The sequence below is a fragment of the Sminthopsis crassicaudata genome, chromosome 1 (assembly GCF_048593235.1).
Source record: "Sminthopsis crassicaudata isolate SCR6 chromosome 1, ASM4859323v1, whole genome shotgun sequence".
NCBI classification, from domain to species: Eukaryota; Metazoa; Chordata; class Mammalia; order Dasyuromorphia; family Dasyuridae; genus Sminthopsis; species Sminthopsis crassicaudata.
The window spans coordinates 277,606,762-277,678,850 of NC_133617.1; the positions used below are offsets into that span (position 1 = coordinate 277,606,762).

General features: G+C 34.6%; 1 long non-coding RNA gene across 1 annotated transcript; it reads left to right on the plus strand.

Moving 5' to 3' along the window:
• Positions 1-13,568: 13,568 nt before the first annotated feature.
• LOC141549365 (uncharacterized) lies at positions 13,569-58,126 on the plus strand. Its single transcript, XR_012484340.1, has 2 exons — positions 13,569-14,118; positions 58,031-58,126. It is a non-coding gene; the product is annotated as an uncharacterized LOC141549365 (long non-coding RNA).
• The last annotated feature ends 13,963 nt before the right edge of the window (positions 58,127-72,089 follow it).

The window sequence follows — 72,089 nt, forward strand, 5'->3', positions numbered from 1 at the left end:
CCAGTTTATCCCTTCAAATAATTGTAGATTGCCACCACATGCACCCTAAATGTTCTCTTCTCCAAACTAAAATATCCAGTTCCTTCAGTCTCGTATGGCATGACTTTGAAAGTCTTCACTATCCTGAACATCTTCTTCAGATACCCATATTCTACTTTGTCAATGTCTTCCTTAAAGTGTAGTATTTAGAACTAAACACAACATCATATATGTGCCTTGATCAACATCAAGATTTCTCCATTTTCTGCTCAGTTGGCTGTATTTGGAAAGAGAGATGTAGTAAACTCAAGACAAATGTGTCTGGAGGGAGAAAAAAAAGGAGGTAATTATAATGTTCAAATCCAAGGGCTCAGATCCCTTTATCTACTTCTCCTGTAAGGAATACAGGACTTCCGAGTTACTTTAGCAATGAAGATAATTATAGCTACAAATGACGACACATTTTTATAACATTTCAAATTTTACTGAGAACATTCTAGCTGTTTCACTAATTGTCACAGCCAAAAAATTAGTCAACTAATGGTGATAGTCATCTCTGAAGGCCCTCATCATTTCATGCCTTGAGGTGATGGCAGCTAAGTGGCCCTGTATATAGATCACTAGGCTTGGAGTCAGGAAAACCTGAGTTGGAATCTGACTTCAGACATTTACTAGCTGTGTAATGCTAGGCAAATCACTTGACCTCTGTTCGCCTCACTTTTTTCAGTTACAAAATATGAATAAGCAGCCACTTCTCAGGTGTGTTGTAAGGATCAAATGAAATATATATAATGCATTTAGCACAATTCCAAGCATTGTAGGTCACAAATAAATGTTTATTCCCCTTCCATCCTTTATTGCAATTAGCTGATGGCTCTCTATCTTGGTCTCTTCCCACTTCAAACCATTCTCCACTCAGCCATCAAAGTAATCTGCCTGAAATATACATCTGACCATGTCATCCCAAACCCCTAAAAAGAACTAATGGCTCCCTATCCCCTTCAAGATCAAATGTTAAATGCCTTTTGGCTTTCAGAATCCTTCAAAACCTCTCTCCTTCCCCTTATTTTTCTGGGGATTTTTTTACATCTTACCACCATGCACTCTATGATCCAGTAATTTGGACCTCCTTGATAATACACTCCTTGTTTCTTGTACAAAATAGCATTGTTTTCAATGATTGTCCCCTAAATTTTTCCCATCATTTCCACCTTTTGACCTTCTAGATTTCTTTCAAATGTTAACTAAATTCCTACCTTCTATAAGGAAGCTTTCCTAATTCCCTTTAATCTTAGTATCTATCTCTGTTGATAGTCTCCAATTTATCCTATATATAGTTTTTGGTATATAGTTGTTTGTATATTATCTTTTTCCTTACCTTTTATTTCCAGTGCTTAGCTTGGTTTGATTTTTCTTGCATAACATGACAAATATGGAAATATGTTTAAAAGGATTGCACATATTTAGCCTATATCAGATTGCTTGTTGTCTTGAGAAGGGGAAAAGAAAGGGAGGGAGGGAGAAAAAAAAGTGGAACACAAATTCTTTTTTTTTTTTAGTTAATTTTATAATTATAATTTTTTGACAGTACATATGCATGGGTAATTTTTTACATTATCCCTTGCACTCACTTCTGTTCCAAATTTTCCCCTCTTTCCCTCTACTTCCTCCCCTAGGTGACATGCAGTCCAATACATGTTAAATGGAACACAAATTCTTTACATGATTTTGGAAAAACAAAATACTATTGAGGAAAAAAAGACTTTAAAAATTAAAGTGAAAAAAAAACAGTAAATAGTTGAGGAGTTTCAACCCAGTTCCTCTGACTTCAAATTCAGTACTTTTCCCATTATGCCAATACAACTGCTTTATCAAAACATGGTATAACTGAAGAGATAAATGTCTTTAAATGACTTATCATTTCAGATTTCTCTATAGCCTGCAAAATATCCTCTTTTTATCCAGGAACCAATTAATTTAGTAATCTAGCATCATCAAAGAAAGAACTGTGAATTTTCCAGATAACTGAAAAATTACTTACCCTCTTATGATTATTTAAAATGGATTATGCACTTCCTTGATTTCTTGAATCAATAAATATTGAACATAATTTAGCCTTTTCTTAATGAATCAGGGACAAAAAAATGTAGAATTGTGTATTGAAGAAGAAAGGCCATTTAAACCATACTTGTGATTTTATTGCAGTAAAGAATTGCCAGTGAAGAATCTCCCCTAAACAGTACAAATTATTATCGGTACTGTAATTTATAGTCTTAAAGTGTTGTTTGAAACACAGAGAATCTTCTTCTATAGAGTCACAGAGTCAATAGGTATTAAAAAAAAAAAAAAAAAAAAAGAGAGACCTAAATGCAAGTCTTCTTCACTCCAAGATCAGTTCTCTATTATAGGACACCCTGTTCCTTACTGTATTTAAGTATACAATGTTGTAATACATGGTTGCCTTAAATGCCTCTACTCGAAAAAGATTCAGAATATTATGTTTTATGAGTTCTTGAGTTTCTTTTTATAGTTCTTAAGAAACTTTCTTCAACATCTTGTCATTGCCCATGTGCTTGCCTCATCCTATAATTTGCTATTTTTTCTGCTTTGAGAAATCAAGTAAGAAAACTGTGGGAAATATAACAAGTGAGAATTAGGAAAGGATTTGTGTAGGAGGTGGCAGCTAAAAAAGCTCTGATTTTTGAGAGTCAAAGGTGAGGAATAACTATTCCAAATATGGGACACCACTATGGCAGGAGATGGCCATTAAATGAATTCAATAGGCCAGTTTGACAGGAACAGAGAGTACCTGTAGGTAAGCAATATAAAACAAGGTTTATGTCTTCAACATTTTATAATTGCTTTCAATTTAAGCTACAATTGATATCACACTAAATTCTTTAATATGGAATTTTATCTGCATAGACATTATACAAAGGGATTCTGTTCTTGACTGATATTTTCAGACTGCCATGTAAAGGATTCTTAAATTTTAGTCTAGGGCCTAAAACGTAGATAGCACAAAATAACTATTCAATAAATCCATCTCCTAAAAATAATAAACCTCAGGTTATTCCTTTTTTAAATTTTCATTTTCAGGGACTCTGAAAGCTGAGACTTATGATTGATAACTCATCCATTTGGGAAAAAAAATTTATAGTCATTTAAACCTAAACAATTGAATCCTTTGATACCTGTCAATCTGTGACACATGGTAACTTCTACAGTCAGGGACTCCATAGAAGCTTTTCTCTACAAATAAAATCCTTGAGAATTCAACTTGAGGATTTGTTTGCTTTAAAAACAAAATAACACGTGACTTATTTAAACAGTCATTGGCCCAGGGGCTGCTCAAAGACTTTTGGTCAAATAACAAATCCTACAGAAACTCCTTGTTCAGGGATAATTTTTTCAAAAAGGAAGGAAGGAAGGAAGGAAGGAAGGAAGGAAGGAAGGAAGGAAGGAAGGAAGGAAGGAAGGAAGGAAGGAAGGAAGGAAGGAAGGAAGGAAGGAAGGAAGGAAGGAAGGAAGGAAGGAAGGAAGGAAGGAAGGAAGGAAGGAAGGAAGGAAGGAAGGAAGGAAGGAAGGGAGGGAGGGAGGGAAAAAGGGAGAAAGGGAGAAAGAAAGGGAGGGAGAAAGAAAGGGAGGGAGGGAGAAGGGGAGAAGAAAAGAGAAGGAGGGAGAAAGGAAGGGAGGGAGGGAGGAGGAAAGTAAGAAGGGAGGAAGGAAGGAAGAAAGGGAGAGAAGGAGAAAGAAAGGAAGGGAGAGAGGGAGGGAGGGAGGAAGGAAGGAAGGAAAGAAGGAAGGAAGGAACGAAGGAAGGAAGAGAGGGAGAGAGAAAGGGAGGGAGGGAAGGAGAAGGGGAGAAGAAAAGAGAGAGGGAGGGAGAAAAGAAGGGAGGGAGGGAAGAAAAAAGGAAGAAAGAAGAGAAGAAAGAAAGAAAGAAAGAAAGAAGAGAAAGAAAGAAAGAAAGAAAGAAAGAAAGAAAGAAAGAAAGAAAGAAAGAAAGAAAGAAAGAAAGAAAGAAAGAAAGAAAGAAAAAAAAAGAAAGGAAGGAAGGAAGGAAGAGAGAGAGAAAGGAATGAAGGAAGGAACAAATGAATGAAGGAACAAAGGAAGGAAGGAAGAAAAGGAAGGAACAAATGAATGAAGGAAAGAAGGAAGGAACAAATGAATGATGGGATGAAGGAAGGAAGGAAGAAAGAAAAGGAAGGAAGAAAGGAAAGAAAGAAAGAAAGAAAGAAAGAAAGAAAGAAAGAAAGAAAGAAAGAAAGAAAGAAAGAAAGAAAGAAAGAAAGAAAGAAAGAAAGAAAGAAAGAAAGAAAGAAAGAAAGAAAGAAAGAGAGAAAGAAAGAAAGGAAGGAAGAGAGAAAGAAAGGGGAAAGGAAAAGAGAGAGAGAAGAGAGAGAGAGAGAAGAGAAAGAGAGAGAAAGAGAGAGAGAGAGAGAAAGAGAGAAAGAGAGAGAGAGAGAGAAGAGAGAAAGAAAGAAAGAAAGAAAGAAAGAAAGAAAGAAAGAAAGAAAGAAAGAAAGAAAGAAAGAAAGAAAGAAAGAAAGAAAGAAAGAAAGAAAGAAAGAAAGAAAGAAAGAAAGAAAGAAAGAAAGAAAGAAAGAAAGAAAAGATGGAATCCAGAAATGGTGGAGAAGAAAGACTTTTTCTATGCAATAGAGAAAAAAAGTATGCTAAGCACAATTGTAAGGGTTTTAAGGTGTTTGTGTGTTTTTTGTTTTTTGTTTTTCCTCCCAGACAGGTAATCTGTAAAACCAGTGATCAGCCTCAGTTAATTTCCTAAATAGATTGGAAAGCAGTATAATAAATATAGAAGACACCATAGCAAATTAACTTTTTTTTTTAGGATTCTTAGCCCATTCATTTTTAAGTGGTCTGGGAAAAAATTGCAGGCATCATTTAAAAAGGCTGTTTCAAGTTCCTAAATTTACCCTTTGGCTGCTTTTAAATCTAATTTCTAATCCCATAATTGAGTTCACAGTAGTTTAAACTGTTATCAAACATCTTTGGGGGATTATAACTCATTTCTAGTTCAAATGACACATCTAAAAAGTCTAAACTGTGTCGTCCTGAGCAATAAATGAATGGTCCTTTAGAGTCCCTTGGGCTTAATTAAAAGAGTTGGAATGACTGATTGAAAATAATATTTAACGATTACCAAGGGAGTGTTTACCTATATTTTAAAAAATTAAACACATATGGCTATTATGCCATAAATATGAAGAGTTTTGAAGGAGTAGGTTAGGCTCCAGCATCAAAATCAGGGTGAGTATACACCGGTGGAAAGTAGAGATATTTTTAGTTTCATTGTTATTTAATGGTTATTGTGCACCCCCAGTGCTGTAAGTCCTATTTAGTTCTATACAGATCCAAAAAGAATTAAGGACCCTGAAAAACTTCAGGGAGCCAGATTCTCATTTCTGATCCTTCTCTAGAGTGTTTTCCAATGGTTTCCTCTATTCTCTCATTTTAAGAATGGGAACAGATATCCAACACCCTGGAGCTCACCCCAGTAGTTCTAAAACCTTCTGTAATGCTATATAAAGCTAGGCAGGATTTGTTAGATTGGAGCTAAGCTGTAAGAGGCAGTGCCATTCTAAAATGTTCATAATGGGTATTATGGAATCAGGGTAAAACAAGAAGGACTAATTATGTATGGAGGACACCATTGTTTTAGAGCTAGAAGAAAATGAAAATTTAAGGAGACAGTATTGGAGATAAAATGATTTTTTTTAATGACATATCTACCCACCTTGTGGAAAGATGTTCCCAAAGACAAGTCTAGTAGTAAAAATTGGAATGAAATGTAAATTATAAAGTAAAAAATGAAAACGTTGAGGATTTTCTACTTAAACTATTTGTCCCAAAGACATTTTGAAGCCTCTGGGTGTCTTTTAAAGTTCACTTTAGTCTGTTTCCACAAGAAGTTAAAAATATTGACCATTTTGCAGGAACCTTGAGGTTTTCTTTGACATTGTAATTGATGGAAGTGGCTGCTATTAAATCATTATCTGGAGATGGCTATGATGCAAAGCACGAAGGAAATGGCCCACAGAGCTCTTTTGACTCCACAGTCCGACATATTTACACTTGGAATCAAAGCTTTTGTTAAGTGAAACTAGCAAGGTCTGTTTAGCATAAGAAAGAGTTAACCCCAGCTTTGAGTGTCTTATTTTTTAAGAAAGGAGTTTGTTTGGTAATAAAGACAAAATACTCTCTTTTTAAAAGCAACTGCAAAAATATTATGACTTCTATTTCAATAGTCATTTTGGGAAATTTAGCTGATTCAAATAGAAAGCAAGGCCACCAAAATAACAAGCAAAATCTGGTGTATTACCATCATGAGAGGGAGAAAGGGTTTCTATTTTATTATTTCTTTACATATTCTAGAATGATGGTATTAAAGAATAAGGTATTCTAGTATAATGATAGGCTAATCATGTAGAGTCATTTTGTGGTTTTTCTAAAAGAAAATACAAGCTTTTATTTAGTTCATAGCCATGGCCTTAGCTACTGTAAAAGTCAACAAAGATTTTGTGCATTTAAAGTGTAAATTATATTTATTTTATTCAGGGAAGTGAACTTTTTTATGAACATCTGTGAGCTTTAGTTTCTTAGGAAGACTGTGATACCAAAAGGTATGAGCATACAGCTGTTTTCCATTTGCTTCCCAGAAAATACTTTGAACTGGAAGTACATTCCCTTCCTTAGTATGGCAAAGGAAAGACAATTCCTGGTACTTTATCCATCATGATAGATCCCCAAATTAATTGAACTGAATTTGATCAGTAAAACTCATTAATTCCTAAGAAAGGAGCTACAGCAAATAGTTTTCAGAAATTATCTACACCTACACAAATAGCAGCATTGTGTCATGATAAGAGGGTTGGATTTCAAGAAACTAGACCAGGGTTCAAATCTTGACTATGCTGTTTTGTGACTGGGCAAGTTATTTAATGTGAACCTCAATATCCTTTTCTGTAGAAAAGATTTTGGCCTGGATGAAAATTGAGGTCTCTTCCAGCTCCCATCAGATGAGATGTTGAGGAAAAGGACCTTAAAAATCCTATCAAGACTGGTAGCCCATCTGAAAAAGGAAAATCCACTTGTCTTCACTATCAAATAATGGTAACTAAGAATGTCCACCAGGCAGCATTGTTTTGAACAGGCTGAGTCCATTTTCACTTTCACCCATTGTATTGTTTTTCTCTTTTCTTACCATTATTTTAGCTAATGAAAGTTTGTTTTCCAGTCTTACACCTTTCAGTTCTTCTACTTGTCTAAATCCAAGGAGAACTCTTATTTTTTCAAGGAATATCAGTTGAGCTGAGTGATGTTTCTTCAAACTGCCCCTCTACCTGCTAGATCATCTAGAGTCCTTTGCCCAATTTCATTAAATTAGTTGCTATGAAGATTTGCCAAAATGGCATGTCTGGGTTAGTCGACAAATTATTTAGATATATTCTCAACTCTGCTACTTAATAAATGTATGCAACCTTCAAGACTCAATTTAACAAACATCACCTATCTGCTGTCAGGCAAAGTGCAAAGACAAAATGACATATCCCCTGCCCTCAAAGAGCTTTCATTCTACTGGGAGTAAGGGACATGGACACAAAGAAGTAAGTGCAAAATAAAATTTTAAAAATAATTAGAAAAGACATGAGAAAAGGGCATTAATCACTTTGGGAAGACCTCTTTAAAATAGAGACTTTAAGCTGAGATCAAGGTAATTAGAGATAGGTTGAAATATTCTAATCTATAAAATGAGGAATTAGACTAAACGATCTCTAGGATGGTTTCCAGCCCTAAGATTAAAATCATATGGTCTTATGAATTCCTATTCAGGATGAGATCAAAATGTCCCTTGCAGTTTATGTAGCATTTATCCAGGTGAGTTAATCCAGTATCCCAATTTAAAATAACAGAAATAAATGTGATGATCTTACAGTTAAAGAAGTTGGATAACTCATCCCTTGGGCCTTACTCCATTTTTTAGAAATACTTCCAAATCAGGAAGTTTCTCTTGGCTGTATTTGGCCATTCTAATGATCATTCATCATGATTAGCAGTTATTTAACAATCATCTTGTTCTAAGCTTATTTATGTATGAAAGTGGAATGCAAAGAGATATTTGCTATACTCTGTTACTCACATGTTTTCTGTTTGTGAATGTTTTGTTCTCAAATTTGAGAGCTTTTTTTTCAATTTTCTTAAAAACAAAAATAAAATCCTAGAGCATATAGTTTGAAAGACTATCAATAGTTCATAAGCTTCTCTTTCTAGTTAATTTTAATTTTATTTTTGGTTGGGAGAATATTTAAAGATAATAATAATAATACATAAATAGTACTGTGTTATAAGAACTATGATCCTCACAAGAATTCTTGCAAGGAATATGTTAATATTATTACCATTGCTGTTGTCATTGTTCAATTGTTCAATCATATTCAACCCTTTGGGGTTGTCTTGGCAAAAACATTTAGTGGATTAAAGTAAACTGTGTAAATGATCTGTTCAGAACTAGTAAGTATCTAAGGTTTTCTTTATTGCAAGCCCAGAGCTCTATTTGCTGTGCCACCTAGCTATTCCAAGCAACATGATGTAATAAAACAATTTGGAGAAGAGATAAGAAAACCATTTGTGCTTTCACTGAAGATCTGGATATCAAACATCCTCATTAGCTTTCATTTTATTCATCTGTAAAGTAAATAAGTTGGGTTATCTATAATCTCTATGAACCTTCAAACTAACTTTTAATTCTAAAATTATTTTCTAGTTTCTTAATAAGCACAATGTCTACAGCCAGACCAATTAATGAACTTCCCTCTAAGACATTTACTGGGCTTGGAAATACAAATTCAGAACAGCTACTTTACTCAAAGATTTTATTCACTGGCTCCCATTTGGGACTGACATGACCTTAAAATTGGCATAGTCTAAATTCATACCTTCTTACTCTGCACCCTCTATTTCAGACTTTACTCCATACTTCTCTCCAAGAAAACAGAAGCATTTGCTTGTCCACTGAGAATTCATTCTCAGAGACAGGTTCCTATTAATGCAGAATACACATAAGAAGAAATATAAGTATTGTTTTTGACTAAGACTCCTTGCTTAACTGGTATTAGGTCAATCAGTTTGTAACCCTCTTAAATATGTATGTGTGTGTGTATGTGCATGTGTGGGAGTCCTCATTTCTGCTTGTTACTGTTGTGATTAAGTCCATTTGACTCTTTGGAAAATGAAGTCATACAACTCTTTTCACCAAGTTCTGTGACACTTTCTTCAGGAGAACTTCAACTCTACAAAATGTGTACCATCTGTAAAGGATGCTACCACTAGCATCTAAGCAACTAACAATAATACAATGCCCATCTTCCCCATGGAGACAATATTCATGGGTCATGATAATATCATGCATTACTATGTTTGGTTCTTTTTCACAAAGGAGAGAAAGTTTAATTTGAAAAAAGAATGGGGAAAGAACTTCTTGAAGCTAGGTAGGAAGAGTTCAAGAACTCTGCATTGTGAGATTTATTATATACATACAGCTGTTTTATGATGTGGTGGCAATAGGGATGATTGTTATACATGTTTCCAGTGCCGTGGGAATATAGATATCATTTGTCTTTGGACAGATACAAAGGCAATCAGTTGTGCAGCCTCCAGGAATGTAAGCATTGAAGGAGAAAAATGAATCCTTACATGGAGTTTTGCAGATTCCCACACCCCGTCACGGGGAGCTGTTAGAATATTTTTTAAGATATCTACTTCTTTAATTCCATGTATCACTGGAGGCCAACTCATCTCTTCCATTATCCTTAACTAGAACTCATCTCCAATTATTAATTTTTTCTCTATTATGTCACAAGTGCAGAAGGTGGCTGACTCGAGAGTTCATAATATTGTTGATTGGTGACCTTAGAAGTCATCTTGATCTGTCCCAAAATCCCAGAACTTGTGAGTTGAAAGGACTCAGTATCCATCTGATCCAATCTTCTCATTAAAGGCATTCCCACTATCATATACCAATAAATTGTTCTTTCATCTTTTGCTTAAAGACATCTTCCCAAGAGGGGGAAATCAACCATTTCTCTAAGCATCCCATGTCCTCATTTACAGATGAGGAAACTGAGGCCCAGGAAAGTAAAAGAATTGTCTAAACTCATTCAGCATTTGGCAGAATTAGAATTTGAATTCAGGTCTTCTGATTTCAAATCTAGCACCTTGCCCTCTAGCATCTTGCACCCTATCCCTCTGTCTAAGAGAGAAGGCAGCTTCAATTCCTCCATAACATGCCAATATTTAACACTCCCAGCACAAAAGACATTCTGGCTTCCACATTGCTGGCACCTTTTCAATTCTTCCTAAGCACTGATGGTTTACCTCAAAATATCACTGTAATGAAATTGAGCTGGGTCCAAAGATGTAAAGTCAGCACAAATTATGAGAGCCTATGGCTTGCTTCATTCTCACAGTTTAAAACACTGACTGAAATCCCGGCTCCCTCCCCCTCAACTTTGGGCTGTTCTGCGCTGGGGACCATAGTCTCAGGCTCACCCACCAGCCCTTCTGTGTGACAGGGCCTCGGCTCAATGCTGTCAATTCCAGTTACCTCCCTCCCACTGTCTGGTGTGGTAAGCTCTCCTCAGACTGGCTGATCATTTGTTTACTGTGCTCAAGTTGGGATTCCTGGCCAACTGGCAGCCCTCGGTGGGGGAAAAGAACCACAGTTTCTTAAGTGCATTAAATCTTCATGTTAGCCCCCCTAGCTTGGTAACCCTTCATGGGGGCTTTGTTCTCTTTTTTCCAAGCATGACAAACAAGTGGTTTTTCTTTTTTCACTTTAATGGTCCTGCAACAAAAAGGAGCCGGCCCAGGCTTTCTGAGGAGGCTGATAGGTGTTCCTGTTTAATGAGCTTTTTATTATACTGTATTGGCTCCTCTGAAAAGAAATTACTAGCAGCAAACAGCTGATAATGGAGAGAGCCCGGGAGAAACAATAACGGAGAGGGGGAAACATTAGTGTAGCAGCAGATGCGGGCAGCTTAGGTTGGGGACTGGATCCCACCCCAAGCTGCCCTGGTCTCCCCCATTATGTGCGCCATAAAGTGAGCGTGTGCGCGTGTGCGTGCGCCCCTGGGGTGCAAGGAGGGGGACAGCTAGAGACGGAGCTAGAGATTCAACCACACTGCCATCTGCGAAGGGAGAAGGGCTCTGGGTTCAGTCTAGACAAAGATGAGCGCAACTCTGAGTAGGGGGTTTTACAAGGGGTTGGTCGGTTACCATGGAAACTAATTGGAGCTAATAAGCAAAGGGACATTTTAACTGTGGGAACTGAATAGAAGCGGCTATTTTTCAATATCCCCGTTACCTACCATCAATCTTTCATTTTCGGAGTGCTCTTTCTTAATTCTGATGATGTTGTACCCTTCCGCTCTGTTGGAAGTACACACACACACACACACACACACACACACACACACACACAGAGTCTAACACCCAACTCCCTACCTCACCCCAACCCCCACCCCACTCCCGCACCGTGCTTGACTGTAAACTCGCGAGCGTCATCTTGGAGGAGGCATTCGATTTTAGGTGCAGCTCTTTCAACACAGCATCCATTTCAACTTTTTTTTTTTCCTTAAAAAATAAACTGTTTGCAGATGGCCAGGAGAAAGGAGGGGAGGTAATGGAAAATTCTTAACTTTTAGACTGACACTTCGACGGAGAAAGAGAGCTGGCTCCAGGCTGAAGAAAGAGGCTGGGAAGTTATCCTGCAGCACCAGCTTCAGGTTTTTGTCTGGCCTTTCTTTCTCTCACTCAAACGCTTCAGAGCTAAAAAAAAAAAAAAAAAAAAAAAAAAAAGTTCAGTATAGGAAACAATCTGCGGAGTTAGTGAGCTAAGTTAGCTTTCTTTAGATTTACATTGGAATCTTAAATCTAAAACCACCATCAAAGGTTTTTTTCTCGAATAAAAACATTTTACAGATAGCCCTATGATGTCTTGTGCCCAAATCTTACTGCAAAGAGCACATTTTGTCATTTGTTGTTAACACAATCATGATAGATAACATATTGATTCTGCATGTTTCACAGTTCCTTGAAATCAGGTTTTACAATTCTATTTCAAAACTGAAGATCTGAGGCAAAGTTAGAACCATTCAAAGTCTTTCCAAGACTTTTCAGTTGAATTAACAAAAGAAGGGGGAGAAGGCTTGAAGCAATAATTAGTACTATTAAAGTCCTAAAATGTCCAGGGGAGAGTTACTTCATCCCAATCTTGCCACTTGTCATTGTTGGAAAATATTTCTGTGTTTGGATTGTTTATCTGGATTTAGCAGATTAGGGAGTAGTGCTTTAGTGAACACAAGACATTGTCTGAAACAGACACCATATAATCACTTCTGGGAAGAATTTGAACAAACGTAATCAGGACTCTAACTCTCCCCCCCCCCACCCCAAGTCCCCCAATCCTATGATTTAGTTATGGGAACTAACTGGACACAAATTATAGCTTTCTCATTCTAGGTTCCAGAATATAGCAGTAATAGTCATTTTTAAATGTATTGCAACAGTATATATAAATTACGAAAAGCAAACAAGTCAGTTTTTTTAGAGAGGAAACCCCCCCCTTTTTTTATGTCAGTGTTCTCTGCATGAAAGCAATGTCTACATTGACAACACCCTCTCCCCACCCCCATTGATTTTAGCACTTTAGGCAAATTTGTGACAATTCTCTGCCTTCCTACTCCCACTTCCAAAAATTCAAAAGGTGTCAAGATATAAAGCATCAGTGCTACAAACACAGTGAGGCAGGGGAGAGGGGGGGTTGAGAACAATGAAAATTACTTTCTGTTTTCCCTGTACTAGTAACCAAAAACCTTCGCAAGCTGTGAAATCAGAAAAGGGGAGATTTTCAGCAATTAACTTGTTAGCAGATCTCTTTTTAAAGTACTAGAACAAGTAGAGCCATATATGGCTCTGGCTGCCATCAAGGCAATTAGGTCTTAAAACTCACAGCTCACGGAGCTACAAAAATGAAGGCAAGAAGGGGGGGTATTGAAATGATCAAAAATTGAAAACATTTCAAAGAGAAATTGTTAATGAGCTGTTTGAACTATATGGGCATTATAAGTGCAATTAGCTGGAAGCCAATAAAAATAATCAATCACAGAATAAGCCCAGCGCTCTTGGAGCAAAAGCTTTTTTACAAAGTGATGTCTGTGTAAGAAGCAAATGATAAAAAATAGCTTTTATCTCCAAGGGGGAAAAGATACTATTTTGTATATGTAGAAATGAAAATGATGTTCATTTGCTATTTGGGAATCACAGCCTGTAGATGATAACAGTACAGACCTATATGTAGGAATAGAGATTTGTGCTTTTAGTACTCTTGGCACCCCCTCCCCCTACTCTACCCCCTTTCTCCCAGGAATGTTGGAGGCAGCCCCAAGTTAATCAGAGGAAGGTAGGAGTTTGGGTTTCAAAATACAGATGTCACATTTCAGTGCAAATGACTCCTACATTAGTTTTATCAGTGTGTCCAGATGAATCTTTTATCTCCTTTAGAGAAAAGTGCTTCCCTGAGGAGATTGCTCCCAAACAGACCAGCAATAAAAGATTGTTAGGAGTTTTATCCTGCTTCTGTGCATCCTATTCAGGGACCCAGTGGTCCCTCGGGAATATAAGGAGTTGTGAAAAGTAACACAACTGGTCACCAGAATAATTCACTCCCTCTACCTTCTCTTTAGCACCTCCCACTTCTACTCTTTTTATAGCCCTCCTTTCTCTCTCCAAATCTCAGGTTACTTTGCTGAGAGTTCTCAGACCTATAGTTTCTGTCCTGGTCTCAGCCTCCAATCCTTAAGAGACACCCAGCCCCAGCAATTGGATTGGGCAGCCTGTCTTGACACACCACTGTGCTGAGTGCTTGAGGACGTGTTTCAACAGATGGTTGGGGTTAGAGTGTGTCATCACATTCGAGTGGGGATTAAGAGAAGGAAGACTGCCTTGCTGGAGCTGTGTGGTCTTCTCCAAGTGTGAGATGCAAGCAGTAGAACTCTAGCTTTTGGAAGAAGGCGAGGGATTCATTTCCAGCAGCTCCAAGAAAAGCAGTTTGTTCAGGTAAAGTAAAAGACATCGGATGCTTTTTTCCCCCAGCATAGTTTTGAATGGAATGCTAGCGCAGCACACTTGTCAAGCCAGTTGCTGCGGTCTTATCAATGCTGCTATTGTATGGCTGACAGATAACAGCGAGTGGAGCTTGAAGCGTGGCTGTCTTTAGAGCGCTAACACTCTTAATGCCATGCTTCGGAAGGTGTAGGGTGGAAAATGTGTTTTGGAGCAGTGCTTTAAGTACCCAGTGTTCCCTTTAGAGGACCCCAATGGGGCTAACCACTGCCGAGAAACGCGTAGGGATGGCCAGCCGAACGTTTGTCCTCTCTTTGCAGCAGATCACTTTTAAAGTTGTACTTGCAACATTGTGTATGAAAATTCTAGTAACACTCCACCACAGAACTCCTGGCAGGGATGGAGATGCTTTCTGGGATGATTTATGCAGTGGGGATTCTGTCTGACTCATCACGGAACAAACCATAATGTTTTTAAAGTAATTTGGAGGTGACTGTAAAGTGTGAGGACTCCTTTTGAGAGAGCGCGAGCTGGGCTTCAGACTGACTGGGGGGTAGATAGACTGGCATAAAAACTACATTTTTAGAATTCAAAGAGAACCGGGAAAGGAGGAAGTAGCAAAACACGATTGAACCGAGCCCTCCCTCGCAGCTGCAGAGGAGCAGATGGATGTAATTCATTTGCAGATCTGTTTGTGAAAGTTTTACAAGTCATTGAAAACTAAAGTAGCATCACTGTAATGGGTCATTAAAGTCACTACATTTATTGGTTTTAAACGGACTGTCTGAAGTGTTAATTAAATGGAAATAGATTTTCGGGCTTTGATTCTAAAGGACAGAGTCTTAATTATCATTTTCGCATTGCTGATACCTAGTCAGCCAGTGCTTGAGCTGTTTAGTTTGTCGTCTCTATTTATACTGCCCAAAATAAATAAACAAATAAATAAATATATATATGGAATTGAATACATGCAAAACCTCACAAATTTGGTATTTTCTATATTTTGTAATATGGTTTCCTCAAAAAGTTTTCTTTAAACAGGTGCTGAGAATTTTTTTTTAAATTCAAAGAACTTAAAAGAATGTGAGTTCTCAATTTGCTTTTACAACTCTTTAATTGGTTCCCAAACATACATTAATTCTTATTTATACCTGTGGTGTTCATGAATTATTGTTGGTCTGACTGGATTCTCTTATACTTGCAAGAGAAACCTAACACTGAATTCACCCCCTTGCAGGTGAGAGATTCTATAAATAATACTGTATATAATCCCATTCTGAAATGAGAGCTGTTTAGTAAGTTGAATAACAGGATTCATAGCTGGTGCTTTGGGATTTTGGCATTAGACTTTATAAAGGTACCTATTTCAAGATCCATCTCTATTTTGGCTATTAGATTGAGTTATTCTTTTCTTTAAAAAAAAAAAATTAAAAGTAGAAGAAAGTAATGTGGTGCTTGACTGACTTTTAGAGATAGTTCTCAGCTATTCTCTAATCTTTGATAAGAAAATATTCTTATAAATGTTCATGTATTTATTCCTAATAGAATATTAGACAGATCCTAATAATATTACATAACCAAAATGAGTCTAAAGTTCATAAGCTGAACTCTTTTGGAATTCTAGTTATTTCATTTTGGCTTTATCCTGGAGCCAGAGCTTTAAAATTAAAAAAAAAAAAAAAAAAAAAAAAAGTAATACAAATTCTCTCCTTAATTTTTAAAAATACGAGTTGCTTTAGTACTGAACAGGAATTGTGATTGTTATTACTATTATTATGAATATGGCATTATTTTAGAGCAGCAGTAATGTTGCAGGGGGAAAAAAGTGAAATTTCTGAAGGCCATTCAGTTCTTCCTTGTAGATAATGTCTGATCACATTCAAATCTAGATAAGGTGCAGTCAAAGGAATTTGAGCTGAAAAGCATACAGAGCAAAAGGCCTCTGCTTAGCCCTCTGCTTAACAGAAAAGTGCTTTTTTAAAGGCACTTTGTGACATGGTAGGACTAAAATAATGATAATAGGCTTAAGAAAGAGAGAGGAAATGTTGAGACATTAATTCACACCTTGAAAAGGCAAACTGTTATCAGTTTGTTTGGCTTTTTTTTTTTTCCCCATGGGATGGCCTTATCTAAACTAATTGAAAACGATGGACTCTTCAGTGTAAAAAGGGGGCCAGTTCCAAAGATATTGCCCATAGGGTAATCCAGCTTCTGGTCAAAGTATAAATCTACTCTTCCAGATGGTAAACATTCACAGACATATTTATGGTGACTTCCACATACTTCAATTTGACATTTGGTTTCTTCCTGACAGCACTTGTTCTGACAACACGTACGAAGTTCCCATCAGTATCTTAACAGCTGTAAAAGTGTTCATGCTAACAAGATGTCCCTTTTAGCCAAGGTAACAATTATTTGATGGGAAAATATCTGGGTCCATGCTATTGATCTAGGACCAAAGTGAAATATTCTGGAGGTAGAAATAACAATAACTAATTTGAAGAGGCAGAGGAAAATTATTGGAGGGATTCTTCTTTTGCAAATGAGGAAACTGAGGCTTGGAGATGTTAAGTGACTTCCCTATGGTCACATATCTATTGTCAGAGATGAAATTTGAGTCCAGGTACTTCTGAATCCCATAGAATCCACTAAAGTTTGCTGCCTGTTCAGCAATTTGAAAACCTAATGAAAGCTTTCCAAAAGTTATAATGCACTGTTTATGGTGAATTCAAATTTTGTTCGAAAAGTATAGTAAAACATTCTAGGCTATCTTTAAAATATTGATTATTTGTTGTGAAGTTTATTATGACTTTTGTATAGGGACTACTCATGGGAAAAGCTAGAAGGTTTTTTCCTCCTGGTTACCTCTGGAGAGACATCCAACTTTGGAATGTATTTGCTCATGACCACTTTCAGTAAAATAGTATAAACAATATCATACAAATTTTTCAAATGCAAGAAACAAGAGATTGAGTTGAATAGGGATTGAAGAAAAGGCACAGTTCCTTGATTTGATTATGTGTCAGTTTGTGGCTTGACAGGGGATTAGTCCTTTTGCAATTTGATATTGGAGGTAGGAAAGTTATTTTATTTTCATAAAGGAAACTACCATTTATTTATGAGAAGTATTGGAGGCATATTAACTAGTCTTTTAAAAAGCATTTAATAAACAAGTGTACAAAAAAGTTAGCAAGAGACTAAAACCTTGGTAAAATGAACTAGTAGTCTGGGCATGTGGACTAATCTGGAAAATTTGGGGGCAATTTAATTATTTTATTAATAAGGTCAATAAATTATGAAAAAGAATGATCATTTTGCTATCACTTTTAGACCAAAGACTTATCACGGATTTCTTGGAACTTTTGAGGGGAGACAATGTAAAAATCAAAGAGGGTAGTCCCTTTTGATAAGTAGACCTTACAGATAAAAGACACAAAGGAAAAAGTAGATGTCTCTCTTCCTTTCTTCTGATGCAGTTCTGTGGCTCTTGTCCATTCTTCTCCAGCTCAGATTACTTGAGGAAGTTTGTCTTCTTTTTTGAGCATCCAAGTTTTAGGTTAAGAAGAGTCAAAATCTTAAGAGATTCTCAGGAAAGGGCCTATGTCTAGGTGAAGAAGTCTCACCATATAGGACAGAGCTATTTCCAGACTTTGTTTCTCCCTCTTTTCCTCCAAAATGCATCATAACTGAGACATTTTTTTTTAAATTTGAGGGTTCAAGAGACATAATATGTGGAGAACTTAATCTCCTTGTTTAATAACCCAGCTAAATTAGTAGTAAAAGGAAGTTCATTTTGTCTTTCTTAGACCAAAGACAAGAAAGTTATTTTAATAATCCATAATGTAAAACGTCTGTGCCTAATATCTATGTTGTTGGCTTTACTCAAAGGAAGTCCCATTGAAGAATTTTCATGATTCTTACTAAATGTTACATAAATTTACCTATTCAGGCATGAGACAAATTATTATAGTCTTCAGGTGCAGAGTTAGTAGGAGCATTTACTAGTCTTGATATAGAATGAATTCTATGTCCATATTCTAAAACAAATTCACTTTTAAAGACATTAATTAGAGGAAAAGATGTCTTAAAAACAAAGTATATAGGAATTTGATCCTATTGGGTCTTAGAATCAATTATTTAGATTTTAAAAGGATCTCAGAGGTCATCCAGTCTCACACCCTCAATTTATAGACTTGAAAAACTGAAGCCAAGAGAAATTATGTGACTAGACAAGTATGATCATTTATAAGGAGGTATTTTGGAGGAAAAATTCTGTTTATATTATAATTAGAAGATTATCAGACAAATCTCCATTATTATCTTCTTTCTAACTTCCCATATCCCAACAATTGACAAGCCTGTTGATCCTTTCTTTTCAGTCTTTCCCTTTTATCTATTCCTTTTTTCCCCTATTGCCACCCTTTCCCCTCCCTTCTAGATTGAGTCTTCATCCTTTAATTCATAGATCTTGATAGCCTACTAAATCTCTCAACCTTCACTTTCTTCCTTCCAAAGAATTCTAAAAACAGATGCCAAAATGAACTTTTAAAAAATTCCATTTTTATTATATAATTCCTTTGCTCAGAAACTCTCAGTGGTTCTCTATTACCTATAAAGTGAGGTCCAAACTTCTTAGCCTGACCCTTCAGACCGTCCACAATCTAGCAACACATTTCTCCTTTGAAACCCTATCTCTAACTCTGGAGTCCTTTGCTCCAGTGAGACTAGTTTACTCGATGCCCTGCCTCCAAGTGTTGTTGATGCAGTCCCCTCCCCCACATTCCCTCTGTATCTTCTCTTTCCTTTTTTTTTTTTCTTCTTTTGTAAACACTAACACCTAGGTCCAATCTCACTTTCACCATGAAACCTTCCCTAACTTTTCTGTGTCCTCAATTATGCTCGGATTTCTTAGCATTTACTATTTGCACATAGTCATAAACTTCTCTCCTCATTTGCTTTGTGTGTATGTGTGTTTGTGTGTAGGACTCTTGTCCCTTCGACTAGATTATAAACTCCTTGAAGACAGAAATCAGTCTAGCATAATCCTATACTTATATAAAGTACTTACTAACCACTTGTTGAGTGAGTTATTACATTTAAGAATTTCCCTTCTTCAATTACCTAATGTAAGGCTATTTCACTAGAGCTCATTATCTTCTCTATCAATGGATAGGAATGGGGGAGGGAGGAAAGGCAAAACTCATCCATTTTACTATTTTGACATCTTTGGTAATAGGTTTATTGAGAAGAATTTTAAATTATTACCTAAAATGAGGTTTGGGGATGCTCTCTTTAAAACTCATCTATCCTTGTCATCCCCTCTTCCCACAGACAATTAGAAATGACATGTCCCTCTCCCCTCAGGAGTCAGATTTCAAAGCATCTGCAGCCATTGTAAAACACCAAAATGAACGAAAGCATTAACCCAATTAATATCAATCATAGATTCCATCATTTCTGTGCACCTTTCATTCCTCCTTTTCCCAACCTGTCTCAGCCTCTAAAAAAGTCAACTTATTTTAACATTTGGGGATTTGGAGCAACTGAGTTAATAGACTAATAGATAGTATGGTGACAGTTGAATAAACTTCACTGAGAGAAAGAGAGCGCCCTGCCTTGCTCCAAAGGTTAATGGAGAGCAGGAGCTCAGCTCCAGTGCTGGGATGAAACAAAAGATCAGATCAGTGGACTCTCAGTGGGAGATTTTATTCACAGGAGTGTCATGTGACCCTCTTCCTTCCTCTCTGAACACTTTTTAAACAGAAATAATAACTTTGGAAAACATTGTGAAGAGTCAGGTCAGGCTTCCAGAAGTAATTGATAAGACAAGATACCATTAAGACAAAATAAAGATCCCAAGTTATTTGACCATCCTTCCAATTCAAACTATATATTGCTGTGTTTTAAAATTTTTAATCAGCTTGAACTCTTGCCTAGTCTCTATCATTGTACCTACCTTCAAAAATCTAATCTTTACTCTGTGACAAAAAAATTCCCAGAACAGTTAAGTAGAGAATTGTATTTTTTTTTAAAAGCACCAAATGCTATAGAGCCAATGTCCCAAGAATGCCCTGGTCTCCTCCATTCTTGTTCTAAAGTTGTTAGTAAAGGTAAAAAATTTAAAAAAAAATGTAATTTAGCCTAACCCACCCCAGTCATTCTCCTACATCTGTTTAGTGCAAAACCAAAAGATAGGAGTTTGGTTAAATGGAACGAGTTGAAAGCTGGAGAAAAGGCTATTTTGATGGAGAATTTGCCCATAACATAGCCTCATGGTGGGACATTTATTGATATTAACTCTCCTACAGCTCCTAGGATCAAGATCATAGATCTAGAGCTAGAAACTTATATAGTCTGTTTACAGATAAGGAATTGTGCTTGGAATGGTTAAATGACTTGCCCAGAGTCACAGAAATGAAACACACACTAAGAGCTGAGAATCAAATCCAAGTTCTCTGACTACATATCCAGGTCCCTTTCCATTGCTCTGTGTTTACATTCCTTCTATGAAACACAAATTTTAATTAAGTGAAGGATATCATCTTATATCATAAGTTTCTCATTTATTTCTAAGGGCAGAATCAATTACTTGAAAATATTTGTGAAGTTCCCAATTTAGCTCTTGCTCTGCTTATTTTCTAGTAGTCATTACTTCTCTCCTTACTCCTCCCCTACCTGCACACACACTTTTGAATTTTATTTGCTTATTATTAATTGATTAATCATTCAACAAGTGTTTGAAACACTTTAGAAATCTTTGCTCTGTGAAGAATATTATATTAGGCACAAGGTGAGACACAAAGTTTAGATAAGACTTGTTCCTGACTCTTGTGGAATTTACAGTTTGATCGGGAGAAAATGGCAAATTCACAAACAATTATGTTGCAAAATAATATAGGAGAGCAAGAAAAAAACATATCTTGTATGTGAGCTAGCTACACTATTTAATCAATGAGGAACTCTGAAGATGAATGGGGGGGGGGGGGAAGATGTCATTAAGGAATTGTATGACAGGAAGAGAAGATGAGGCTGATCACCTGAGGACCAGAGATGTTAGCAATGTCAGAAGTAAAGGAAAGCCTCCAACATGTTAAGTAGACCTCCAGAGACAAACTTACAAGAAGAAATGGGAGTCACACAACCTGGACAAAAATGAATGAGTTGTGATATTCATTTTTGAGGCAACTTCCACATTACAGCTGCATTTAAATAAGTATGCTAGGTGGTTCAGTGAAGCAAGTGCTGAGCCTAGACTCAGGAAAACTTGAGTTCAAGTTAGGTATGAGAAGTCACTAGTAGTTTACTGAAGAAAAAATAGCAAACCACTCTAATATCTTTGCCAAGAAAACTCCATGGATAATATTATATCGGAGCACTATGGTCCATGGGGTCTTAAAGAATTAAATATAATTAAATAATAATAATAATAACAACATGAGAAAGTAGACTGAATATGCTATGTTGAATAGACTGAATGCTATGTTGAGTCAGAGGAAGATGGGGAAGGTCATTAGATATTAGGGGATCAAGGAAGATCTCAGAGCCAATGATGTTAAAGTAAAACTTTAAAATGTTATGTAGAATATCAACAGGTTAAGGAGAGATGGAAACACTCTATGCTTTTAGAATGAGCAAAGGCATGGAGGTGAACAGTACTGAGAGTGTTGGAGAGAAACCGACTAGTCTTCTTTGAATGAAGGGAAAATTATGTTAAAGGGACTAATGTGATATAAGGCTGAAAAGGTTCAAAATGGTTGTCATGAAACTTTTGATGGAAAGACAAAATGTAATCAATCAGTAAATAATAACAAGTGGCTTGTAACAAATAAGCATGAGAGGAACATGGCATAGAAGAAATATAGCTGGCTTCAGAGTCAAACTTGGGTTCAAGTGCCTATTCTGAAACCTACTGGCTCAGCACCCTAGACAGCTCTAGAAGTCTGTAAATTGCAAAATGAATTCAGTTCTACATTGCTAGAGAATTTCTCTATACTCATTTCTTTAAACTCTATTCTTTATACTCATATATGCTATACTCATAGCCCACATCTCCTTATCTTCAAAAATGAAACAAAAACAAAACGTCTAAGCACAGGTATATCCCAATCTAATGTTAATTAGCTTCAGAGAAGGGTGGGGAGAATCATTCAGCAAAACACTAAGGCATTTTACTGGAAGTAATGGTATAAATGGACAATTAGAAGCTAAATTTAGATCTTGAAGAAATCTTAGGGCTCATCTCTTTTTATAGACAAGGAACCTGTGTTCCAAAGAAGTGAAATGATTGAAGTGAAGTGCATTGCCCAAAGTCATGTAAGTACTAAGTGGAATAGGTAAGTTTCAAACTCAGATATTAAACTGAATGTTATTTCCACAGTGCCACACTGACTGAGAAATTGTAGCAGGATTTTATGACTTTAATTTAGAGTTTAACTGGGGAAACCTTAGACTAGGCATAATTCTCTAGGTGTATATATCGCTTTCATATAAATGTAAACAGCATTAGTTAGGACCTCCTGTCATATGATCTTGGGTAGTTTTGTCTTTGCCTCTTGTCACTATCATGAATTGTGATCCTGGACTACATTACTCAAGTCTTTAATTTTTTTTCTTGTGTAATATGGAGTTTAGACTACTTTCTCTTTCCCTGTCATAAAATGTAATGCCAGTGATGATTAAAATGTGATTTGAGCTCCTAAAGAAATACTGCAACTCGTCTCTTTCAAGAGTTATCAAAACATTTCTATATGCTTCCAGTAGAATATAAGCAAGGACTGTTATTAATTATCTACAGAACCTAGGGTTAGCACAGGGCACTATGCACATAAATACATAAATGTAATTATTTTTAAAAATTATTATTTCATTTCTTAATGAGAAAGCGATATGAAAATATTCCTGTTGCCTACCTAATAGTTAATATTTCAGGGTTTTTTTTCATTGTACAATCACAGCTTTTGATTCTACCAAACTATAAAATTAAGATTCATCAACTTCAATATGTCATCACTTGAATAGAGGCCAAATTTGTGATTTTTGCTATAGCTTATGGGTCATATCTGTTGTACTTTCAAATAAGGTTAAAAGGATACTGTAGGATAATAGTTATAATAGAGCTCTAGGAAGTATGAATTAATTACATGGAAAATTCTGATTGATCATTTGACTTAGTATCATGCATCTATTTTAATATTGTCAGATTTTTAAAAATAATCTTCAATTTTATTTCATTACTAAGGCCACTGTTCCACTGTTCTGTAATATATCCTGTTAATAGAACCAATGTCTATTTAAAGTTCCCCCTTCACCTGCCAATAATCAATCTTCTTTGGAACAGAAGGTCATATTAAACTACTATGTATCATGCTTCATCATGAAGCTCTCAAAACCTGAGCATTTAACTTTTAGTTGTGAGAGGTATCTCCAGAGAAGAGAAGAACCCAGATTCCCTATTTCTATCTTCTCTAGACCTTACTTCAAGAAAGAGAAAGGAAGATAGTCTGGTCCATTCTATAAGTAACAGATTAATAGAGTCCTATAATGGATATACAGTATAAATAAATAGAATCCCATACAGAATGTTTCTTTTCAGTCATAGCCATCTTTTTTCTCATTTGCTATAGATTTTCTTAGATCTTCTTGGTCTCATCTAAGTAGGTTTTTAATCCCATTTTAAGGAGCTGTTTAAATGTTCTAATATCACCAAGAAATAAAATTTTGAAATTAGACAATCAAGTTCATGTAATCCAATAAGCATTAATTTAGTATCTATTACATGACTCTGAGAATACAACAAAATGAAAAATAGGACCTACCTTTAAGGACCTAGCAATCAACTGGAAAAATATAATGTAAATAGTTGTATTATCTGTGAAAATGAGAAGAGATAGAAGAAAAATACCTAATAACTAAGGGAATAAGTAAAGGAACTGTCAAATGAGCTTAGTGTTGAATGCATTTAGGCATTCTAAGTGTTTCAAGTGAGAGGGGAAAGTTTCTGAGGGAACATTGGGGTCAGTCTATAAAAAGCATGACTAGATAGATCAAATACTAAATTGAATGAGTTTAGCCCAAATGTTGAATGAGTGATTGAATGAATGAATGAAAAAAACAAAACAAAAACATTTATTAAGTCTTTACTATAAGTGAATGAAAGATAGGCTGAAAGCAGACCACAAACTATTTAACTGGTTAGAGAGCTGTTTATATTTTTTTCTAGAAATAAACAATAAACTATGTGGTAGTTAACATATATAGTTAATATGGGAGTGTAAACACTAGCCTGCCTTCAAGAAAGCCAATGAAAAGAATAGACAGACAACCTTGAATCATATTCTCCATGCTCATTTAATTTCAGTGTTTTCTCTTTTGTTCATCTCTGCCACATAATTTTCAAACCATGTTGATTTTGGTGAGAGGTCATTTTTTTGTCCCACCAAAGAATAAACAAGACAATTTGTTGAATGTGATTTATATTTTTCAAAGGCAATTTTTACCTACATGATCATTTTTGATGCCCACAATCATATGATGAGGCAGTTGGATTGGATAGCTTTTAGTAGTGCGTGGACTCTAGGTAAGCCATGATCATTGACCAGATATTTTGTTTAAAAAACAAAAACAAAGAAATAAAGAAAAAAAATGTTGCTTAGAAAATGCTCCAATTTTTTGAAAAATATTCCACTTAATTTACAAAATACATTCAATTGAGATTATTTTAGAGGTGAATCTTCCTGTTAGGAATTAATAAATAGAAAATATGTGAAAATATGTTAAGAGGGGACAAGTTTGGTAGGTTTTGAACATTTCTAGAGAAACTAAAATTTATTTAAAAATTTAAATGAAGTCTTTGGTTCTTTATCCATCTGGATTTTTTAAAAAGCATTTCCCCTAATTCCTATCTAAGGAATATTAGTCTACATTCTATTTCCTCTGCAATGTAGTCAAGGATTAATGTTGATTGTGTGTAAACCATTTTTTCATTTGGAATCCAAGGGACTGAGATTGAATCTGCATTTCCTGAGATAAGTGTTTTATGTTAAAGCAAAGAACCAATAAGAAAATATATCAATATCATAGCAAAGTAAGAAAAAAAGTAAGCTGAATTTAACCCAACAATCTTCTTTCATTGCCAAGTATAAAACCAGTTCCTTTTATCTAGTGTCTATGAAGTTCAACAATCTTATCTTAGTATAAATTTGAATGTGTAGTTGGCACATACTTGCTTCCTCTTCTGAGAGTCTAAATTCAGATTTCTCAGGATTCTGCCCACTACTGATTTAGTCAACTGATCCTAGGTCAATGGTGCAAGAACCTTCTTGGAATTAAGAAGTATGGTTCCCCCAAGAGATGGTAGAAGGGGATAGAAATTGGAGGAGAAAAACAATGGAATGGTAACATGGTTATATCCAATTTCTCAAATTCATTACTAAACTGAATTATAAGAAAAGATTCATCACATCCTGAATGAAAGGAGATATTGTAAAAGAAAGTAGACTTTTATTTCTCCTGTCATGATGTCCTTTTGCTTCAGTCATTAGTCTTTATGTTCCAACAGTATGTGTTTTATTGTAAATAAGTGTCTATTTAGTCTGGTCAAACATAGAGTTTTGTACTCTATTGTAGAGTTATAATTTATACATAGAAAGCATTTAATAAATGTGTATTATATTTTAATTAATTAATATGTCAGAGGTTGTTACCAACATGCTATAAAGAGAACTACATGATGTCTCAACTAAAATATAGATTCTTGACATGAAGAATCATTCCTAATATTTTTACTAATCCTGATATTTCTAGTGTGCTTATAGTTGTTGGCATTGTTTAATAAAATAAAACACATCATCTTGTAAGTAAAATGCAAACTCCTTGAGAACAAGGACTATTTTTCTTTCGACTTTATATCAGCAGTTCCTAGTACAGTGCAGGTACAGAGTTGGTATTTCATAAATATTTGTTTTGATAACTGAATATCTAGTTCTGTCATTACCAGGAAGAAACCTTGTGAATGTGTTATTTATAGCACATTCATATTTATACATATATGTGTGTGTGTGTGTATATAAACACACACACACACACACACACAGAAAAAAATATATATGGAGATATATATATATATATATATATATATATATATATATATATATATATATATATATATATATATATGTCAGGATAGAGATCCTTCCTGAAAAAAAACGAGAAAACATTACTGTATCTTAGATGATGCTAGAGAGACATCCCCTTTTATGGTAAAATTATTTTAAAACATATATATTCACACATATATACATATATGTATATACATAAATATATATAATACTGTGTGTATATGTGTGTGAGTATGAATGTATTCAATACAACATCTGTTTTTCTTTTTCTCGTAGCATTCTTGGAGAGATAGGCTTAATTTTTTTTCCTGATTATAAGTTCTTGCCTTTCCCTGTGAGCATTTATGCCTTTATTAAAAGTGGTTGTGTTGGTTGTTGCATATGTGATATTGTTAATTAATGTTTTCCACTCAAATGCTTTATATAGAATTTAGGTCTTTTGAATACAACATTGCAAAGAAAAACTGGTTTTACTACAAAAACAGTTTTCCAGGGCTTGGAACTTTAAGTCTATCTGGAAACTATCCGATCTGGAAGAATGTTCTAGTATAGACCCTTCCTGGATCTGGGCTCACATTCCTAGGCTAGGTCAGAACTTGACTGCCCCTGGGGGTAGGAATAACAAAGGGCTGGACCAGCAGTCCTCTGTCGCACTAAATTTGGTTCTATATTAATGTACTATACACAGCTAAAAAGCTTCCTCTCTTCTCTTCTTCCTCTCCCAATACATCTTGAGGGGCCATAAAAAAACACCAGGAAGACCAGCTAGTCTTGTTTCTAGGCAGCCTGACATTTGAATGTGTGTGTGTGTGTGTGTGTGTGTGTGTGTGTGTGTGTGTGTGTGTGTATGTTATTATGGTAAAGAGGAGCTGCATTTCGTAGTCTTCGTTGTCTAAATGAATTACTTGACAGTTTTCTCACTGAACATTCTAATGAAGTTTTCTCACTGACTATTCTAACATTTCCTTCCACCAACAGTACTTTCTATTCAAAAAGTAGGGGTGAAGACTGACAAAAAGTACTGTTGCTATCAGATACCAGATATTCTCTGAATTGATTTAAAATGATTGGCTCCTCCCCATAGAGTCAAGTATACATGGTGAACATTAAATCCAACTTGGGAAAAGAAGCAATGCAGTCACTATATATAACACTTTTTCTGCTCTTAAATTACACATCATTGGCTCCTTTACTCAAGAGCAATCCTACTCAGTTCACCAAATTTACCATGATCATTAGTAAAAGTTTTTTTTTTTTTTTTTGGTCAACTAGTATCTGTTAAAAGCCTACAGTCTTTGCCCTTGAGGAAGTTTCACTTTATGTTTTACTAGATATTTAAATTTATAAACCATCCTCAACATGGATTCAGAGAAATATACAAAATTCTGCAGATATAAAATAAATACATTAATTAAATCTTATAAATACATCATCTTGGAAGTAGCTTCCTTACTTGCTTCAGGTAAGGAACAATTTACACTGTCTAGATAAGGGGAAAACACAGATTTCATTGTTTACCATCTTCGTGTCATCACTAAAGGAAGAAACTGACTGGTAAATTAAAGAGAGAAAATACTGACAAGATTTATTACCGACAATGAAATGAGTCCATCTTCTGAACTCCATTCCTACATATCCAAATTCCTGTTTTATATCTCCACCTGGATGATTCATAGACATCTCATACTCAACATGTCCAAAACAGAACTCATTACCCTTCCCACTTACCCCACCTCTACTCCTAAATTTCCTAGTGAATAAAACCATTTTTCCAGTCACCTAGCTTCACTTCCAACCCCTTATTCTAACCCTATAGCCAATCATTTGTCAGGCCTTGTCAATTCCACTTTTTGGGGGATATTTATGTTCAATCTCAAAATTAATCAAGAGCAGCAACCTGACATATAATACTAGTCATACCTGTTCAACCTCAACTGTAGTTTTCATCGTGGACTTGACTTATGAAACTCTAACTTGGAAAATTTAGGGAAGTTCTCAGATTCCCAGATTCAGCAATTCAGTTTACTTCTTAAGACTGCAATGGGACCTTGAAAGACTTCAGTATAATGTAAATCTTCCTATCTCTTGATATTATTACTTTGTACTTTTTCAATAATGATGTTTTATATTAAAGTAGTTAGTCTAATGATTCAGCACAGTGAAGCACAAATAATGATAGGTAGCATTTATATGATGCTTTGAGTTGTACAAAAGATTCTACTACATTATCTCATTGAACCCTCCCAATGAGTAAGTCACTGAAGATATACTCATTTTATTATACCCATTTTATAGAGGAAGAAACAGCTTTTAAAAGGCTAAGTGAATTGTTTATAGTTACATAATTTAAAAACAGGATTTGAATCCAAATTTCTTGACTCCAGCTATAAGACTGTTCATTTTTTGGAATAGTCATGTTTCTCAAAAATATTTTAGAATTTAAAGCAAGAAATATATTCCAAATTAATTGTACAACAACTGCTACTATTATTTTTGTTGATGTTGATAATAAGACTTTTATACTTGGATATTAACTCAATCTTTTCAAAGTTTTGTACCTTACATTATCATATTTTATTCTCATAATATTTTTGATCCTCTTTGGACAATTATTGCATTTATTTTAGAGGTGAGAAGACTTTGTCTCAAAAAAGAAACTTGCCCAAGATCATATAGGCAAGGAAATAACAGAGTAGGAATTGAAACCCATGTGCTTCACTTTCTATTTCAGTATACTTACTTCCCAAGAAAGAAGTCAGATTGCCTCCAAAAATTAAATATATAAAAAATTTTGATGTTTCATATTAGCAAAAAACCTCAGTGACTTATTTTTCCCTATTGTATAAAATGCAAACATTTAAGGTCCTCCATGTCTCCATAATCTGCTTCCACCTTACCTTTCTAACCTCAATTCACTATTCTCTATGAACTCAGCATTCAGACTAATCACTATTTCCCACACTCAATATGATGTTTCCTACCTCCATGGTTTTGTTTTGTTTTTTGGTTTGGAGGATTTTTGTGAGGTAGTTAGGGTCAAGGAACATATCCAGGGTCACAAAGCTAGTGTTAAGTGTCTGAGATCAAATATGAACTCAAGTTCTTCTGATTCCAGGGCCACTGCACTATTTAGCTGCCCCCCTTTATGGTTTTGCAGAGATTTTCCCCCATGCATGAAATATACCCCTTCCCTATCTTTGCCTTGCAAAATCACTCTCATTCTTCAAAGCTCAACTTGGATGGCACTTCCTCTTACATAAACTTTTCTATAATTCCTCTGTTCCTCATCTAGTTTTCTTAGAGCCTTTTTTCATGCCTTTCTCCTTTCTCTTCAAACATCTTATTTTTTTATTATATCAGTCATGTACATGTCACATTTCCCCTTCTGGACTCTTGAGTTCCTTAACAACAGGGACTATCTTATTTGTTTAATCTGTGTTATTAATGCATAATGTGGTACTTTGTGTGCAGTAGGTATTTAACAAAATTTTTATAGCATTGAATGAAATTGAGTCACTTGTTTGCAGCAGGTATTTAATAAAATCATTGTGGGGTTGAATGAAATTGGATTACATATAAGTATATGAGGCAGGATTTGAACCCAGGTTTTCTTGATTCCAAGTTCCCTGTTCTATTTACTATACCATATTGCTCCTATGTTAATATTCCTGTACCCCCAAATCACCTCAAATCGTTATGACAGCTCCATGTTCTCTTCTAAGGTCAGTCTTCTTTAGAAGAACAAAAACTTCAAACCAGGAGGGCTCAAATGGGTAAGTAATTACAGGGCATAGAGTAGATACAGAACCCAGCTTTGTCTAATTTAGGAGACCAGGCTGATGAGATCCCTTGGTGAAAATACCTCTGCCTAGCCTTCAGATCCCCTCCTATTCCCAATCCATTCTGGCATATAGCCAGCTGAAAGTGGAAAATTACCTTTCAGCAATTGAGAAAACTTGGTGAACTAATCAGCAGCAAATCAACTCCAACAATAGATATTATTTTGACATTGTGGGAAGACACTCCTGCACTATCTTATCCTCTTGTACTCTGGCTCAATTTTTTTCCATCTTCTGCACACAATTTTCCAGAGTTGAATTTAAGCCAGTTGGAGCTCATCCAAAAACAGATTCAGATACAATAGACCAGTGAGAACTACCATCTTACTTGATTAGATGTGAAATTGCATAGCAGGATGTCACTCAAATGCCAGTCACACTGGACATCCTGGTGTCTTTTAGCTTCTCTTGACAGCTGAACTGAAGAGAAGGTGATAAATCTAGTCCTTAAGGAGCTATAAAAATTGAGTCTCCTCAGATGGGCCTAAAATGTCAGAAAAAGTGTCAGTGATACATTTCAGGCTATTTTATTCATTTCATATGTACCTTCAAAAACAGATCTCATCATAAGCTCTATAGGACTTGTACATTGTTTCTTTATAATGAGATTTTGCTATATAACCAAGACAGCTAACATCTTCTAGGGAGGCTTTATAGAAAGACATAAACAATAATCTTAAAGGCAAGGTCCTAAATAGGTTCTCATCTATACCGTACTGATGAGAGTAAATCTGTAAAGCACTTTGCAAATTATACATGCTACAATAAATGCTATTGTGAATATTATCATCATTACCAAATTAAAAAATAAATGCTAGAAATCACCTTTCTATTCTTCAAAGGAAAATAGGAAATGATCAGAAATTCCCCTTTCCAGCAAACTCTAATCCTCTTTTGTCTTTTAAACTAGTAGACTTTTTCATTTTATTGTTTGTTTTTTTCCTGAGTAGTTTGATTTTTCTGGGTGGATTTTTCTTATGGGAGTTATTTGATGACATAATAAAATAATGATGTGGAGTGCTCAGATCATCTTTTCATAGAATTATAGAATCTCAGAATTGAAAAGAACATCAGAAGTCGTTCATTCCAGCCCATGCACAAGTAGAAATCTCTTCTATATTCCATCTGACAAATGATTATATAATCTCTCCCAGATTGCCAGTGATAGGGTCACTTACTATATCCAAGTCAGCCCATAGAAGCTCCCTTCTGGTCTTTCAGAGCATGCCGTTGAGGTGTTCTGTCATATTCAATAAATATTATTGGACAAGGACCAGACAAAACATTTATTAGTCAAATTTATAGGCTTTATAAATAATTTGTTGTACCTAGAGAAACAAAGCTCTGTTAAAAATGAGATACTTGCCAAATGTGGCTTGGTTGCCTAAAAATGTCAGATGAAAAATTATCTAAAATTAGGTCACATTTTAGAAAACATACTGTCATTGAGATCTATCTTCCAATAAAAAGTTTAAGTACTCTTACAGATACTAGGGTTTTCCCAAAAGAAAAACCAATACCAACATCTTCAGGAACTTAGCAAGTTAAATGAATAATTTGTCCAATATGTTTTAAGAAGGCCCGCTCATTCACTTTCAGCTTTAATTAAAAATAATGATTATTGAACCATGTATCTATTTTGTGACAATTTAATCCTCACCAATGTCTCCTTCTTAACTCTTCTAGGGAGAAGTAGAAATCTTAATTATATAAATAGGAAATGCCCATTCTGCAATGTTAGCTCCAACAATCGGTTTGATTTTTTAAAACATTATTTTTAAAACTTCTGGTAGCTCTTATACTTTTTCCCTAGTCAATTTTTTAAAAAGGAGATATTATGATTTCCAGAGCAATGAAACAAATGTGTTGTGGGAAAAATATCTTTTCCATTCATACTTATAAGGTCAATTGGTCTCATTTCAACCCACTGGAAAAATGTGATTGCAAACCTGGTTGAAGTTATAAAGAAATCAGACTTAAAAGTACTATAATTCCTGATGAAAGGCAGAACTCCATTGAGAATGTGTGGATAATGTGACAGAATATTTGCCGACTTCCTTTTTTATAAAAATAGGCAAACCTCATGACAACAAATACTGTGGAAGATCCATCAAAAATTATCATGAATTCCAATGAGTGTTTTTATGCAGTTGTTTACAACAAATTTTCCAAACCAGTTTCTTACAGCAAATGCCTTCTCTATTCCCTTACCATCTTGGAGTTATTCAGTACAATGAAAATCCCTTGCTGGATGTTGTTTGTATTCAACAAAAAAAAAAAGATGAAAGTCTAGCTAAGAGGTAATTGGAACCTTTCATAACTATCAGAAAATAGTAGTTGTCATTCTCTTTCTCATTCTCTTCTCTTCTGGAAGCAGGTCATGATACAAGAAAAAATGCCTATTCTGCCCTTGCTCAAATATCACAATAACATCCACTAAAAAGTTTTGCCTAAAATAAACTAAAAAAACAAACAAAAAACAAACAAACAAAAAAACAAAAACAAAACATTTATTTAGCCCTATTCTATGATGGAGATACAAAGACCTAAAAATCATCCTTGCCCTGAAGGAGATGACATTCTATTAGAGGAGGTATCCTATTCATATACCTAAGTTCATTTTTCATTTATATGAATTTTTTCTTTCATTCATTCACACATATACATGATATTTATGAAATGGGACTAAAATATGCAAAATTCCCCACACTTTCTCTTCCTGGATTCAGTATACTACTTTCTACTTGGTAATATACCACAGAAAGTTTTGTTTTATCACTATACTTTATAAACTAACCATATGATTTTTATCATTGTATTTATTATAAAATTCCACTAAGACAAAATAATTTTAAATAATGATAGTATACATTTATATATGAATTTAAAACTTACAAAATATTTTCATTATAACAACCCTATGAAGTAAATTAGTATAAGTTTTGTCCGGGACTTAACGAGAGGCCACGTGGAAGAAATTGGCCTTGAAGGCAAAAAAAAAATTCTAAAAGATAGTGGTGAAGAGGGAGTGTTTTCCTGAGGTGAAAGATGGAAGATCAAGTTCTAGAAAAAACTAGTAGTCCACCGTAGATGAAATAGAGTGCACAAATGGACTCAGTTTGAAAGAAAAATGGAGGAAAATTATGGCAAGCCTTATGTGGCAGATTAAAATGATTTTTATTCTAAAAGCAATAGAACCCCTGAAATTTTTTGAGCAGATGAGTGACATGGTCAGCCTGTGCCTTCAAAAAGAGAAAGATTTTTGCAATTTGTGGAGTATACATTGGAAGAAAGTGGAGATTAGAAGCAGAAGGTATTGAAGGCTTAAATTATCACAAAATAGAAAGAATATAATGAATAATGAAATAATTAGAATATTCTAGTAAATAGGTGATAAGGGCTTGAAGTAGGGCAGTGCCTATGTGAATAGAGGCAAGGAAATGAAAGCTTGAGATGAGATTATGAGGAAGTTACTTTTTGATGCTCAGGTTTCCTTTTCTCCTAAATAAGAGGGTTAAGTCTTCCAGGGCCTTTCTGGAGGAAACATTCTAAGATTCGAATTTGTCATTTTAAATCAGTTGCTTTTTTGTACTTTTAAGGGAAATTTTTATTTTATTGCTGTTGAATTATTGAATAAGATTGGACCATTTTTCAAATACAAATTCTTTTCTAGTGTCCTTAATAACCAAAATTCTCTTTTCAAAAAAAGTTCAAGTTGACAGGAGCTACATACATTCATAAACATCACACAATGAGCCATATGACAATGGTGTTCCGTTCTGGTCTTTGTTATACCACAACACAAAAGTATAACCAAATCAGACCAGACATTAAAATTCAAGAGAATCAGTTCAGCAGCTCATCTTTACTGGGGTGGGGGAAAGGAGATGAGAAAGTGTAGATAAGGCATAGGACTTGGGACCTGGAAATTCCCCTCCCAGCACTCTCCTCACTGAGGTAGCTCTAGAACAACCATTTTTCTGTGCCAAATGATTTGTCCACTATTTTATAGACTCAATCGTAGACTTACTGGGAAATCTGTAGCAAATTATCATGTTTCTCTCAGTATGTCAGGGTGTGAAAAAACAGGATATAGCATCACTGCCTGGATATCAGGGTCTGTCTTTGTTGTCACCACCTAAATATTTTGTAAAAGGGAGATTTCACTTTCAAAAACCACACCCTTAGATCCTGGCCAGAAAGATTCCTAGAGCATGTGAATAGTGGCAATCACTGTTGCCCAGATTTTAGGGCTTAAGGGAAGGCTGAGTGGCAGCTGGGGATGGATGGGGTAAGGAAGCAACTCCAACAAAATTCTAAGGGATCCTGAAGTTCTCACACACATAGCCAGGCCCATTACTACCACTAATTCCATCCAACAAATAAAGGAGATCAGCCTTGCTCATACCTCCTTTCAAAGACCCCCTCATACCTGGCAATCAGTCTTTAACATGTGTTAACTCCTAATAGGATCTGCATGCCTTGTGGTCAGGAAATCTATTGGTTTTTTTTTGTTTTTTTTTTTTTTTTTTTTGTACTCTTATTTCTTATTATGGTTAGGTAGGTGAAGCAGTAGATGGAGCGCCTTGCCTGTAGTCAGGAAGACTTGAGTTCAAATTCAGCCTCACTTTTTAGGCTAAGTCACTTAACTCAATTTGCCTCACTTCCCTCATTTGTAAAATGAGTTAGATAAGGAAATGGAAAATTATTCCAGTATCTTTGCCAAGAAAATCTTTATGATCCCATTTGATCCAATGGAAATGATTGAATACCAACATTTCTTAATATAGTATTTGGCATATAGAAAATGCTTAATAAAATAGGTTTTATATATTCATACTTTCATGGGCAAAGTACTGAAGTTGGAAGCAAAAGATGTAGATCTCCACTTTCTATACATGTGACTATAATAAACTAATTTCTATAAATCTCTTTCTATAAATCTATTATCTGACCTATAAAGTAGAAATGAAAGCATGTATACAACTTGCCTAATAACATTGGTTTTAAGAAAGCATTTTTCTTTTCATTTTTGTTAAGCACTATATTGAATGTCCCAAAGCTTTGCTTTGTTAAACACCCTGTGGAATGCCTCAAAGATTTGCTTTCCTAAGCATCTTATAAAATGTCCCAAAAGTCTTAGGGGAATTTTAAGTTTTAATAGTTTAAAACTGCCTTAGACTTTTGGGACATGCTATAAAAATGGGATCTGTTGTGTATATTCACAGTCTGCTCACCAGCCTCTTCTATATCACTTTGCACCTCCTTCCCAAGGTTGTAGTGAAAATCAATGAGATATTTGTAAAGTGCTTAGTACAGTGCCTGCCTGACATATAAGTGCTTAATAAATGCCTGTGTTCTTCATTTAAGGCTGAATGAAGCCTTTTAGTATCATGGAGCCACTGACATTCTAGGGAAGTGTGTATATTCCTTCTCAGAATATTTTTCAACAATTGAAGGAAATGTTAAATTTCACTTAGAAATTAGTAAAAATAAAAATATAATTTCCATTCAAGTTCACAGACTCCCTGAAATCTATTCATGGATTCTAAGTTAAGAACCCTTGAATGTAAGGGAATCTCAAGGTAAAAAAAAATATTCATTTGAAGAAAGTCCTATATCCAGATTTTGATCAATCATTTAGCTTTACTTAATGAATGAAACAGTCCTTTCAATCACTCACTTTTCTTGCTCTCTAATTAGTAATTACATTCTTTTATTAGTACTTCACTTTTCGATCATAGTACTTCTTAGTAGTCTATTTTACCAATCTTAGTCCAGGTTATTACCATTTTTTCCTTTTTGGAATTTCTCAAATTAAAGATAAATAGATAATGAATAATTGAATGTTATTTATGAACTAAACATTACCTTATTAATCTTTACTAAATTCCTCTCAAAGATAGTCACCACTTTGCCTGATAATAAAAGCAATCCTAAAATGAAATGAGTTACCTCATTATTTAGTACACTCCTCAACAATGGAAGTCCCCAATTAGAAGAAAGGTATCCCTTGTCAGAGATATTGTAGAAGTGATTCAGGGAATTTGGAGGGGGTTGGTCCTGCATTAGTGTTTCTTAACCAATAGCTAACATATATACTGAATAAGTATGTGTGTTTTTTTTTTTAATTGAATTGAAACATGAAAATTGTCATCATCCCCAAAACTTTATGACCTATGTTTTTCCTTTCTTAAAAATTACAAACTCTTATTTGGCCTCAGTGAATTTATAAAGGCCCTCTCCTATACCTAAAATGCATTGCTGCCTTATCTTCATCTAAAAATGTACTTTCTTTCAAAATCCTTATCTTCCATCAAAGTTCAGATCAGATATCACTTTCTCAGTGCTTCCTGAGTAGTTGGTTTTTGCCCCTATTATTCCCTATCTTTTATTATAGTTAATTATACATACATACATATATATATATATATATGTATATATCATTTTTTTTTCCTTCCACTCCAAGAAAATCTAAACTCCTTGAGGGCAAGGAGTAGATATTTTTATTTGTTTGTATCTCCATAGCCTAGCACAGTGCCTTAAATATAGTACAAGCTTGATACATTCTAGAATTAAATAGAATCAAAATATTTGTCCTTGAGATATATTTTTATGCTCATGTCTGAATAGAAACTATTTACATGAGCAAAGGATTCACTGAAAACCAGATAAAAGAACCACATTGTGAAGCTCTAACTCCAGTGATTATCAGGAATGCCTGACTGCTATGGCATGAGACGCTTGACTTGGTATAAGATGAAATATGCCAACTATTAAAAACCAGAACTCAGTGTTGACAAGTTTCCTTTGTCTTGTAAGATAACCCTTTGTTAGCAATGTAAAATGAGGTTAAAGCAAACTCATTTATCATAAATTGGACCATACGGTAATGTATATTGAAAAGATGCATAGCAAAAGGAAGTGGGGACAGATTCCCATGGAAGATAATTTAATATTAACTAGAAGTAGCTAGAGATAAATAGCTAATGTGCTAGGAATTTCTGGGAGTGGAGTGGAGAAGTGATTGAAGGAATGATGCAGACTGCATTGTAGTCTGGAGTGTCTTTTTGTTTTTGCTTTTATTATTATTATTTTTAATAGCTATTTCAATACTTACAGGAAAATGAAATGAAAGTAATGGGTTTTCTATGACTGGAGTTCCAGGAGACTAATGCTTACAATTTTGAATTCTTAAAAAACAAGAATACTTCCTTACTCTTTCTTGGATTCTGTCCCTCCCTTCCTTATCCCTATACTTACCCACCAGACCAAACCTAGATTAAAAAAAGAAGTGACCTAAGGCTATAGAGGGCAAAAAATACTTAGACAAAGTTCCAACTGACCATTACCATCAGAGTGCATTCTGAATCAGCTGGAAAGAAAGAACAATGAGAAGAACTGCCAGAAAGAGAGGACAATAATGATGGTTCATATCATAGGATCTTATTTTTACAGCTGGAAGAGTCCTGAAGACCATTTAACCCAGTCTTGTCATTTTACATATGAAGTAACTGATTCCTCAAGATGCTAAATGACTTTCACAAAAACATGGAGATAAGAAGTCAGAGTCAGAATTTTGAACCAATGTCCTTTGACTCCAGAATCACTGCTCTTTCTGCATAGGTAATCTTATTTGATTCTATTATGAGCAGCATATTATTCCCATTTTATAAATGAGAAAACAGATACATGTTAAGTGACTTATCCAAGGAAGCAGAGCTAATATGTGTCAGCAGTGGGTTTTGGACTGAGGTCTTGCTGATTCTAAGTACTCCGCCCCATTACTACACAGGACTGAAGTCTGGCCTAAAAAGTCAGTATCATATAACAGTGATAGGAGACTTTAATTATCTGAACATATGCTGAGCAAAGTGTCTGCCAAAAGCAGAATAGATAATAACATCTTGACTTGCCTTAATGATAAGGTAGAAGAACAAACAAGGGAAAATTCTATTCTGAATTATGATTTTTACCAACATGGAGGAATTTGTCACTGGGGTGGAAATGATGGGAATTGTAATGCTGAAATCATAACTGCAATCTAGAAACAGTGTTAGAAGAAATGCCAAGTGTAGTCTGTCACATATCCTCACAAATTTTATTTATTTTTGCAATTTATTTAATTTTGTTTATTTCATAAACTGACTTCCCTTATAGAATTTTAATTCAGAAAAATGAGAGGTAGGATCTTAGTCACTAAAATTCTAGAAGACAAGTCAGTCTAAGAAATATAAAAAATTCTTAAGAATGAAATTTTGAAGAAACAAAAACCAAATTCTAGTTAAGAGAAAAAGAATTGTTTAAAATATTAACATGATTAGGTGTACAGAGAATCAATCAGTTAATTAAAAGTTTATTTTATATTATATTTCTTTTTTATATATTATGATTGACTTCTGTTATTTGGCATTGCCGCTTACTAATATTTCATACACATACATTCACACACACACCTAGAACCCTCCCTTGTAATAAAAACAACAAGAAGTCAAGCAAAGATATTACAACAATGATGTCTGTTACTATATTCAGCATTCTATAGTCTTCTAAAATCCCCTTCTCTTTCAAGAAAGGGGAAAGTTTGCAACATCTGTCCTCCCAATTAAGATTGGTCTTTAAATTTCATCTGAGATTTACTTCCTTTTATTGTTATTTTAATTCAAATGTTCTAGTCATTTTCTTCTATTAGTTATGTTTTCTTCATTCTGTTACCAATTCATATAAATACAAACATGGAACACAGTCTAAAGATAATGTCAGGAGACTTGAAGACCAATTTGTCTTGGGATTGGTGAGCAAAGATAAAAATAACAAAAAAGATTTTTAAAAAATCTTATGTTGGGCCAACAGTGGGATCAAAGAAAGAATGGGATCATTGCTCTCAAGGTTGATGAGATGATATTAATGATTGATAGAGAAGTCAGATTTGTTCACCTTTGATTTTGCTTTTGTTTTCTTTGCCAAGGTAAATGATCTTTGAATTGGCAAAAGATATAGCAAAGATTGATAATAGGAAGGTGTTATTTGAGATAAGTAGGAAGAGAAAGAGACCATCTAGCTGTCCTCAATGATTTTAAGTAACCAAACTAAATAAACTTCCTTTGCTCATTAGAGAGCTTTGAAAGATACTGAGATACTTAAGGATGTGCTGACATATTGAACAAAGGTAGCTGTCATCCTAGTTTTCAGAGAAGGGAAGAGAATAATGGTGGCTACCAACTATAAGTTGGTGAATTTGTATTCCTTTCTTAACAAAATCTTAGAACAAATAGCATTTGCTAGGTATATATTTCACACACATATATACCCTTTTAGATATTAAGCTCTTTAATGAAAAGGACTGAATAATTTTTTAATTTTTGTACCTTCAGATATGGTATATTATCTTGCACACAATAAATATTTGTTGCATTGTATTTTTTAGGTAAACTATTGTTTTCACATAAGACTATAATTGTATATAGTAGGAATATTACAAACTTTCATATAAAAGAAAAGTTTGTTAAAATATCAACAAGTAATATAACCTGTAATTTTTTTAACTTTCCTTAGTTTCTTGAAATCTGTAAAATCCCAGTACCCCCACCCCCAACCCTAGGAAAATGCAAGCTCTTACTATATCAGGATATCGTATAAGTTTCTTCCCCAGCAGAATGCCAGTACATCTGAAGGCCAATTCCAAATCTACTTTCTACCTTGTGATCTTATCTATATCAAATACACAAGACACCGTAAGGAATCTGAATTGAACTAATCCTTCCTATTAATTTGAATCTGCTTAAATCATCCCCCACGCCCCAGCTGATTATTTCCTTTGTAAGTACCAAGTATTTGCAATCCTAATCAGGTTACTGCTAAGCATAGACAATTCCCTGTCTCTCATAGGGATGCTCCTCATTAAGAGCATTAATAGGAATTCCTTCCCCTGGAATAGAAATGAGCTGTCATTTTAGCAATGCTGCTGTGTCAGCCTCCCCATTGTCAACCACAACAAATGAGAGAAAATCAATTTATGTTCTAGAATTAGTCAAGTGAGGAATCCTTTGATGTAGGAAGTAGGGTGGAGGAATAAGGACCTAAGAGCACTGAATGTGCTGGTAGTGTATTGTGAAATATAATGCAGGGTATGTGATGCCATAAGACCCAGAAAAATCTAACTGCAAAAGAGAACTATCCATTCCCCAAATGGAAGTTTGATGAGCAACAGATGTGGTTTAAATGAACTCTTGTCCAATAAGACTCGGACTCTACTTTGATTAGTTTGGTTCACAGCACATAAGAAATGGGAGAGGGTGTGCATGGTGCAGGTTCATTATTCAGGCAGCTTGTGTTTAGATCTGTTTACTTGTTCTACAGAGCTTTAAGTATAAGGTAATACAACAGGCAAATAGGCATTTAATTAAGGCCTTTTAATGGTACTGAGACCGGAGTAAAGCTGTACTGACCCAATTTAAATGCTTATTTTGTAACCCTCACATCATTATCACTACAGATAACAGCAACAAAAAATAAAGTTTATTTAGATAGCTTTTAATGCTTATTAAGGAGGCAGGGAGGATTACCCTTAGAATTAGGACTTGTATATGAATCCTATCATGTTTGATGCATGGTGGCTGTATGCCTCTGGACATGTCACTTAACCTGCCACTGCCCCAAGGCAGCCTCCATCTAAGATTTTAAGTTATAGATCTCCTTGCTGAATGTGCTCTATAACTATGAAATTGATAGTCCAGTTTTTCCTAGACACCCTCCACCTCCACCAAAAAAAAAAAAAAAAAAAAAAAAAAAAGTTACTAAGCACTTTATATATAGTTTATCTAACTAAAGCCTCTCAGAAATCCTATGAGATAGATTTTATGGATATTATGCTTAGTTTTAAAGAGATGAAAACTAAAACTCAGAAAAGTCAAAGGACTTTTTTTTTTATAGCTGTCCTGTTATACCATATTCAAACCTGTTCTCCTGGATTCCAAGTCTACCCCATCCAGTATCAAAGGGTCTGGTAGCTAGCAAATCAGAGTAGTATATACTGCAATCAAGATTCTTCAACCTCTGTGCCTCGGTTACTTCATAAGTAAAAGGAAAATGAAAATTATTGAATTTTTGGAAATGATTAAGTGATATGCATTCTCTATATTTTGTAGAAAATTCATTTAGAACCTAAAGACTAATGCAAACATGAATGATTTTCTCATAGTAAATTTCATGAAGAGGAAAAAAAATTGACATCTCTAGTTTTTCTGTAATGGATAATTTTAAAAGACGATTAGAAGGCTTCATATTAGAAAAATGATTACTATGCAATGATTTCTTGTCTGGGAAGGAGAAATATTTGCATATTCACTTTACCAAATGAATACAATTAAGAAAGGTTTACATGATAGGACTAGAAGAAATCCCAGTAGGACATTGTGCTTATCTTTTGGCCTGTAAGCAGGACTGCACTGGAGCCATGATAACCAAGTTAAGCCATGCCAGTAATATAACTTTGCTCTTCTAAAAGATTTCCAGGTGGAAATTATATTTTAAAAATTACATACCACAAACAAAACTAATGCAGATCAGATTAGAAGGGAAACAATAAACAGGGAAAACATTTTTACAGTCAAAGGTTCAGATAAAGGCCTCATTTCCAAAATATATAGAGAATTGACTCTAATTTATAAGAAATCAAGCCATTCTCCAGTTGATAAATGATCAAAGGATATGAACAGACAATTCTCAGATGAAGAAATTGAAACTGTCTCTAGTCATATGAAAAGATGCTCCAAGTCATTATTAATCAGAGAAATGCAAATTAAGACAACTCCAAGATACCACACACCTGTCAGATTGGCTAGAATGACAGGGAAAGGTGATGCAGAATGTTGGAGAGGATGTGGGAAAACAGAGACACTGATACATCATTGGTGGAACTGTGAATACATCCAGCCATTCTGGAGAGCAATTTGGAACTATGCTCAAAAAGTTATCAAACTGTGCATATCCTTTGACCCAGCAGTGTTGCTACTGGATTTGTATCCCAAAGAGATCTTAAAGAAGGGAAAGGGATCCACACATGCAAAAATGTTTGTGGCAACCTTCTTTGTGGTGGCCAGAAAGTGGAAACAGAGTGGATGCCCCTCAATTGGAGATTGGCTGAATAAATTGTGGTATGTGAATATTATGGAATATTATTGTTCTGTAAGAAATGACCAACAGGATGATTTCAGAAAGGCCTGGAGAGACTTACATGAACTGATGCTGAATGAAATGAGCAGGACCAGGAGATCATTATATAATTCAACAACAATACTATATGATGACCATTTCTGATGGATGTGGCCATTTCCAACAATGAGATGAACCAAATCAATTCCAATAGAGCAGTAATGAACTGAACCAGCTACACCCAGCAAAAGAACTCTAGGAAATGATTATGTACCACTACATAGAATTCCCAATCCCTCTAATTTTGTCTGCCTGCATTTTGGATTTCCTTCACAGGCTAATTGTACACTATTTCAAAGTCCGATTCTTTTTGTACAGCAAAACAACTGTTTGGGCATATATACATATATTGTATTTAATTTACACTTTAACATATTTAACATGTACTGGTCAACCTGCCATCTTGGGGGAGTGGGGGGGAAGGAGAGGGAAAAATAGAACAAAAGGTCTGGCAATTGTCAATATTGTAAAATTACCGATGCATATATCTGGTAAATAAAAACTATTAAAATAAAAAATAATTAAGTACCAAAGGAAAAATCTCAGGCAGACTGAAACTAAAGTACATCAATTCCCATGGACTCAATATCTTTGCATCGTAATTCCTACAGTTCAATTAAAGTCCCATTATTTTATTTTGCACTACATATTTTCATTGTGCTGAACCCAATTAGATATTATTTTATATATAATTATACTTTTGAATAGTTTAAATTCAAATAATGAAGTCACTTTACAATGAGCTATATTTGTAAATATTTTGATGTGTAATGCTTTTCCCATTTATATGACATTTCATAAACAACTATGCATATGCTAACCCAAATAGGAGAGGCAAGGTTCATATGAAAAAGTACTTTTGAGTGAATTTATTCATCCATTCAACAAGTATTTATCGTACTAGGTCAAGTCTTGTGCTAGTTGATATGAGTACAGAGACAAAAAGGAACTTACATTCTATTTTGGCAGAGTAACATGTACCTAAAAGTGTAAATAGAAAATATTTGTAAAATACACAAAATATTTAAGCTATACTATTTTGATGAGAAGGGGTATATGAGGCAGCATAGTGATAGGCTTCTAGCCAGAAGTTTAGGTTTGAATCTTACCTCTGCCACTTACTAGTAATGTAACTCTTGAGAAACCCCTCAATCTCTTCATGCCTAAAGAAATTCCCCAAGTCTTATCTTCTGAGTCACAGATAAGTTTCATCTGTGAGAGTTTTAACCTTGAGTATTCCCACACTGGGAATCCCACACCCAAATTCTTCATTTATTCTCAAATCAGTTTCTGGAATGAGAAAAATGATTTGTGGGAAAAAAAAATATCCCACTTCACACTGCATCCCATTTAACCCTTAACCTACCTTTGCTTGAATTAGAATACATGTATGTATGTATGTATGTATGTAGTCTTTATTCAGCTTCAACTTGACTTAAAGCAAAAGTTGTTTTATTTCCTACCCTACAGTCATAAAGACAGAAAATGTTAGATCTCCCCTTACAAAAACTATTATTTAAAACCTTGAACTCTTAGAAAACACTGACATATTTGACTGGAACACATGACCCTGAGATCACTTCATTGCACAGATAATTTTCATCTCTTATTGGATGAGAAAATGTGGAATATAGAAGTAGATGGCGTGGGCATAATTAAGGTCCACTGAGCAGGTCAAACAAGATATTAGTCATGGGTCTGTTATAAGTTAATTTAATAGGTCTGATTATTATGTGTATTGGGGTATGTCAAAGAGTGGTAAATCTTACTGTAATTCTACTTAACACTTAGTACATTGTGATCCCTTAACAAGTTGGGCCTTAGTTTCCTCATGTGACATGAGGGATTTGGACTAAAAGATCTTTAAACTATATTCCAACATTCTCATAACTTTGATTCAAATTATAGGAACATGAAGTGATTCTTGAAAGTTCATAGACAAAATTTTCATTATTTAAATCACCATCATCATCATCATCATCACTACTATTATTATAGTAACATGTCAAGGACTTATCCATGTAGCTTATAATGTTAATGTTCTCTAAGACTCGGGGAGGTTAAATAACTTGCCAGTGATCATATAGACCAGGGTTTCTTAAGCTTTTTCTACTCACAACCTTTTTTTGCTCAAGACATTTTTATACAACCTAGTCTGGAATCTGAGCCAAGGTGTTTCTGGCAGAGTTCTTGCATGTGTAATGCAAAATAAGTATATTCTATGTTTAGAACCAAGAATGCAGGGAAGTCATGGGATGCAACATGGACAAATGCTGTCAGAAACATTTAGGATTCCTTTTGTGCTTGATTCTGAATTAATTTTTTGTCATGCATTCAAAAACTTTACTGTTACTAAATTTTTTTTGAAATCTTCACATTCAGCTACATGACCTCATATGGGATCATAACCCACAATTTAAGGTGTTTTGATATAGATAATGTCAGAAGCAAAATTTAAGCACAGCTCTATCGTACCCAGCTCTTGATCTATTATGCCACATGATTTCTTATAATAATTATTATTGGTTATCAATTGTTATGATTCAGTACCTGGGGGACTCATTATTTGTGACTTATAGGAAAATAAGATATCAAAAATCACAAATTACTGTCATCATCATTATCTTTCATATCATGATGCCAATGCTGATAATAGTTAATATTTATATAACAATTTAGAGTTACAAAGTGCTCATTACTACAAAGTAATGAGATACTTTATCTCATTAATTAGAGTAACAAATCAATGGGATAGTAAATGCAGATATTATTATTCCTTGTCCTAATGCAGACTTAGAAAAGATTAAAAATATCAATAGTCCAGTACACAGAAACATGGAGCAGATAAGACAGTAAAATAAGTCATTTTTATTGAGATGGCAAGCTCGCAGTAAGAAAAGCAATCAGGGAAGATGGCAGAAACAGGTGGAAACCACCAGGGACTTAGGTGGAATTGGTTGCACCCAACTAGGGCCACAGTGGAAATGTGGCATTCCCCCAAAGCAACAAAATCTGGTAAGTTTTTAATAAATTTCTTGTCCTTGACTTAGCAGGACTAGGTATGGGGAAAGAAGCAAGGAATCTATAGCTGGGAAGTGGTGCTAATTCAAACTAGCCAAGGGAGAGGAAAGACTTCTGTGTGTACTACTTGATATTCAGACACCTCAATGGTGGAAAAGGGGACATTAGTGCTTGTCCTACCTGTGACCTGAGGTTTTTACAGCTTCCCTGAAGATTTTTTAGGATAACAAGATGTGGAGGCTATAGGGCCATTATATTCCTGTTTTTAAAAGGGGGAAATAATGTTCTGAAGGATTAAAGCAATTTATCCAAAATGAAAGACAAAGTGTGGTGTGGTAGAGTGGGTTCAAGTTCTCATCTCTGACATATACTGGCAATAAAAGCCTGGACAAGTTGCAGAGCAGGTGCTGACCTGCTTTAGGAGAGGGAATTTCCTTCCAGGAAATTCCCTGTCCCAAGAAAATCCTAGAGCCAGTCCCTAGTCCTTGTTTTACACAGCTACCAAGTTGTAGAACTGATCCCAAGTCATTTGAGCCAAAGTCCTTTCCAACATATTCTACCCCATTTCCTGTACTCCTCATGGCAAAGCACCCCTCAGGCCTTATTGCTAGGATCCTTAAAAGAGACAGGTAGTATCATGATGCAGAAACTCATTGGCAACCAACAATAGGAAAATGAGGAGTCCAGAATCAGAAAGCCAGGAGCAGCAACCGGTCTAAGGAGCAACTGTATTTACTAAGCACTTGGTCCCTGCAGCCCCCAAAGACCGCATCCTCGTCATCTCCATCCTGTCACAGACAGCTACTGTGCTGTGCCCACATGGAGCCGGGAACCACATGCACGGAATCCTTGCCCGAGGCAGCCTGCCCTCACAATGAGAGCCTGTGGCTTTCTTCACCTCATTGGACTCTGCCAGCTGTAGCTCCCTGTTTGTTTAGAAAGCTTTGCCTGCACATATTGAATTGCTCTTTTCCCTCATCCAGTCAGTTTAAGCAGTGTCCCTAAATTCACCCTCAGTGTAACTCCTGTTTCTGCTCCTCCTCTTCTTGGAACTGTTCTTTTGTTTGTCTGGCAGCCCTGGTTGTATGGGGGTGTATGATGATAATAATACCCCAGTGCTTATGTAACCCTCTCATCTTGCAAGCACTTGACAAAACCTTCACTAATGAAGCTCCTGTATCCTGTGGCCTGTATCGGATGGTAGCCCTTCCCCCCTTGACAGATAGGAAAACTGAGGCTGAGAGGTTCAGTAATTTGGCAGAGACCACGGATAGGGTCAATAGCAGAATTGAGGGTTTCCCTGGTCCTGGTAGCCTCCTGTTCAGAGGTCAAAGGAGAAAAGAAACAATGAGTTTTGGGAAGGAAAGCCTATTGCCACTATATCTCTGGTACTCTGCAAACTTCTGAATCTCAGGACATTTTTCCTAGAGAATATCTGGAAGGCAACCTTTGTGAGTAAGTATGAGCCTCTGACTTTAATTTTGAAGGGAGGGAAGGGAGTAGGTGGACTTCTTAAATGATTTTTTCACTACTTTGCACATTTTATAATTTTAAAATTATTGGGGCTATTTTCCCCTTTTCAAATTCTTGGGTGATGAAAAAATGCTTTCCTGTCCAAAATCCTCCACCCAACTTGGTCTCCCCTAACAAAAATAGGAAGGAAAAAATTTTCTTTTAGTCAATTAATTTGTCTACTATTCCTCTCCCCAGATGTCTTAGAGCTGGTCACTTTCATAATCTCTCTGTTTGTCTCCCTCTCTGTGTGCGTGTCTCTCTCTGTGTCTCTCTCTTTTTGTCTTTGTCTTTCTGATTCTCTCTGTTTCTCTGTCTCTGTCTCTATCTCTATTTCTCTTTGTGTCTGTCTCTCTGTCTCTGTCTGTCTCTCCCTCTTTGTCTCTGCCTGTCTTGTCTCTATCTATTTCTCTATCAGCTAGTCTCTTCTCTCTCCTTGAAACTTTAAGCCTGATTTGTTAGGCAAAAAGTACCAAGCATTGATCTTCAGTATCTCTGCCTCCACTGCTTATCATTTCAATGAGTAAACAGCTGTTGAAAGTTGCTTTTCACACCGGATTATATCCCATTTCTCAGTATGTGCATATAGCTTGCACTGACTTGTATAAATGGAGTAGGACTACATAGTGGAAATGTGAATTTCTATTACATTTTTGACAGTTCTAGGAGGGAAGAAATAGAATCCTAACTTTTTAAAGCACTGGCAAAAATCCAAAGTGTCATTATCAGTGTGCTATTTTTTCAAAGAATGCTAAATTAATATAAATTAGTTCTCTTTTATTTGATATTATGTGAAGTTGTAGCCTTTCAACAAAAAGGTAATTTTTTGGAAGCAGAAGAATAACACTGAGCAAAATACAGTTTCTGAAGAGCTTATGAAGTATTATTTACTAAAGAACCAATAGATTATGTGTTATTGTGTCTCTTATTATTTTATTCATCCTTTCTCAGAGGTGATAGCCTCAAGATACAGAATGAGACATGTAGGCTGGTGCAAAGCCAATGAGGGAATTTGCTTTGCTTGACTATATGTACTTGTTATGATAAGTTTCTTTTTCTTTTTTTTTATTTTCAGCTGGAGGTAAAAGCACAAAAGAGAAAAGCAAATGTTAGTTAACTGAAACAATTGCTTTAGAAAATACTTTCTGATATAGAACTGTGTATTTGTAAAGATATTATGAATATGTAGATTTAGATTTAAATCTAAATTTTGATCTTAAAATTGATTCTGCCCTCTTACTATCATTTTGCCACTGTCACTACAGAATCAGATGGGAATCTGCACAGGATTAAGGGAAATTTGGTTCTTTTTTGTTTGTTTCCTGACTGCAATGGCCAAAGTATTAAGTACTTAGTCTACTAGTGATGATAAAAGAAAAAAGGCCTTTTTCCACATCTAATTAGATTTGTTCATTTACATACTATTTTTTTAAAACTCCAGATTAATATCTCATCTTGTCATAAAAGATTGACCTGGGTTCTCTAAGGTTTAACTAAAGAGAGTAAACTCTAGAAGGTCTAATTAAGTTATAAAGATTTTAATTCCAAGATCTTATTTTTGTTGTCAGAGGTCCAACTATGTTCTTTGTAGAGGCTCATCTCTAGAAGCTTGGCCACAGGTGATTGGTCTGTGAGTGTGTGTGTGTGTGTGTGTGTGTGTGTGTGTGTGTGTGTGCGCACATGAGCAGAATGTTATAATCTATGCTTATTCAGAAAGTACTTTCATCAATAAAATCATGGATGTTTGGAAGTAGTGGAGTGGTATATATAATTATATGCCTTAGTATTTCATATTCACTTTCCCGGCATAAATAATGGCCTTAAGGAAAGTAAATCAAAGCAATAAAAGCAAAATATGTCTAGAAAATATGGGAGAAAGTCTAATCCCTAGATTAGAAGAAAAAGTAAGGTGTGCCTCATCAGATTGTTTTCACATGTTGCTTTATTAGACAAAAATTAATCATCATATAGCCAAGCTTCTAATGATAAAATAAGTTCATGTGATATAAAAATTCAGTAATAAATGTGGTAGTACAAATAACTTTATTGGATTGAGTAGAAAATCAACATCCAATTTGGGAAGGCAGTGAAAGCACAAGAATATTGCCTATTGTTGTATATTTTGTGACTGGCATTTCTAATTGGGATTCCATATGGCTGAATTTGCATTTTCTTTGCACCTAGGTTAAGGAAAAAAAATGGATGTTAGAGCTAATGTTCAAACTTTAGCTAATGTGGTTGATACCAATATTAGACATAATTTTAACACCATATTTAAAGACCTGGCTAATATTCAACTTTCAGTGAGACAAAGAGTTTTCTCATTACTTACTTTTCACCATGTATACATAATGTTAACAATTGCTGCTTTTTTTATTATTTTGAGATAGTGACAAAAATGTTTCACTCTTCTATTTGTTCTCCCCAGATTTAATATTAGTCACACATGAGAATTCCTTGTGATCAAATAGTGATATTTATCAGTGTTGAAATATGTGACATAATGAAAATGGGAAGAAGTGTGAAGAAAGGAAAAGCTATTTCTTTGGACTGCCAAATGATTTTATTTGAATTTTGAATAGGAGAATAATAACTATTGAAACTGATCACAAGGATTAATAGTTCAGTAACACTTTCATTCTGTGATCACTGGACTCTAATCATTTACATGCTTCTGTTGTTGATTAAATTGTTTGTATTATTATTTTTTTTTACATTCACATTTAGCAGGAAGAACAACTTTGCCAAAGGTCAGGTACATTTTCAGAAAGGGTGAGTTTTGGCTTTTACAAGTTAAATGAGAAAAAGTTTTGATTAAATTTTTTTAAACTACTCCTGCTCCTACCGAATGAAACTAAAAGACAAGGGACAGTGGGATTCATGGTCAGTTTCAGCACTTTTCATGATCAAACAACCAATAATCAATGCAAAGTAGTTTGGAGAGGAGGACACTACAGGTGGTGTTCTTTAGGATAAAAGAGGAATCAGCAATAATTAGTGTCACTTGATCAGGAGATCCAGCTTAAAATGAAGATATAAAGATAGATAATGTCTTGCCCAGAAATTCTTACAATTGAGTTTGATCTTCTTCTGCCCATCATAATTACAGTCACTGACTTTTGCCAGACCAATATTAGTGACAAAATTCTTAGCATCTTCAATGGTATTTAATTTGTATTGAAAGCAATAGCCACCCCTTTTTAAAATCACTTTAGTTTTCTTGTACATTTTATCCTTTCTTGCCTTAGCACTTAATCTGTAGCAGTGCCTCCATCATATTTGCTGGGTTTTAGAGCTATACCTTGCTTGAAAACTAAACAACATATGCTATTTACCTTCTTGGCAAAAGAAGTTTAACCCAAGACCTTATAGGAAATCACAAAGTCTTGTGATATTTCTTTCTACAAGGTAATCCATGCCCATTGAGCTCTGAGAAGCCGGTTTAGGAAGTTACTCATGCCATATCCTCTTAATATAAAGAATAGTTATCATTAATTAGAAAGATAAGAGTTGAGTAGGATCTAGGGAACTTTTGGTTTGCTATGATTGACTTCACAACTGGCCATCTCAAATGCCCCTCTTTAGGATTTGAGAAAGCAGTAAATGTTGGTTTCACTTATGCTGAGATTCTTTTCATGCATGCACTAGTAAAAGAATATAAATTCAGTCTTCAACTTTGTAGTTGAATAAACATAAATGCCAAAGTCCATTTTTTAGAATAAAAAAAGGATATATATGTGTGTGTATTTAATTTTTTCATATTTTGATTTAAAATTTTGTATTCTAAATTCCCTCTCTCCCTCCCTTTCCTTCTCCCTCAGATGGTAAGCAATCAAATATAAATATTCCATATTGGTCATTTTGTATAAGAAGACTCAAATTAAAAAAAATGAAAGAAAATGAAAAATAGCATGTTTTAATCTGTACTCAGTTAATGCCAGTTATTTTTCTGGAGGCAGATAGTATGCTTCACCATGAGTCATTAGGAATTATCTTGGATCATTGAATAGCTAAGTCATTCAGACTTCTTCATTGAACAATATTGCTATTACTGTACACAACATTCTTCTGTTTCTGTTTGCTTCACTATGCATCAATGCATGCAAGTCTCTCCAGGTTTCTGAAATCATCCCCTTTGTCATTTCTTATAATTCTCATAATATTTCATTATAATCAAAACACAGTTTGTTTAGCCATTCCCCAATTGATGGGCATCCCTTTGATTTCCAATTCTTAGGCGCCACAAAAAGAGCTACTACAAATATTTTTATACAAATAGGTTATTTTCATTTTTTATGTCTGAGATGTAGACCTATTCAGTAGCATTGTTGGATTAAAGGGCATGTGCAATTTTATAGTTTCAAATGGCTCTCCAAAATGTTGTATCACTTCAAAACTTCAACAGTGCATTAGTGTCCAAGTTTTCCCACATTCCTTCCAATATACAACATGTTCCTTCTTTGTTGCCTTAGCCACAGTGAAGTGATAACTTGTAATTGTTTTAATTTGTATTTCTCTAATCAATAATTGTTTAGAGCATTCTCTCATAGGACAATATAGCTTTGAATTCCGAAAACTGCCTGTTCATATCCTTTGACCAATTATTAATGGAGGAATATGTAATTGTTTAGAGGCAGTGTGATATAATAGATACCATAGTTGGCCTGTGGTCAAAAAGATCAGGGCTTGGGGGCAGCTAGGTGGCTCAGTGGATAGAACACCAGCCCTGAATTCAAGAGGACCCGAGTTCAAATCTGGTCTCAGACACTTAACACTTCCTAGCTGTGTGACCCTGGGCACGTCACTTAACCCCAGCCTCAGAGGGGAAAAAGAAAAAAAAAAAAATCAGGGCTCAAATTCCCTCCTGAAACTTATTAGCTGTGTCACTCAAAGCAAATCAGGCAACTTCCTGGTCTTTACTGCTAAGGAAATCATGGATAGATTGCAATAGTGGAAGGACTGTGGGAGCTCCCAACACTAATAAAATCATAGCTCCATGTGTCAGTATATATTTCAATATTAAATAAGGAGTAGGATGTGTTGGGGAATGTTTCCTGTTATCATTATGTTAAACTTGTACTGAACTCCTACATGCATCTCCATTCTTCATATGAACTTCTTACTAGATTTTTTTTTTAGAACCCTGACTTTACAGATAGTTATTGCTTTAAGACAACCTCACCATGATGAGTTACAGCAAAGTGCTATCTATACCACTGGGCTTACTCACTCTGTGAGACAGAAATGGTGATGTTATAAATGTATGATCCCCCAGATACCTGATTCCTAAGGATAGTTTCTTTGTTTAGATTTCCATGTTCCCTGAAAAGCTGAAAATATTCTGACTTTCTCTTGGGTTTGGCTTTCTATTCACATGTTTTCAGCTTTCATGTCACTGTGTGTGAAATAATGGTCCCACATGCATTCATCACTCACAATGGTATGACTTGTGTAGTTCAGAGAAACTTCCTTAATGAGAACATTTTGGACCTTCCAACATCTCCCAAGGGGGAAAGAGTTTCTGAACTGATTTGAATTTTCCTTGGGGAGGAAAAGGGAGAATAAAGCAAATTTCAATAATAAGGCCAAGACCAGGCTTAGAACAGAGTTTAAGGATACGTGTATAAGACAGTAAAACAAATATTTACTGTACATGGGTCCTGTATACAAAATTGCTTCCCAATACTTTAAAAATACCTGTTACTGTTTTAGTCTCTTATTGATGAATAGTGTTAGTGTTTTACATCAAGAGTTATAATTTGAATAATGTTTCCCAGGAATTTCTAGTATGTTCATATAGTTTGAGACCTAGAAAATGAAGCTTAATTTCTAAGCAACTAAAGAAGTCAAGAGAGTTAAAAATAAGTCATTTAAGCTGATCTAAAACATCAATAGACAAGGATCAAGTGCTAGCTGTAAAGGCTTACTGTTCTAAAGATAAGGTAAGATAGAGTCAAACTTTCCAATTATGGCTTCTAAATTCTTCAGCTGAACTTCAGATGATAATATTTAAGACTTGATGGTCCATGTGCATCAAATGATAAAAATTTTAGTTATATTTTTATTTTGAAATAAAATTTTTAATTCTGTTTCTACTTTGTTTTAGAAATAAAAATAAGGCAGTGCACTAATTGATTTAGTTTGGTCCTTGAAGACATTCTTAAATTCTAGTCCTATTAAATAATATAATGACAGAGTTGAGATGAGACTTTTGAGACCATCTTCTCCAATCTGAGTCTGGATAAAGATCTCCTAAAATATTCCTGAAATGTCCAGCCTCTGCTTTAAGACCTCTGTTGATGAGGACAGAGTCTTATATAGTTTAGTGGATAGAGAGCTACACTTACACTCAGAGAGTTCTGACTTACTTGTTGAGTGACACTGGACAAGTCACTTAAACTCATTTATAAAATGGAGATAATAACAATGTCTACTTAATAGCATTGTTACAAGAATAACATTTGCTATTTTTATAAATAATATAAATTTTAAAATATACTGCTTTGAAAATACTAGGTACTGTTATTACTATACACCAAGTTAAGACATTCTATTTTTTGTACAACTTTGATTATTAGGAGATGCTTCCATTTATGGAAGTATAACTACCTTCTTAAAATTTCCAACCATTGTTTCAAGCCTACCTAATGAAGCCAAGTAAAACAATTCATATCCTTTTTCCATGAGCTAACTCTTCAAATTCTTAAAGACACTTATCATGCTCTTTCCCAAAAACTTCCTTTTCTCATGCTAAAGAGACTTGGTTTCTTCATCCAATCCATATATGGTATTTTAAAAATCTTCTTTCTATCCTGGCTGTTCTCTTCCAGAATTTTCTGGTTTATTAATGCTTTTCCTAAAATTTGGTGTCCAGAAATGAACATAAAGATCCAAATGTGTTGTAATCTGACCAGGCCAGATTTCAGCAGTACTACCAGTATTCATCTCTGGATAATACATGTCTAAATGTAGTTTAAATTTCCATTTAGTTTTGTCCTTGTTGCCATGACACCCTATTAAACCACATTTAGTGAATTTGTGGTCCATAAAAACATTCAGTTTTTTACATTAGTTGTTGCATAGATTTACACTTGAATAGTGCATTTTTAAGTCCAAGTATAGAACTAAATTTATTACTATCAAATTTTATATGATTTGATTCAGCCTCTGGTAATATTTATTGGATACCAGTTTTGTCATCCAACATGTTAGCTATTCTTTCAGGTTTGTGTCTTCCAAAAAATTTAATAAGCATGTCATACATGTGTTCTTAGTTATTGATTAAAATGTTGAACAAAACAGCACCATGGACAGAGTTCTCTGGCATTCTACTATGTACTTCTTTCCAGGTTGACATCAATCCATAAACCACCATTGTTTTGGAAAGATTGTTCCACCAGTTTTTAAATACCTAACAGTACTGTCACCTAATCCATTTACACACATAAACATTTTTTACATTCACTTGCGACGTGAACACACACATGTGTATTGCATGGTACCTAGACATTATGTACACATGTGTGATACTTTCCATCTTCAAGTCTGGCAACCTTATTTTTTTTAAAAGAAAAGAATATGATATGACTTATTCTTTTCAACTCATATAGACTCATCAGTGACCTGTACATCTCTTTCTAAGTATACGTAAGCCATAAATTTAGTAATATATAGTAAGATTATTAAGGAATTTGAGATTGATAATCAGACTAAAGTTTTGAAAAGTCTACTTTTCTTTCCTTTTTCAAAATAGGGACCATATTCATCTTTGTAATCATTTCATACTTGCCCTATTCTCCATGATTTTTCAAAGACCAACAACAGCTGTTTTACAAACATGCAAATATACTTTTAGTAACCTGGGATATAGTTAATTTGGATTTAGTGATTTGAATTCATTGACATAATTAGATATTCTATTGGCATCTCCTCACCATATTGATTTCAATTTCTTTTTCAATTTCTTTTTTCCCCCTTCAGATTCAGATATTTAACTTATATGCTAAATAGGCACATACATAAAAACTTAGAAGTATGACCTGGAAAACCTGGGAAGTAGTCAGTGAAGAAAATCAGGGAACTAGTATTTTCTTTCTTAGTGATGTGTATCAGAACCAAAGTTCTATCCCAAGGAAAGTTCTAGAGAGCCTAGATAAAACTGACTTCTTAGATCCATTTTTAAAGTTAACGTAACCCTCTCCCCTCATCAGCCTTAGAAACAAGTTTCAAGGAATAGAAATGACTCATAATAAAGCCACAACTTTCTAGTGATACTACATCAATCTACCAGCAAGTCCTAAGAGAGTGTCTACTATGTAATGGCATTGGGCAGGGTTAGTGGAAAGTGAGGGGCTTAGATAACACGAGAACTTAAATTAATTTAATAAATTAATTAGGGATTAAGTTATTAATAATTAATTGTATAAATTAAGAATTAATTTATTAATAATTAATTTTATAAATTAATTAATTACTTTAAAATGTTTGCAAACTGTTTGAGAAAGGATAACTAAGGACACCAACAAAAATAAACTATACAAGCCAACACATTTATAAGTTCTAATAATGTATCTGAACTTCAAAATATTATCTAATTTCAAGTGAAAGAATTAATAAAGGCTGGAGCTCTTAGGGAAGACTGATCTTTGAAGGGGGGGAGGATGTAGATAAGGAGACTACAGGGAAAGCACTGTAAATCAGAGAAAGACAATGTATAAAAAGACCTAAGACCAGAACAAGTTTTGTGTATAACAAGATAAGATCAGTCTGATTTAAGTAGAGAGACTGGTATTGGAGAGTCATTGGCTATACTTTAGGAGATAAGTAAGACCTACAAAGGACTTTGAAAGTCAGACAAAAGAGATTGGTGTTGATCTAAGAAGAAAATGGAAGCCACTGAAGGATTTAGATGCTAGTAGTCACATGAAATTGGTAAAGTTTAATAGAGATTGGCTTGGCAGAGGCATAAAGGTTGGATTGATTCACAAGAGGTCAGTTAGAAAACTGTTACAGTAATAGTGTCGGTAGTAGTGGTAGGAGTAGTAATCCAATATTTGAAGGTCCAATGATTTCACTATTATGGATACTCTCTGCATCAACTTTTTACAACCTGGTGTTTGCAAATTACCACGGCCAAAACATTTGCCATTCTGTAGCCAACCCAGTAATGAAGCTCTCCAAACTTTGCTAGCTTGGCTCTCAGACAACAAACATAGAATCAGGCACCAGGCCCACACTTGAAGCCTTTCCAGCCTGGTAGGACCTGCCAGATTTTATGTTCCTCCAGAGGATAGCCTTCAACAACCCAGGACCACTTCCACACTAGGATGAGAAACCAGAGTAGAATTTTAGTGGAAGAAGGAAAGCCATTTGTATCAATGTAATACTTTATAAAGTAATTTTTACTCATTTTCTCCTTTAATTAGAGAGCAGCATGGTATAATGGAAATACCACTGGATTTGGAGTTGGGTGACCTGGGTTTAAAAGCCAGCTCTAAAATTTACTACTTCAGTGGCCTTAAATCATTTTAAAAATGATTTGATTGATTTGATGAGACTGTTGGTCTCAGTTTCCTCAGTAAAATTAAGTGATTTATCCAAATTTATCCTTTGGTTTCCTTTCGTCCCAAAATCTATGTCCCCTATCATCATCCATTGACTAGGTAGTTTAAATGTACTTTTCATTGCTATTTGAGATCAGGGAACAATTTCAGTCATGTTTTTTGTATCTTTAATCCTTAACACAGTGCTTCACACTTAGTAAGCTCTTAATAAATGCCTGTTTAAGTGATCAATAATGAAACTAGCTTAGAGAGTTTTATTGACTTGCCCAGGCTCAACCACAGATCCTCTGACAGCAGATTCAATGTTACTTGCACTTTCAAACTAGGCATCATTAATTCAGATCTGAGGAGATATCTTGAGCAGAGGTCCTTGGATCTGCCTTAGTTTAACTTGCATCACCACAATCATCTCAGAGTCAATCTGGAGGTAACTAGGAATCAGAAACAGGTAGATTGCAAAGTTGGAGACTCTTAGTTAAAAAACATGCTTCAGACACTTACCAGATGTATGGCCCTTGGTAATATTTCATATCTTCAATAACTTCCTCTGAAAAATGAAGATATTGAACTCAATAGTCTCCCTGGTACCTTTCTAGTTCTAAATCTTTGATCTAAGGTCACTGAGTTAACTACAATGAATCTAGACTTTATGTTGCTAATTTTCTCTTTGTCTTTGATGATTATGTAAAAATATTTGCCAATGTGGAATGTAGAAAGTTTTATATAAGATTTTTATTTTATTTTTAATTGATTTTCTAAAATGACACTTCTCAATATTCCTTAAACACTTGATCCCTCCCTTGAAAAGAAGATAATGACTAATAAAGCAAACACAGAAAACATTCTTCACCTATAGTCACAAATTTCTACTGAGAAGAGGACTACATGTTTCTTCCTTGTTCTCTCAGGAAATAAGTGATTTTTAAATAAAGGTTAGTATTTAGATGGGAAGAGAAAAAGGAAATTAACTTTCTTAAAGAACTTCAAAAAATTGGACTGTGCCTGTGAGATCTTGATTTATCAGAGTATGTGTGTACAAGATAGCTCTCTGGTTTCATAGCAGCAAGATTGCTTAATTCCATACTTAATGGCTCTAAAGTAATTTTTGTCTTTCCTAAAAATACCCAGATAGTCCAATAACTGGTTCATTTTTAAACACTAGTACCTATTTTCTTTTATTTAACAAACTTTATAGTGCTTTAAAGTATGTATGATAATTCTTAAATTCTCCTTTGAAGTATAACTTTAAAAAAAATTAGCACAAATTAGAAACATTTTCAAAGTCTTACAAATATTTCTTGATCAATGCCAGTTCAATTCTTGAAAATAATAAGATGAGACTAATCTTGTTGATAAGCTTCCTCCCCCCAACCACCTAGATTAGTTAGGTTGTCTTTTGTGTTTGTAGAATTTCTGTTTTCTTGGCTCTTTTTTTAAGGAGTTAGAGGAGGGACTCTATCAGGTGAGGAACAAAATTGAAAATGCTTCAAAGACTTTTTAAAGTGGATATAAAAAAAAATCTTCAGTGTAAATCAAATTGGGGGTGTAGAGTTCCTAATGGTTACAAAAGGACAAAACCCATTCGAGGGAAAATCAGATGACAGAGAGCAACTAATGACATTTCTTCTTTTTCCTTTTGTAGGTACTGTAGGCCACCTACCTTCTTCTGGATAGTTGAATTTGTCAATGGCATGCAAGTTCACCAAGACAAAATAGCAGCAGAAAATCTTCAAAGGTACCCAAATCAAATATTTATCTGGTGATTAATTAAATCCTAAAGGCACTTGGACATGATGTGTACCCTGGGTATTAAGTGAAGCTAATTATTAAGCAAGGAGAGTGGGAAAGGGGTGAGGTATTCTTCCTGGTTTCTGTATATCTGTGTAGTGGGTAGGGAGGATATGAGTCAGGGGGAAATGAGGCTAAATGGGTTCCTTGGTCATTTACTAAGTTGCTAAAGGATTTTGCAAGACAGTCAACAGTTACATTTGCCATTAGCTAGATCTTTTTATGATACCTAGAGACATTATGTATCATAATTCATAGCATCTAGTAAGCACTTAATAAGTAAATGTTCTGTAACATGCCTGGTGTTTAGATAACCAAAGGTACACAGGTTAAAAAAAAAAAGAAATATATTCGCCTATGGAATGGACACAGCAGTGAGAACCAGGGCTGTCATGGATAATTGAAACTCTCAGATAATCCTTAGATCTTACTTTACTCAATCATTTCAATTTTTCTTCTTATCAGACCTTTCTGTATGCTGATGCTAATAAATAACCAAAATGCATGGAAATTTGAAAATCCCTTCTTTTCATTTCTTTTTTCTTCTCTGATGAGATGCTGATAACCAAAGAAATGCCTAAAAGCCAGGTAAGAAGAGAGAAAAACAGAAATAAAGACTTAAGTAATCCAAATAGCAATTAATCAGTACCTGAATGTTTGAATGGGCTATATTCAGAAGCAAGGGTAGCTACATTCATCAAGGTTTATCTTCAAGTCATGTTGAATTATACATAGTTAGAAAAATGATGAAATTTTGGCAAAACTTTTGGTATATGGGGTCTCTGCATCATTGTCACCATCATCATCATCATAACTTTGTGACACTGAACAAATCACTTAACCTCTATCTCTCAGTTTATTTATCTGTAAAATGGGAATACTAGTAGTATCTGCCTGCCAGGGTTGTGAAGATAAAATGTGATATTTGTAGAGTAATTAGCACATCTCAAAACACCATGTAAATGTTAGCTATGATGACGGCAAAGGGTCATGAATTACTCTAATAAATGTGTGTATATATGCTATGCATAAACTTGTATAAAATCTGTTGCTCAGTTTTCTGGTGTTGAGTCTTTCCAAACAGCTCAGTGTGGCTTCAGTTGACAGATTTGCAATCTATCCCTTTACCCATACTGAAAATTAGCATAGTGAGGAACTAAGTTTCCTAACATTACTTGCAATGTCTGGTATATATTAAGTGTTTAATAAATGCTTGATGATTGCCTGATGCTGGTCCTTAGGGGTGGTTCCAAGATCTCATGGAGTTTTTCCCACATCAAGAATGTAAACATGTTAGTGAAATTCACTAATTATTCCTAATTGTTTAGTAGCTCTTTGATGAGACTAAATTATATCAAACTCTCATTCAAAAAACACGTATTGTTATTTTAAAGGACTGCAGTAAACATTGGGAGAGAAAACAAAGAAAATTCATTAGTCTCTGATCTTATGGGACTTTAAGTGAAATAGGGGCATATGACCATGATCCAGTGGCCTTAGCAACATAGCTTTGAATTAAGCATTATTAACAACTCTGAAGCACACACACACACACACACATTTAAATTTTTAAAAATAAGGAAAAACTATAAGAATTAACAAGCTGTACATTTGATAATTAAAATTAAAATTTGATAATTAAAATTATTCCATGTGACCAAGTTAAAAAGACCTATAAAATGCTTACAAATGAAAAACAGTTTGTATTGAAGTTTCAATAAGTGACTGACCCTTTTTTTTTTTTTTTTTACTGCTCATCAGAGGGAATCAATACTTCAGACAATTTTCTAACTTTTAATATGAATACATGAATGTTAAAGCAAAGGGAATGGCTCAAGAAATCTTTGTGGATTTATATTCTTGCTGATGTGGGTTTTCCCTCCAATAATGCGTATTACAACCCACCTGTACCTGCACATCTTATTACTCTTCACCTTCTCCTATAAATTTGCCACAAGGAGTATATCCAATTTTTCACATGACATTCCTCAAGTTGTCATGACATTGCACAGATATGAATGGAGCACAAGACTGTCTTCTGGCTCTGAGACCAATTTGTCATTTTTCCCAGGGATTTATTTCCTTGATGGTATTTATTAAGTAATTTCTCTTTTTTTATATTGCAGCCTAGTCACACTCAGGATATACCTCTCCTTTGACCATTAGGAGATCCTTTCTTTTAGAACATGAATACACAGCAATATAATATAAAATATACAACAAGTATATGAAAGTTGTATACAATAAAATGTGATGTGAGGTCTAAGGTGGTTATTGATGGGAAAAATTGGGAAAGATTTCATGCAGGAAGTGGCATTTTACTTGGGCTTTAAAAGACATGGGCAGGATTTTAGCAGCAGGGAGTATGAAAAGGCATTATAGGCAGAGGGAACATCATGAGTAAAGGAATGGAGGCAAAAGAAATTCAATAAAAGAATTTCAGCTGAAATATATCTCATTGTATTACATCACAAAAGGAACAGGATACAAGAAGCCATTCAAAATTAAAGTTCTCAAGAAAAATAACAGTTCAAAAAACTTCAGTGGTTCCCTTTTGTCCACAGAAATCCTTAACTTGCCATTTAAAATTTTACATAATCTGGCTCCAACCTACTCTTCTATCCTTATTTCATATTGCCTGATATTCACTCTAAATTGAAGGCAAACTGGACTAGTACTTTCAAAATATCAGTTACTTGCTACATCCTTCCATACATATTTATGCCATTCCTCATACTTAGAGAGGACTCCCTTCTTCCTCATTGTCAATTGTTGACATTCTTTTCATTTCAACGCCTGTCTCAGGTAGCACCTCCTCTAGAAAGATTTCCTGATCTCACAGTTGAAACCAATTGTTTTTCCTCACATTTTCTATATCTCTGCTCTGTTCTTGTCCAAGTCTACTGTTTGACATGCTTATTTGTTTGACAGTATGCTTTTAGACTCTAAATCCTTATGAGATCATTCCATTTTTCATCTTTGTGTCTCAAACAATTCCTGGCAAATAGTTAACCTTTCAAAATACGATGGTTAAATCAACTTATTGAAGCAATGAAAATCATTTTATCTTTTTTTTTCTTAAAGGTTTTCTATCTTCTTAATCACATTGAGTAATACTAGTTGGATGACTGAATCTTTTTCAGTGTATATGAAATCATTTGCCAAAAATGTGAGATAACAGCAGGTTTCCCAAGAAAAAGAAATATAAAACTGGATTCAGACTATTCAGGGTGCTTCATGGAATAGGACAGGAAAAGACTTATGAAGGTCATCTTATGAACTCCATGGGAAAATTGCATCTTGTAGCACTTGCTTCACTTTGTAATGCAGTATTAGAATCTTAAAAGATGTATATTCATAATAGCATTGATTTTTTTTACCTTTAAAAATTATCTTTCATTGAATGTTCCTCTCTCTTTTATTTAATAATTTTATATTAAATGCAACAACTTCTCTCCTTTCTATGACAATTTGTCTTAATAGAGAGGCAAAAATCTTCTAATTTAGGAATTAAACTGAGTTGTACAGTGATATAATACAATTTTTTAGATCTCTAAGCTATTAAGAGGTCCTGGTATCATTATGCTTTACATATTCTTTGGTCCAGGAAACTCATGGGAAGTTTTAGGGAGCCCTACTTTTCTTCCTCTCATCCTAATCATAGTTTCAGATAGCACTTTCTTCCAAAATTTCTAGCTTCATAGATTTGAGATTTGGCTATCTTTTAGATATGGCAGATATAACACACATATTTTGGGGCACCCTGCATGATATGATCATTTAAAAAACAAGAAGTATAAATTCCCCCTGGGTTTAACAATTTCCTTGCTGTTTTATTTATTTCTTCTCTGCTGATGCCTCTTGTATCTTATAGTGTCCTGCCATTGAATTTCTAGCCAATTTTAAGAATCACTTACCTGAAATTCTTAGTGCTTGGCATAATCCCAAACAATACATAAGAGAATTTTATAGTTTCCAAGAAACATAGATAGAAGCACTTAACATACATGTAGATGCCATACTGATATAGGCTTGGTTTTTTTTCTGGCATTGGAAATGCAGTTCACAACTACAGAGATTAAGGAAGAATCAATGAACATCAATTTGTTAGCTCTCTCTTGATGAAGAGCTGACCCTTGGACTAGGGAAACAAGGAGCACTCAACAAAGAATATATGCAAGAGAGAAAGCAATAGATCAATAGAGTCAGATCTACTAAGAGATATAAGGCATAGACTGAAGGCACAGAGCCAAAAATAGAGTTTTTTGAAACCCGGAACCAGAAAGAATGAGTTTCTTTAGAGAGATGTGTTATCTAGAGAGAACCAACTTGGACTTAACCTTTCTCTAGTACTGTAAGATACATGAGCTATATAGGTCTCTGGAAGAGGTGCAAAAAGTAGAAAAATAAATTTTTTCCAGACTATCCTTGAGCTTGAATATGAGCCCCTTCTGTGACATTTTGTCAGGTTAAATAAAGATTGTCTTAAATTTGATATCTTTTCTGGGCAGGTGTTTGCATGAAAATTAAAAGTCCTTTTTTATGTTGCTGTTATTGGGTTTTTGTTTTGTTTTGTTTTGTTTTGTTTTTTGCTGAGAGCTAGACTTGAGCCAAATGCTCCCAAGGGAAATTTTCAGTGGAGCAGGAGCCATAGAGTTACTGTTTAGATCTCTTTAAGACTGAACTTGGTCTGTGTAAGACCAGAGTAGGCCTAGTAGTAGATCATAGATAGATGATAATTTAGACTAATTTTGTGATTTTATCAGTATGAAATCATAACAGCAGTGACAAAAAATTAATTGGTATGAAATCATAAGTTCAAATGATAAAATTCTAGCCACCAGCATAGACTAATTCTTTTTCTGCAGTTCTTTGTCTTAAAGTTGCCTAGCTTGAGGGTCACATATGTATTAAAGACAAGACTTGAACCCAGATCTCTGGAACTGCAAAGTTGGCTCTCTTTCTTTATGTATCTATCTTTGTCTCTCTCTGAGTCTTTATATTTATCTTTTCCTCTCTCTTCTGTGCCCCTGTCTCCTCCTCTCTCTTTCTGTACATCTCCCAAACTATCCCCATTTCTGTCTCTATTTCTATCCTTTTATGTGTGTCTTTGTCTCTATGTATCTCTGTGTTTTTCTGTCTCTGTTTCCATCCTCTGTACATCTCTCTCTCTCTGTAATTATTTATTTCTGCCTCTCTCTTTTTCTATCTGGCTAGTTCTGCCTGTCTTCTACATAGACATACAATCCTTTTGACTTGCTACTGAGTTGTTTCAAGTTATAGCTATGCAAATTAAGGTGTTTTTTTTAAAGACAATTCCCATCATTACCAAAGCTTACTCTATCCACATTTTAAAATGGAAAGTAATTATAATATTGAACCAAAACCTCTCTATATGTCCTCTGACTCATAGAATTCCTGAATTATTAAATCTAGTTTTCTTGATTTCAAGAAAATATTCATAAACTTTTTTTCTGCTGTTTCTAGTTTTATGGACTTTCTGGTTAGTTCTTCTATTGCACTCATTCAGAAATAGCTATCCCTCTGCTCCAGCACAGACTTATAGGATTACGTGGAACCAAAAAACCAAATTCGGATGTATCTTACTTTAAATAAAACTCAGATTTGTAAAATTAATAAATGAAAGGCAGATTCTTAAAATAATTCACCATTGAATTGCTTTAAACAATTTTCTCCCCTAGCATTTTAAAAATAGAATTCAGTTTGCATACTGTGTGGTAGGAGGAAGAGAGAACTGGCCTCCAAATTAGAAAGAACTTGATTCATTTCCCTCCTCTGACACAAATTCTCTTGTTCCTGAAGAAGTCATTTATTTTCTCAGTAGCCCTAGGCAACTCCCTAAAACAAAAGTTTTTAACCTGGGAATCAGGTTTGTACTGACAAATGTTTAACAACCTGTTCTGAGGGAGTAGAGGAGGTGAAATGTCAGTTCAATATCCTTTTCCATTTGTTTTGGTTGAGGCATTCAAAGTTAAGTGACTAGCCCCCTCATAAAGTAATAAATGTCAAGTGTCTGAGAGCAAATTTGAATTTAGGTCCTCCTAATTCCAGAGTGTCAGTTCTATCCACTATGCCACCTACCAGCCCCAATTTAACATACTTTTAAATTTAATCTGCCTTATTGACATATTCTTTATCACTTTCTTAAGTCTAGAGATGATAAATCAATCAGGCCTTGATTTGCAAATTTGTTGATTTCACTCATGTTGAAAATTTAATAATTTGATTTGAAATGGCTCCCAAACATCCCCTGGATCTGCAAAAACTAGATTTTCAGGAGACCTGCAAATTTAAATGGGAAAAAATGTGTCTGTATTTTCAATATCAACTAGCTGTAATTTAGTATTTCCTTCCATTACTTAAAAATCATATTCTAAAGAAGAGATCTACAGACTTTGTCTGTCTGGCAAGAGGATTATGACACAAAAAGAAGTTTAAGAACTTCTGCTCTAAAATTAAAATTTCAAAGGAGAGGCAAATATCAACAAAATCATAAATTAATTTTTAAAAATCAGAAATTCATCTTCTTTAAAAAGAAAGGGATATTCATTCTATAAAGCACTGAAATGTATCCTATAGATAAGGTCTCCTTGAGAGCAGTTTACAAACTAGTTTGGGGGTTTTTTTGTTGTTGTTTTGTTTTGTTTTTTCATAAAAGATTACTTCTTAAGATTACTTCTGCCTTTTCACAGAGGAATAAACTACAACTTAGACAAGTTAAGTGACTTGGTCTTATGCCCTTGATCATATAGCAATTAAGTATCAGAGCCCAGAATTTAGTCTCATTTTTCTGACATCAAATCAGGACTTTTTTTTTTAACTTCACATGGTGTATTCATGTTATTGACTAGAACAAACAACAGAATAAAAGGATATAAATTTCTATTTATAGGGACTGCAATTACATATATATTTTAGCCTGTACAATTAAACTAAAATCCCTCTTCTATAGGAAGCCTTTCTCAACTCCTTTTAATTCTAGTGTATTTTTTCTTTTACTTATTTCCTATTTGTTATCTATAAAACATTTCCTCCCATTAGATTGTGAGTTCCTCAAGGGCAAGAACTGTCTTTTGCCCCTCTTTTTATCCCCTGCACAGTGCCTAGATAATAGTAAATGCTTGTGAACTGACTGACTATAATAGTTATCCCTTTTGGAATGGCTTCTTCCATATAAATACTGGAATGAAAAGATCTATTTTGTTTCTTCAATATTCCATAAACTTCACAGAAACAGAAATTTATAGCTGGAAGGGATTTTAGAGGATATTCAATCCAATATTTTCATTTTGTGATTGAGGAAACTAAAACCCAGTTGGTTAAGTAACTCATTTACTATGTAATTATAGACAAGTTTCCTTGGGCCTCATTTTCCCATCTTCATAATAACACCTGAGGTAAATATCACACAGTGATAGTTGGAACACAAAGTAGGATAAAGGATTGGGATTGGAAAATGAGAGAAATAAAAACATTTTCACAAAATAGGCTGTGATATTTTGTTGACAAAAAAATAAAAAAATAAAAGAAGTTTAAGACATCAGGTGATTATTGACATCATGCTTCCAAAACACTTTTTTGGTCCTCTCTTCCCCCTTCACTAGTCTCCTGCCTGCTACCAATAAACTGATCTAAATGGGTCCTTTTGGTGTTTGGCAAAAACTCAAAAATGTTTTATAAGGAAAGAACTCTACAGAATCAGTAGGATTACAGCTATGTATTCAAACCATTAAAAAAAAGTGTCCTGATAATGAAATACCTTTCCCAGTTTAAGGATTCAAAGCAGAATTGGAGAAGGGAGGGAGCAAGGAATCAGCATGTACTCTACACATGAGTGGTTGTTGGACCTCAGTTAGGTCCAGAATGCAATTAATCTCTAGCATTAAAAAGTAGATGTCTAACTTTAACCCACCAGGCTGTAATGCTACTGCATTTCATGCTTTGTTTGCTGGCTCCTGCTCTGAGGGAGGTGGATTTAGAAAAAGCCCTCATCTGGAGCTCCCTTACTAAGTCTCAAGAAATGGAGTCCTTTTCCTCTCCTCACTCACTGCCTGTGCATGGCAAGAATGACTTCTTACATGGAAATACTATTTTTTCTTCTTCCTTTTTTCTATCCTGAACCTTGTCTTCTAGAGACTTTTCTATTAAGTATCAAGTAAGCTATCAAATTATTAGCTTGTAAGTGATGAAATATCCCTTTTGGTCCAAAGGAAGGAAACCCTACTTAGAATTTTTCATTTGCCAGTACATCTTGGTTTTTATATCTCTCCTAATCCCTCTTTATTTGTCAAATATTGAATCCATTGTAAGTGATATATATAACATATGAACAACAATTTGTTGACCATAGATAGATAAATAAGACATAAATGAATACTGATTGTTAAAATATTCTATCAGGTTTTTTTCTTTTCTTTCTGCTATATAATGTACATGTAAACTTAGCACAGTGCTTAGGACTTAGCAAGTATTTAGTAAAAATGTTTTGTCTCAATCTATCTATTGCAGGTTTTTATGCCATATATATTTTTATTATTTAAAATTTTCACTCCCACCAACTTCAAAAAAATTTTTGATGCATCTCACAGAGTTAACATGAATCTAAAACAACAATTAAATATATAACTACATCAACAGTGAACAAAGGAACCAAGGAAGGGAGCAAAGAAGGAAAGAAGGAAGGGAGGAAGGAAAGAAGGAAGAAGGAAGGAAGGAAGGAAGGAAGGAAGGAAGGAAGGAAGGAAGGAAGGAAGGAAGGAAGGAAGGAAGGAAGGAAGGAAGGAAGGAAGGAAGGAAGAAAATAGATAATCTTGAGGTAGCACTATGAATATAACAATGGACTTGGAGTTATGAAGCCTTGAGTTCATAGTCTCAGGCACTTACTAGCTTTGTGACTTTGGCAGGTCACAGCATCTTTTCACCTCTATTTCTCATCTGTAAAAAGGAAATAGTAATAGTAGTACCTATTTCCTAGGGTTGCTGTAAGGGTAAAATGAGGAAATATTTGTAAAGCACTTTGCAAACGTTAAAGTGTTATATAAATACTAGCTATTATTTTTTTAAATTTTAACTCTTTATTAATTCCTCTAGACTGCCCTATCACTCAATTGATAGTGACCAGGATACTTCTACTGAATTTAAGAGAAGTTTTATATGACCTATCATCTTCTTCTGTCTTCTATCATCTTCTTCTATTTTCTTCTGTCTCTGTGTGTCACATATTTGACACATAAGGGTATGAATTCTGCTAAGAAAACCCAAATGGGGCTACAGAGAGTAAGACATGACTGAAAAGCAACTTAACAACAATGAATTTTTAAGAGCTTTTGGCCTTTGCTAGAGCTAGGGCATAAAGTGGACCACTTCTCGCTATTACTTATTACTTATAACTATAGCTTGTAACTTGTGGTAAAGTGAAATCTTGGATGGGAAGACACATTGAACAGGAAAAAATGTTATACAGACAACATGAATGTTATCATTCAGTCAGTCTTTGAGGAATGACAGTTGAGACATGGCATCCCAGTTGTTTGCCTTCACCTAAATTAGAGTGGAATAATTTGAACAAAATCATTGGAACTCAAAGAGCAAAGAGATGGAGCACATAAACCAAATGTATCTTTAATTATTGGCTATGACCAATTCAAAGGATTCCATATGCAAGGACACCAGGGCAAATATCAAATTATTTCAGCCATGCTTTACATATCCAGAAGAGATAGTTGATAGCTAGTGGAAACTAGCTGGCTAAAGGACAGCAAGACATATTTAATAAAAGAGCTGGAGAAATTCTAAAAAATGCAAATGTTTTCATCCTGCTCCCATGGATAAAAGTGATTGCACTATGAAAGGGCTTTGTAGGTTTTATTAAAATATATGCATCTCTTACCTATGTAGGAAAAAAATATGTCATCCCCATTTTACTGATAAGGAAGCTGAGTATCAGTGAGGCTTTGTGACTTCTTCATGGTCACACAGTTATTTCAAGGATCAAATTCAAACACTTCTTCTTACTTTAAAGCCAGGACTACATATTCAGTGTTTTTTGACACAAAACCATTTGTTTTTTATGTTTTATATATATTTATGTGTATTATGTGTTGAGAGACAGAGAAATAAAGAGATAACATTGACTTTACTTAGAATAGAAATCCCAGAAATATGCAATTACATATACATGTATGTATATACATATATACAAATATGTATTTTGGATATATTAATAATACTTAAGTTATGTATGTTCATTAGTGATATTTAAACTTGGCATAAATCTATAAATGCTGCTTCTATTAAAAAAATGAGGAAAAGAGATATTTGAAATGTTATAAACAACAGGGAAAGATCTATGAACTATCGAGTCTATATAAGCTATATAAGCTATAGATTAATGTTGGAGTCAGATTGATTCTATGTTCAGCCGATTTAATGTATCTTTGAACAATAGCATTCTATTCACCAGGAGGAAAAGTCATATGTTTCTAGGCACAGAACAAGCAATGAAAAGTTGTTTTCAGTGTCTAAGAGTAGACCCAATTCTGTTAAGCAATCATTCAGTGAATTTAGCATAATGAAGTTCCTATTTAAGAATCTCTATCTGTAAACATTTAACAAGGATGGTTATTAAACCTCCAGAGTAAAGTTTAGAGGAAAATCTTTTAACTCAGTCCTTCAAATGAATCTGAGAGCCTAAAACATCAAGGCTTGTTGAGTTGACTTTATTTATCTAACAAGACGTTTTCCTGTTCATCTAGAAGCAGTATGGGGAAGGATTGTTATATTCAGAGCTCAGGGTCAAACTGTCAGAAAGGGAATAGCCAATATGAGAAGGGAAGAAGGCCTTTCATTTTCTAGCTAAGGATTTTCCTCTGGCTAGATGAGCAACCATCTGTCAGGGAATTTGTGGAGGGGATTCCTACTTTGAAAGAAAGTTTAGCCTAAAAACATGACTGGCTGGAGTCTTCCAAATCTTAAATTTTTAATATTCATGTAATCTTTGGATATGCATGTTTCCATCTATTAAAAAAAAAAAAACTTATACCTCATTTCTAACAAGGTTGTCTGGTTATAATAATATTCAGCTTCTATGTCCTCCCATAGCCCACTCTTTTGAACACTGGCAAATATTTCTTGGGGAAGCTAGGTGACACAGTGGATAGAGTACCAAATCTGGAGTCAAGAAGATTCCTCTTCCTGCGGTCAAATCTGGTCTCAGACATTTACTAGCCATGAGATCTTGGGCAAGTTACTTAACCCTGTTTGCCTTAGTTCCTCACCTATAGAATGAACTGGGAAGGAAACAAAAAAATTCAGAATGGGATCACGGAAAGTCATATATGGTTGAAAAATGATTGAACAACAATAAAAATACTTTCTACCCTGTTAAAGGTCACAGAATTAATTATGCACTCTATGTATAATCTTCTTTTTTTCTTATCTGCATTTTAGGTACATTTTTGTTTTTTAAGATAGAGGACTGAACTGTGAATTAAATGACAATTCCACCTATCTAGTGATCTTTAGTGAATCTGGTATAAGGAATCCGCTAACCGTTGGGGTTCTTTTCATCTCTAAATCCATGATCCTTATATTATATGATCATTTGGTATTCCCCCAATTACTACAAATAGAAATAAAGTAATGAGTATAAAGCCTATTTCCATTAGAATTCTAAAATAGGATGATTAAATTTTGGTCAATTATTAACCAAAATTACTCTAAGTATCTTTAAAAAACCCATAATCATGTTGGCTTCCAAGATGAGAAAGATGTTGAAAGGGTAGTGATACTCAGTCTATAATTTTCCAAATACAGTTTTATTTCCCTGTTGTTGAGATTTTTTTCCTGCCCCACTTCTTCCTTTGGTTTGCATTCCAGATTAAGAAATTAAGGTGAACTTTGCCAAAACCTCAAATTTCACCTGGTTTGGGGTCAAAACCACATAAAGCCATTGCAATTTTCCATAGTTTCCATTTGAAACTTTAAATTGGCCCAGGTCTCCTTTAAATATTCAGGTTTGCATGAAATTTGGCAGGATTTTCAATGGACTTGCCCTGAGGTGTTTCTGAAATTCTTTTTTATCTTATTCCCTTACATAAGACCACTTACCTAGTTTTGATTTTATGTAGCACTTGTAAATTTATTTCAGGAATGAATTTGATACTATCAGGAGAATTAGAAATTACAGAAGGTGGCCTTCTTCAGGCTAGTGAAAGAAGACAATTTTTGGGGGGGTGTTGTTGGTTTTTTTTCTAGTAACCAATTACCCAAGAGAGTAGTGTAGAATAGGATAGCACCTTTGACTTGTAATAAGCTTAATCTTTTACGTCCCCCCCCCCCTGAAAACTAGCAACATTTTAAGCAAGTCACCCTCCCTGACCTCATTTTCCTCACATGAAAAAGGAACATACAGGACTAAATGATCTCTAAGCTCTCTTTTTTCAAGTTTAAGAAAAGCTGTCAATCTTCATGAATGAAAGGGTTTTCTATATTAGAAGTGCCATTTCTAATGAAATTACAAGTCTGGATAAAAAAAAAAAATCTATAATCCTATTTATAGGGAACCATCTACACTTTTCCTTGAATGGCAACTCCAGCAACCTTGTGATAATATATCTTTTTTCAAGACTTAACAAAAAGAATCTTAAATATGGATTTTAAGGACATTGGTTAAAAGTATTTGCCCATTTGGAGATGGGAGATAATAAAATAGAGAAAACTACTTTTAGCAGTACATATTTACTCAAGTTGACAAATCTCCTCAGATCTAATATTTCACCTGTGGTAGGAAGAAGGTATGAAAAGGCTCTAAAGGATAAGTTATATTGATGGAGAAGCTGATGGGTTTGCTTAGTTATGCCAATTCCAGGATAGAAATGAATGCCCTATTCAAATTCCTCCCCTTCCTTCTAAAAAATTGTCCGAATAAGGATAGTTATCAAATTGTAGCAGAGCCAACCTCCCCCAGAAATTGTCTTCATCAAGCAAATTATATTTATACTTTCTGCTGGGTATGCATTTCATTCTTTTTAATTGGGATTTATAATAACACATTTTCTGTAGCTTTATTTAAAACATTTAAAACAAATAGTATTAAATCTCAAATATTTTATTTTTTAAAACCCAACAAATGAATACGTCTTTTACTACTAAGATATAGAATCTCAGTGTGTCAGAACAGCAAGACCAGATCATGAACAGAATAGCCAAATCACTAACACTCTAACTTCCCAAAAATATATAGGAAAAAAATAACCTTCCCCTTCCCACTATTCCTTCACCATTCAACCCATCCTTCTTTAGCCAAAAAAAAAAATCAGAGTTGGAAATATACTCTAAAACTGGGGGTAGGGGAAGGAAAAGAGAGAAGCAGAGACAGAGAGATAGCAACAAAGAGACAGAGAGACAGACACAGAGAGATAGCAACAGGTAGAGAGAGATGCACACAGATAGAGACAGAAATACATAGACAGAGACAGAGACAGATAGAGAACAAAGAATTAGGGAGGAAGACAGAGGAAAGGAAGAGCATGAAAAGAGGAAAGAACAGGAAAATAGAGAAAGGAGAGAGACAGGACGGGGAGGGAGAGGAGAGAAAAAAAGAGATAGGGGAATAGGGAATTTGAATATATGGGAGCAAGAACCAAAAATAGGGATAAAATAATCTTTTAAAAATACTCTTTCAATTCAATAACCACTTTCCCCTTTTTATTATGAATCTGACAAACAATAAAGAGCCTAAACCTTTCCAAACCAAAAAAAAATTTTTTTAAAGATTGAACATGAAACCATAAATTTAACATAGTTGTACCAACTTTCCCCCACTTATCTCTAGTCAGTTCCAAACTCCCTTCTGCTCTCTTCCACATATTTACAAAAAATGTTAAAACTAC